Below are 71487 nucleotides of genomic sequence, written 5' to 3'. Positions count from 1 at the left end.
GGCCCATCAAGACAAGGAGTACATCATGTGCGCACACAACCAAGAGTAAGAGGACAATACCCTTCGTGTATATTGTTTCTGAAGTTAAGGTTCTTAGTACTAACGCTACATAACCACTGCGCAGGCGACATTGGATTCTCCTAGTCATCGTACCTAAGTGGAGTAGGGTTACCTACCTTAACTCCAATAAGTCCAAAGATTATGATTTCAGTGAAATCACCAAGGCCTTAAATATGGCTTGGGGCCCATATATGGAAAAGGGTGGTAGGCACAAGGAGGGCAAGAACGAACTTTATCATGACACCAAGTTTGCATGCGCACAACAGATCGGAGACCAATGTGGTTTCCACGTGTGCCACAACATGTCAACACTTCTAAGAGAGGTGAAAGATTTCGACCCTGAGGTTGTTGCTAATGGCGAATAAGCTCATTTCAATATCTACATTGCTATGCAAAACGTGCTAATTAACCTCTTATTTATTAAACAGAAAGGTAGAGCTGGCTTCAAGATCTCACCCATCAACCCCCCGCTATCAGAGGCGAAGTGTGCGCCTTTATTCTTGCAGAAATAATGAACAAGAAAGGACGTTTTCATGCCAAATAGACTCATGAACTTGGCTAGATAATTTATTGTGATGTAAAAAAGATGTTTTTATAATTTCTGGCGATGTAAAAAATTATGTTTTTATAGAGTGCAATGTAATTTACTTTCATATGTGCAATATTTATGGTACTTTACTAAATTGTCATCACATTTGATCAACTACGATTTATGTTGTACTATTCATCTGTTTTCTCCTTTTTTTTTCCCTTATTGACAGGTTGTGGAGGTTCACAACGAACAGAATACAAGAAATTTTGGTAATCATTTGAGGACTTTCATGGGGTATGAATTGTGTGCTATAATAAATTAAATTGTTGCATATGTGATGTTGTAAATTGTTGCTTTGTGATGGATCTGTGATATGTGATGCATCTGTGATGTTGGGCAGTTGGGGAATATGTGATATGGAGGGGGGGTGACTGGCACCTGTGATGTTTCTGTTTTTCAGAGGGCATGGCTAGCAATTCCTGAGGCTAGCCAATATTTAGCTTTTATTTTTTTTCTGGAATTAACTCATCAGTGACGGTTCGGAAGAAACATCCGTCACAGGTAACCTCACCTGTGACGGACTCGCAAACGTCGGACCGTCACAGGTGACCCACCTGTGACGGGCCTTTACTTTCGGGCCCGTCACAGGTGGGTCACCCTGTGACGGCTACTATATACCGGAGATCATCACCTCTGACGGGCCTTTATTTAGGGGCTCGTCAGAGATGAGACACCTGTGACGGGTCCTAACAAGCCCTAGTCTAGCTTAGACCAACACCTCTGACGGCCTTCTATTAACTTGCCCGTCAGAGGTGGATGTCACCACTGACGGCCGGCCACCCGTCAAAGGTGACTGGACTTACCAGTGACCACTGATCACTGACCAAGCCCAAAACCGTCAAAGGTGAGGGTTTGGGCCCGTCACAGGTGACCTTGACCAGTGTAGTGGGCCTTTGAGATTTAATATTATAAGTTGGGCCTAGCCCAATTATTCTAACACTTGCTTGCTTGGGCTTTGCAAAGGATTAACGCACGGACGTCGTGCATTGAATCTAGCAGGAGTGCAATTGAATTCCTCATGCTATTCATTTCAGATGATTCAGCCATCTGTAGCAAATGTTGAGTGCATGATAAAAAAAACTAAATTCTCCTATATATTGTTTACTTGTAAATTGGGATTTGCACTACAGCAATCTACAAAATCTACATTTTGCTTATATGTTGGAACTGGGCGGTGTGGATTTTTGGTTAATTTTTCCACCGGCATGATCTTAGCTCGAAGATACATCACAGCAGATGCACCTGGTTCTGTTCATGAAAGATTAACTGTGCATTCTTTAGTTACTTATTACTAGTAGACTTTACATTCTAGCGTGTGAAACTGTGAAGTTAGTACTGCATTTCCTTTACTTGGATGTAGGATTCATGTGGTCTCACTTGTGTTGAGGATTTAGCAAATATAATTCAGATTGCCGTGGATGGCATAGCATATGAATTATCTGAGATGTCTTAATTAGAACCCCAAATATGTTACATGCAGGATTATCGGTGCTTATTTGCGTTTGTTGCTCCGTCATTTCATTTCTATAGGTATTGCCTCATGATGAAGCAACATTTGGGTATGTCACCAAGAGCAATAGTTCTCTCCGTCACAAGGTAACTGACCGAACAGGTTAGCCTTACTTCTAAAGTTTTTTTTTTTTTGCAATGTGGATATAATTGGATTTTTTTTAAAATTATACCGCTGAATGTGATTTGGTGCAATGAGATGAGGTGTATAAATGCCCATCTAATCGTATTGCTCCAAATGGAATGGTGTTTTAGATAAACCTCGGCACATTTATACGATGGCCCCGTCCGGCGAAAAAACAAAGTAATACGAGGCCCATTGTAAAAAAAAAAAAGAATTTTGGTTGAAGTTTAGTCGTCTTCAATTTCTCAGGTCAAAATATGTTCAAAATAGTGATATTCATATTTTGCACTTCAAAAATATCTATTATATATATATATATATATATATATATATATATATATATATATATATATATATTATGTGCTGTAAATCAAGTTGAACATATATGAGTTTGTGGGTTTCCGAAGTATAGATAAAAGTTCTCAAATATTCACTTATATAGGTGATCTCATATTTACTTCTCAGTTGAGGCTAGGAAGAGTAGCTCCGACCATGGTTTTTCATGATCTTTAGTCCCGGTTCATCCATGTCAGAGGCCTGTCAGGAGGCCGAGGATTATGTAGTAAAGATTATGTAGAACCGGGAGTAAAGATTATGTAGAACTTTAATCCCGGTTGGTAATACCAAACTGGACTAAAATTCAACCCGACGTATATAATCCCTAGGACTTATTCTCAAATCCTCTATCGCAAAGTCTTTCTCCTTATCTCCCTCCTCGCTCTTATCCTCTCCTCTTTTCTTGCTCTTATCCACTCTTTCCTCGCAGAGACGGCAGTGGTAGCGAAGAGGCAGTAGCGAAGCGGCGCGGGGGCGGCAGCGGCAGCCCGCGCAGCAGCGGCCTGGCGCGGCGCGGGGGTGGCGGAGGCAGCCAGCGCGACGCGGAGGGTGGCGCGGTAGCGGCCGGTCGGCGCGGCGGCTGGCGTCCGCGACAATGGCCGGCGCGGCAGGCGGGCAACGCCTCTGAGATTGTTTTTTTTTGAGAATTTGTGATTCGTATCTGAGATGTATATAATTTGTGCGTGATGTGAATATATGATGTATTTGTGATGAATTTTTTTAGAACTTGATGTATTTTGTAAAGAATTTGTGATGTATTTGGAGATGATCGATTTGAGGATATGAAGAGGATCCTTTTGATTTGTGATGTGATGATCGATTTGGAATTTTACGATTTGGGAATAGAGTGAAATCAATATTCAATGTTAAAAACAATGAAAGAAGGAAAAAAAACCAACCGGACTTAGCTTGGCTCTATTTTTAGTCCCGGTTGGTGTTTTTACCCGGGACTAAATATGAGTATCTTTAGTCCCGGATTCGTGGTCACGGTTGTATAACCGGGAGTATAGGGGGTTCCTAACTGGGACTAAAGCCCCTTTCTCCAGCAGTGAGAGAGACACTTATTCAAAAAAACAATATAATCCTATTGTTAAATCTCAAGTTGATGAAAATTTACATGGCGGTTATCTCCAACTTCTGGCATGCAACGTGAATAGTCACCATGTCCTTTTCACACCTTTATAGCTGGGTTCAAAACCAGAGTCAATATGTTGCTCTGAAGAGTATGTACCTACATATATATATATATAAGGTTTAAATGGTGTTTTGTCGAAAATACGTACGTTCATGAAACTCACAAGTATGTATATTCTCTCTTATAAAAGCGGAAACAAGTAAATTGATGTGTAAGCTAGATCTGCGTTCATTTCAGCGTGACAACGCTTGGCGCTAGTTTAAGTTACACCATAAAATTACAGATAAATTAATTAACATATATCTACTCAAACATTCATCACTAAGTTGATTTTGATCCTTGTCAACCAGATCCTCCAGCCCCTCCTCGGGCCGGCGGTATACGGATCGAGTGCTGTATGTGATCGTTGGTTCTACTTCAATTCTTCAGCGCACTACCGTAGTACGGTTGGTCGAAGAGAAGAGGTCCAGACCAACAGCCCTCGGTCAATAACTCTTCCATGAACCACTTCTTCTCCTCCGCCGTCATCTTCGCAGCCGGCGCTTCCGTAGCCTGCCCACCGTCGTCGTCGTTGGACGCCACGGCGGCGTCCTGCGGCGGGATCGCGATGGCGCCGTTGACGCCGACCGGCGGCAGGAGCTTCCCATCATCATAATCAAGAAGAGCCTGCCGCGGGGTTGACGTCAAGGGTTGTTGTTCATGCTGCGGCTCGCCGCCGACGAAGAGGGCTTGTTCCTCCTGGTCGATCGGCTCCGGCGGCAAGAGGTATCCTTGTTCTTCGTTGTTGTACCCGTGTAGTTCTTGGCTGTGTTGCTCCGGCAAGACGCAGTCTTGCTGGTCGTCGTGATGGCAGTACTGTTCTTGGCTGCACTGATGCTCCGGCAACGAGAATATTTGCTGCTGCTCGTCGTTGTAGTACAGTTCTTGGTTGCCTTGGCCTGGCAAGAAGCAGTTTTGCTGGTTGTAGTAGTATTGTTCTTGCTTGATCTGCTGCAACAGGTATTTTTCTTCGTCGCTGTACTGGCACTGCTCGTGGTCTTGTGATTGGTAGTAAGCTTGCTGTTGGATTTGGATATTATTATGCTCCGCGGGGAAGTGCTGTTCGATGCTCTGCTCCGGCGAGATATGGCACCCTTGGTTATAGGTGACATTCGATGGGCACGCCGACATCGCCGCCGTCGAGGAAGGAGGGACGGCGGCGGCCGCGTTGGTGCTGGCCTTGCTGCCGTCGTCCTCGACGTCGACGTAGCCGTCGGGCACGCGCTTCCGCTTCTGGCCGTGGCCGGTGAAGGCGATGTGGCACGCCCTGTGGCGGGCGCCGAGCGCCGCGGGCTTGACGACGGCGTACTCGTGCATCACCCACCCCGTGCTGCCGCACCGCCCCTCGCCGGCGTGGTAGTTGAGCCTGTGCTTCTCGAACACGACGGCCTCGCCGCTGCCGCCGCCGCCGGCGAGCCGCAGGTTGCCCGTGCGCTCCAGCCGCTGGGTGATCCACCTGCCGCGGCCGCCGTCGCAGGTGCGCGCCTGCCGGCCCTCGCCGTCGGCTGGCGCGAGGAAGTAGGCGTCCTCCTCGTCGCCCCGGCCGTTGCGCGCGAAGAGCTTCCATGGCGGCACGCTCCTCGGGTCGTCCCGGATGACGAGGCCGCCCAGGGGCACCGGCAGCTCGCGCAGGTAGGGCAGGAGGAAGAACTGCACGAGCTGCTCGTCGCTCGGCTCGAACTTGAACCCCGGCGTCAGCCCCGCCATCTTCGCCGCCGCCATTGAGGTTTCTTGGCGGGAAAAAAGGTTTTGCTTTGCTTTGCTTTGCTTCGCGCGAAGGGTTTCACTGACGGTTACGAAACACGCGGCATATATATGAGCGATGTGGAAGCTGACTCGGACTCTACGTACGAACTGAAACGCTACTACAACTCCGACTAGGAATAGGAATATAATATAGCAACTGATGTCACGGAGTATAGGAAGTGGATTTTTTTCCTCGGGGACGTTCTCTTGTTGTGCATGTCGTTTAAAAAATTATTATTTTTAAATAGATCAATATATGAGTATCTTTTTTCAAACATGCAAGCTAAAATTTAACTTATACAATTCGAAATAAAAATAACAAATTTAACCGTGAATTACGCGTTCTATTCATTGTCAAATTTGTTATCTTTATTTCTACTTGTATATGTTGAATTTGAAATTGCATATTTGTGAAGTGACATATCACAAATTAATCTATCCTACTAATTTTTTTCAAATTTTTTGATGACATTTTAAGTAACATGCAAAAATAAGAAGATATACCGGGATGAATTGAGTTTTCCGGAAGAGTAGCCTTGCAGCTAGAAGAGTGATAAAGACTTAGGGGTTGTTCACTTTGATGCCTAAATTAAAGTTACTAAATTTTGGCACTACAAAAAAATTGATAAAGTTGACAAGTGTAGGCTATGTTTAGTTTCTTTTTAAGTTTTTGTGAGAGGAAGATTTTAGATTTACCAAACTTTGGTAGTGGAAACAATTTTTGGCAATGTTTGGATTGTTAGCTTTCCAAATTTTGTAAACGCCAAAACTTGGTATGGTTAATTTTGGCCATAAAGTGAACAGACCCCTAGAAAAAAAAAAGGGTGTGATGAACCGAGCACACCGTAATCTTGCCCATGTCTATCATGGAAAGACAATTACTGTGGAGTCGATATTAGTATTAGGAAAAGTACGAATTACCCCCTCGAACTATCGCGATCGTCCAAATTACCCCCCAAAACCCGAAAATCGGTCATTGTTCACCCTAAACTTTCAATACCGGACAAATTACCTCCCTCGACCCAATCCAGAGCGGTTTTGTCCAACGTGGTGCACGCGTGGCAATCCAGTCAGCATTTTATTTAATTAAAAAATATGGGACCCACCTGTCATTACTCTTCTTCCCCTCTTCCTCCCTCTCTATTCTTTGTCTCTTCCTCTCTCTCGCGCAGCGGTGGTAGATGGTACCAGTTGCTAAGATGCAGGACCATGTGGTAGTTGTAGTTGGACTACCTAACGTCTTCTCGTTTTTCAAATCACTACCATGGTTGTTAAGGTGGTAAGGCGTAAGGCAAGGACCCAGCACGCATTACGCCTTAGGCGGTAAGGCGTAAGGCGAGGCGATGCCTTATGCAAATATGAAAATAGGAAATGAAGGACTTTTTCGTAATATCTACATAGTCCAAGGACTAAAATGGAAGACAAAAATAGGAAATGAAGGACTTCTCCGTAATATCTACAAAGTCCAAGGACTAAAATGGAAGATGCTAACAAATATCTATCGATCTATCCTAGTCCCCAATCGCATCTGCACCCACCAACTCGCCTCCGCTCCACTGTCGCTTCCATCCCTTTCATCCCCTCCACTTCTCCCTCTTCCCCTGCCACTTGCCCGCCTCTGCTCCTCCTTGGCTCCCTCTTCCCCTAACACCGCCGCTCCTCGCCGTTGGGTGGTTCTGGCCATCGAGGGTACCGTTGCAGCTAGATGGGAAAGACGCTACCATCAGATGGGAAGGATGCCGCCACCAGATGAGATTAGATCTCCAGATGCATCTCTCTCTTCTTTCGCGCCTAGGGCGTCGCCTCATGCCGCCTTACCTAGCTCCTTGCAACGTCTTGCACACACCTTAGTGACGCCTCAAGCCCTAAGGTGACACTTTATGCACGGTTGGTAAGGCGGAACAGACGTCTTGAGCCCTGAGCACGCCTTACCGCCTTATGAAAGCCGTAACAATCATGATCACTACAACAAAAGCTCTAATAAGAAACAACTCATATATACTGGTTTTAAAACCAACACCTATTAACATTGTTTCCCACCTCCACATGGTAAAAACAATAAAGAACCAACACCTTTAAATATTTTAAACATCTATAGGTGCCGCTTGTGGATAAAAACATATCCATATATGTTGGATAAAAACATGTTCATATATGTTGAAGGAATGGGAACTGGGGTCCCTATCCCTGAATCATCAGGGTATGAGCAACATAAAATAAGATTCCCACCTTCACGTGACAAAAAAAATATCAAAATAAAAAATCGACAGCTGTAATAAAAAACTAAAAGGTACCGATAACAGATAAAAACATAAACCGAAGTAAAGGTACCGATTCTAGATAAAAATATATACATACGTACCTATTCTAGATATGTACATATATGTTGAAGGAACGGGTAAAAGATCTATATCTTCAAGAGTCAAAGAGACGTACTACATGATCTCAAGGCTTTAAGTAATGTACAAGACCCGTGTTTAAGATACCCACCCAATTTTGTAACACAAGATCTAAGTCTAGATGAACAGATACCCAATATATACTTTGACTACTCATTTAGTAGGACGTAGTAGTTTACGTACGTTCGAGAATCCTTCATGCTCCCTCCATCAAAAAAAATAAAAATAAAAAGAAAAATAAATGCAAAACCCATCCTTTATGCTCCGTCTGATGAAAAAAAAAACTGGGTTTTCATGTCCAATTTTAACTGTCGGTCTTATATAAAATTTAAAATTTCTATAATTCATATTTTTATTGTTATTAGATGATAAAACATGATTAATATTTTATATGTGACTTGTCTTTTTATTTTTTTCATAATTTTTTCAAATAAGACGGACTAAAACGGACGGTTAAACGTTAAGCACGAAAACAAGGTTTGTCCTTTTTTTAGACTAAATTTAGACTAAAAATAAGCTGTCTTTTTTTAGGTTTTAAGGACGGAGGGAGTACGTCTCACACGACTAACATATAAAAACTTCCCACACGGGATAAATCTAGTACCAAATCCAGTACCTCTGCTTATCCATCAGAAAGTAATTATTAAACACAGACGTCACTGAGTGCATGGAAATGAACGAACGCAATCAATCATACACATCGAAGTAGTCATATTTGGATAGAAATGAACAAACACAATCAAGCATACACATATCGAAGTAACCATATTTTCAGGTACTATTGATGTCTCTAAATTTATTAATCTAAATTTATTAATATCAATATAAATATAGAAAATTAACATCAATATGAATATAAAAAATACTATAAGGACTTATATTTACATTATTTACATTGTGAAACGAAGAGAGTACTCTGTTTTATTTCATAATTAAGCATCTCCCACAACATGATACCACTTCTAACACGTACAATTTTATTCCCCATCAACTCATAGTAGCGAAGTGAACTCTACATGAACTGATGAACAGCTACTAGTAGATCATAAATTGTCACATTGATATGAGAATGAGATCACTGGTACTGGCCGCCGGTGCCGTGGGCCTGCGAGAAGTCGCTGCCGACGTGCGGGTTGTGGGCGGCGCTGGGCCTCGCCGTGCCGGTGGCCGTCCCGACCGGCCGGCTCTCGGCGACGCCGTCCTGGACGTGCCCTCCCGTCGGCTGCGCCGCACGCGGGTCCACCCCGGGGGCGCCCTGCGACGGGTGGTACGCGCCGGCGCCGCCCGTGGCGCGCTCCTTGGCGGCTGCGTTGGCGGCCATGGCGTGCTGCTTCTCCTCCTCGGCGGCCTGCAGGCGCTCCTGCCGCCTCACCTCCGCCGCGTCCTTGTCGGCCGCGTTGCGCGCCGTCGCCTTCTCCACCTGGCCCTGCACGGCGGCGCGGGACTTGTCCATCCCGGCGCGCGCCGACGCGCCCACGTTCGCCGCGGCCTCCTTGGTCGACTGCATCGCGTTCTTCCCGGCCTGCATGCTGGCTACCTAAACTCAAGTATGGCTACTTTTATGGCTGTGGATTTGGATGAACATAAGAAGAAGCTTGATGATTATTGTAATTGTTGAAGAGGATCGAAAGGAAGCTGGAAATTTATAGAGCGGCAAGCAACGAAGAACTCGTGCAAGTGTTGAGGAGGTGACACGGGAGCATGTGCACGTGTAAGATGGGCGATGTGTGTTGTGCCAGGTGTCTGGACACGAGGCAGCCGGATAAGGGCGACACGCTTGGGAAGCAGGTACGCTCTAAACAAGTTTCTTGTTATCACTAGTGGAGAAACCCTCTGGGCTGTTTTGGATTAGTGCCAAAAACGTGCCCTACCAATACTTTGGTAGTTTGAACAGTGTATCTGGTAATTTTGGTTTGAAGCCAAATCATTGGCATTGCCAATGCCCAATTTGATATTTTCTATATTCTACTCAATGCTTGGTTCTAAATTGGCCTCAAACCAAATACAACTCTACCCCACCAAAAAATTGGTAGTACCAAAACTTGCCTAGGTTTTGGCACTACCAACATTTTGGTAGGGTATTGAACCAAACAAGCCCTTTGTACTCCCGGTTCGTAACCCCCTTTAGCCCCGGTTATTCAACCGGGACTATGAATCCGAAACTAAAGATCACTATCTTTAGTCCCAGGTGAAATAACCGGGACTAAAGAGAGGGTAGCGGCAGTCCCATTAGGTCTCCTTTTCTTTTTTTTATTATTTTTTAGCCAGAGTTTAATCCCTGTATTTTCTCCCAAATCGAGTGGGATGCATATTCCCAAATCAAACCCCAAATCAAAGTAACATCACAAAACATTCACATCAAAAATCTTAAGCTACTTGTACACACAAATCAAATACATCACAAATCATAAAAAAATTACACACAGACCAAATACATCACATATTATACATCTCAGATCCATACAGCAAATCACAAAATTATACATCTCGCTGAATCACAAATTGTAAAAAAAAGAAAAAAAGAATGGATGCCGGTAGCGCCGCCTGCCACCACTCGCTACTCGGCCCGTGCGCGGCCTGTGTGCGGCCCCGCCGGCCGCCTACAGCGTGTGGCCCCGCCGGGCGCGGCCCCGCCTGACGCGTGCGGGAAGGGAGGAGGAGGAGGAGGCGGCGGCCCTCGCTGGGCATCGGATGGGAAGGGAGGAGGGAGCACTACGCCGGACCAGGTCATCTCTGACGGGCCCAAACCCTCACCTTTGACGGGTTTGGTCTTGGTCAGTGATTAGTGGTCACTGATGACAAAATCACCTGTGACGGGCACCCGTCACAGATAACCCATCTCTGACCGGTATATAAGTCATCTTTGATGGGTTAAAACTTGTCACCCGTCACAGATGAGTTATCAGTGACGTGTCGCAACTACCTGACCGTCACTGATGACTCATCTCTGACGGGTTGTAACTTACGACACGTTAGTGATGATAAAGCAATAAATATAATTTTTGAATTTTAAACGCAACAAAAAAAACCTCAAAAAAATATTTTGAATTTTACTAGCCATCCTATACATGGTTACACATCACTACCTACAAATTCACAAAGCAAGAAATATAATTTTTGAATTTTAAACGCAACAAAAAAACCTCAAAAAAATATTTTGAATTTTACTAGCCATCCTATTCATGGTTACACATCACTACCTAACAAATTCACAATTTTTCCCGCAATATAACTTGTATGCTACACATGAGATTCGAACTCAAGACCTCAACCTCCATATAGAGCTCCCTTACCAACTCACCTACTCAGCACATATTGACTATGCACCCAATGTTATTATTTTGTCTATGCTTGTCTGAATCATTTAACATATATTTAACACCCTAAATGACTTCAAATGAAAATATTATCAACTAAATAATTATAGATCTCATCGTGTTTTATAACTTTTACATAGAAAATATCTTCATCCAATGTTGTTTGAAGAATTCAAAATTTCATTTTTCAAAATATATCTCACTTTATAACATGTATTTTGAACATGTAAACTCTGTGAAATGAAAATATTTTCAATTATAATATTGTAGATCTGGTTGAGTTCTATGACTTTGATACGGAGCATGTATCCATCCATGTCATTTGAAAAAAAAAACTCAAAATTTTGTTTTTAAAAGTAGATCTGATCACTTGTAATGCATGTTCAGGGATGTAAACGATCTCTAATAGAAATGTTGTTAGTTATAAAGTTGTGGATATCATCGAGAGCTATAACTTTTATATAGGACATGTCTCAATCCGAGGTTTTTTGCAAAATTTAAAAATTTGAATTTTCACTCATCACTGACAGGTCATAACTACCACCCGTCAGAGATAACGTTTTCTGTGACGTGTGTTAGTTAAAGACCCGTCAGAGATGAGTGGTCTCTTTTGTGATGGTTCATAATACTACACCCGTCACAGATGACATGACATGACATGTCATCTGTGACGAGCCATGGTTGTGACCCATCACAGACGATCTGTGACGGGTTACAAGTGCAAGCCGTCACAGATGACCTCACATCTGTGACGGGTCCTCTCTGGTAGCCGTCATCTTTGACGAGTTGCGTTGGCCCGTCACAGTTGACCCGTCACTGAAGTCCGGATCTGTAGTAGTGGAGAGGAGAGGGCCGGGATGGGAGGAGGAAGAGGAGAAGGGGGAGGAGGAGATCGGATGGGAAGTGTCACGCCCAGAAATTCCCGAATAGAATTTCAAGCAGAATGTGCATTAAAATCCCCGTCCAGGACCGGCCGGGGTACACAAACGACAATGTTGACATTCAGATCCACGTCTTACAAACATCATAAAAGTCTTACATAAATGCAGCGGAAGAAAAGAAAGACAACAAGAGCTAAGCCTTGACTAAAACTGCAGCGGGAACACCACTCCACAGGCATCCTCGACGGCACGGACAAAGCCTACTCCTCGAAGAAACCTTCATCTGACCCGAACTCGAACTCTGGGGTTGGGAAAAGTAGAGCAAGACTGAGTACTACCCACTGTACTCAGCAAGTCATACCGGAATAGGGGTATGGTGCAGGGAATCATCAAAGAAGAGCTAAAGTGGTTCATTTGCATAAAGCGAGCATTTATAAACAGGAATTGAAAGATTTAAACAGTTGTAATAATTAATTAATATTAATCATCCGCTGTCCAACGCTATCCCACGTTGCGACAGGCCCAGCCATCCACCTAAACTATCCAAATTCAAAAGATTACACTAAGGTGAGACTAATCACGGTGAATCTGGTTGACCGCCCATAACCGCGGGCACGGCTATTCGAATAGTTTTACTCTGATCAGAGGTGTACAACTGTACCCACAAGACACAGCCCCACGACACGTTTCTGTGCGCCGACATGTCACCACGACATACCGGAAAGAGGCCGTGACAGGACCCTTCGCATAACCCCCTCTAACCAAGCACACCACACCTCAGGTTTCACCCCCACTCCTCGCAAGGCAGCGGGCAGTCCCCTCTCGTGCCTAGGTGAATCCGGAAGCCGCATAGGCCGTCGCAGGGCCCATCCAAACTCCATCACGCCCACCCTTGCCTGGATGCGTCGGCTAGAGGAAAGCTACGCTACAAGCCTAGCCGTTGCCCACGCTGGCTTGTGGTAAGTACGATAAGTTCTTCCAGGGCATCCCGCGAACCGGTCCTTAACTGCCATGGGTGCGACCAGCAAAACCATGCACCCACAGCCCACCATGTGATTTATTTTAATTAACCAACACCAAAGCGGTGTTACTAATCCAACAAACCATTAGAACCAACAGTCTAAACATTAATAGGATTTTTCCCCATTGTGAACTAGTTGAACTAAGCATGGCTAAGCAATCCCTAGTCCAAACTCTAATCATGTTATAACCCCAAGCTGACAAAGAAACATGGTACATCAATAGCATGGCTATGACAATAGGTAAACAACTCATAGTAACATTATAAAACGATGCAGTATTTGAAAGAAAACAATAGAGCATTTGCAATATAGGATCAACATGTTCAAGTGACAAGCATGACTTGCCTTGCTCTGCTGCTGGAGGAACCTCGGCGACTATCTCGAAGTACACCGGAGCGTCGGAGGAATCGGAATCTAGCGACATACAAAGCAAACATTGCAAACAGGCTATAAGACTACTGAAACAGGGAACAAAACCATTTTTAATGGATTCTACACATTTTTCTTGATTTACTGAGACTTGAATGGGCTTAAACGGAGCTCGGATGAATTAGTTATGAATTTTAGAAGATTCGCTGTGTTTATTACTATACAAGAAAAACCTTAAATCATTTATTGCGCAATATATTCCAGGGCTGACGTCATCAAGGCGGGGCGCGGCACCGACATGCGGGCTCCACCGGTCAGCGGCTCGGGGAGGGAGGAAGGGCGCCGACAAGCGGGCCCCACCGGTCAGCGGCTCGGGGAGGGCGGTCCACGGCGGATCGGGTCCACGGACCGGGGAGGAGCGGCGCGCCACGCGGCGGCCGAACCGATGGCCCCGATCTACCCTTGCGGCGGGAGCTCGCGGCCGGTGCGCGCGGGCACGGCGCAAACCGGCCCGGCGACCATGGCGCGCGACGGCGCGGCGCACATGCGGCAGCGGCGCAAGACGGCGGCCGACGGCGCCCGACCGGCGGCGGAGAGCGGCGGCTAGAGGTGAAGCGGCAGCTACGCGGCTAAGCGGCGGCGCGACGGCTAAACGGTGCGGGAGAGAGAGAAAGAGGAGGAGAGGCCTCACCGACAACGGTCGACGACGGCGGGCGACGGAGGACGATGGCGACGGCGGGACGAGCTCCGGAACCTCCAGCGCACGACGGGGATGGGGCTCCGGCGGCGAATCTCTACGGAGGAGGGGTGGATGAGGTGGACCTCGGCCGCGCGAACCCAACGGCGGCGACGGCGCGGTGCGGCGGCGAGTGTAGCGGCGGCTAGAGGCGACCGGAGTAGCGGGAGAGGCAGCGGCGGATGGGCGCACGGCGCGGGAGCGATGGGGAGCTCGGGAGAGGGAGGCGAAATGGGGAAAAAGCGAGAGGGAGCGACGGGGGAGCTTAAATAGGGAGAGAGAGGGCCGGACGTGGCCGGGAGAGGCGGGAATCGCCGGCCGACGTGGGGGAGTGGGGGAGGAGAGAGAGGCGGGATTCGAAAATCGAATCCCGGCCATCTCGGGCGCGGGCGCGAGCGGGAGAGAGAGGGGAGTGGGCGAGGGGAACGCGGCGCACGCGCGGGCGTGGTCGACGTGGCCCGGAGGAGGCGGAGGCGTGGACGCGGCGGCGGTTTCGGGCGCGGCGGTTGCTGGCGCGGCGTCGGGCGGAGGTGGGGGAAGGACCCGACAGGTGGGCCCAACCTGTCGGCGACCCCGGGAGAGGAGGGCGGCGGGCGGCCTGGCTGGGCCTCGGCCTGCAGCTGGCCCAGCAGGGAGGGGGGGAAGGAAGGGAAAAAATGGGCCGACGGCCCATTTGAAAAAAAAGAGGAAAAAGAGAGGAAAAAGAAAAAGAAAAAGGAAAAAGGATTTTCCCTGGAATTAAAATATTGCTTGCTCAATTTTAATTGGTTCAAATTATTTCTAGAGCTCTGAAAATTCCACTAAAAATCCTGTTAATGAATTTCGACATGTAGAACTCAAGAAAAATTCCACATGCCAAATCCGATTATTATTTGCATTACTTTCTTAGGGTTTTCTCTTGATTTGCACCTGCATTTTCTTGGGGTCGTTTTAAAAATTAAATTTTAGGCTTGGGAGGAGAACTTCGGGGTGTGACAAACCTACCCCCCTTAAACGGAATCTCGGCCCCGAGATTCGGAGAAGTTGGTGAAGAGGTGCGGATGGGCGGCTTTCAACTCATCTTCCCTTTCCCAGGTTGCTTCCTCTTCTGAATGATGACTCCACTGAACTCGGCAAAATCGGGTGACCTTGTTTCTGGTTCTCCTTTCACTGGTATCAAGTATACGAACCGGCTTTTCCACGTATGTTAGGTCCTCCTGGATATCAATGTGTTCCGAATCAGCCTGTTCTTCAGGTACCCTTAAGCACTTCTTTAATTGGGACACGTGGAGCACGTCATGGATGCCGATCATGTTGGATGGAAGTTCTAACTGATAAGCAACTTCCCCCCTTCGTTCCAGGATTTTGTATGGTCCCACGAAGCGTGGTGCCAACTTGCCTTTTGTCTGAAAACGGTGTACTCCCCGGAGCGGAGTGACACGAAGATACACGTAATCTCCTGCCTCAAAAGTGAGCTCCCTTCGACGGTTATCCGCGTAGCTCTTCTGTCGAGACTGGGCAATCCTCAACCTTTCCCTGATGATTCTGACTTTCTCTTCTGCTTCCGCTAATACCTCTGTTCCGAACAGTTGACGCTCGCCTGTCTGATCCCAGAAGAGAGGTGTGCGGCACTTCCGGCCGTATAAAGCTTCAAACGGTGCCATCTGTAGACTGGCTTAGTAGCTGTTGTTGTACGAGAATTCCGCATATGGCAAGCTTTTGTCCCAAGCTCCACCAAAATCAAGAGCGCAAGCTCTCAACATATCTTCCAAGATTTGATTGACCCGCTCGGTCTGACCATCAGTTTGCGGGTGATAGGCCGTGCTGAAATTTAAACGGGTCCCCAATTCTTCCTGCAGCTTCTGCCAGAATTTTGAGGTGAACTGACTCCCTCGGTCAGATACAATCTTTTTGGGTACTCCATGTAGGCACATGATTCTCGAAAGGTAAAGCTCCGCCAACCTTTTGCCCGTATATGTGGTATGTACTGGTATGAAGTGAGCAACCTTAGTGAGTCGATCCACGACTACCCAGATCGAATCATGACCCGACGATGTCCGGGGCAGTCCCGTTATAAAGTCCATTCCAATCTCCTCCCATTTCCATTCCGGGATTTAAAGAGGTTGGAGTAAACCTGCTGGTCTTTGGTGCTCTGCCTTCACTCGTTGGCAAACATCGCAGAGTGCGATGAATTCAGCTATTTCTCTCCTCATGCTGACCCACCAAAACTTTTCTTTGAGGTCTTGATACATTTTAGTGCTGCCTGGATGAATGGAGTACTGGGTCTGATGAGCCTCGGTGAGTATCAGATCCTTCAGTTCCTTGTCGTCAGGTACACACAATCTTTCTCCCAACCAGATTGTGCCATGCTCATCTTCGTGGAAATCCCGGGCTTTTCCGACTCTCATGTTCTTTTTCAGCTCTTCTATTTCAGAATCATTTACTTGAGCTGCTCTGACTTGATCCACGAGCATAGGCCGTGCCTCCAGAGCGGCTACAAAACCGTGTTCAACAATTCCCACGTTGAGATGCTCAAACTCCTGCCGCAATTCCTCACACATGCCCTCGATGCATAGGGCAGTGCAGTAACTTTTCCGGCTTAATGCGTCTGCCACCACATTGGCTTTACCCGGGTGGTAGTGAATGCTCATGTCATAGTCTTTGATTAGTTCCAACCATCTTCGTTGTCGGAGATTTAGGTCCGGTTGGGTGAAGATGTATTTCAGACTCTTATGGTCCGTATATACTTCGCAGCGGTTGCCAATCAGATAGTGCCTCCAGATCTTCAAAGCATGAACCACTGCTGCCAATTCCAAGTCATGAGTTGGATAATTCCCTTCGTGTGGACGTAACTGTCGCGAGGCATACGCAACCACCCTGCCCTCTTGCATTAGGACACATCCAAGTCCGTGGCGGGATGCATCGCAATAGACTTGGAAGTCTTTCATCTGGTCGGGCAGAATCAAAACTGGTGCGGATACTAATTTCTTCTTGAGCTCCTCAAAACTCTTATCGCACTCAGCTGTCCATTTAAACTTCTCATCTTTCTTAAGTAACTGAGTCATGGGTCGGGCGATTCTGGAGAAGTTTTCGATGAATCGGCGGTAATAACCTGCAAGTCCAAGAAAACTTCGAATCTGCGACACGGTCTTCGGCGGGGTCCATTTGGTAACCAACTCCACGTTCGATGGATCAACTGCCACACCCTGAGCTGTAATGACATGGCCCAGAAATTTGACTTCCGTCAACCAGAAGTCACACTTGCTGAACTTGGCGTATAGCTGGTGCTCCTTCAACTTCTCGAGTACTAGACGGAGATGTTGTTCATGTTCTTCTTCGGATTTTGAGTAGATAAGAATGTCGTCGATAAACACCACAACAAACTTGTCCAGAAATTCCATGAACACTTTGTTCATCAGATTCATGAAGAATGCGGGTGCGTTGGTAAGTCCGAAAGACATAACCGTGCACTCATATAGCCCGTACCGAGTGGTGAAGGCCGTCTTTGGAATATCCTCTTCCCGAATTCTCAATTGGTGGTAGCCTGATCGCAGGTCTATCTTAGAAAACACTTTAGCTCCTTTCAGTTGATCAAACAAATCATCGATTCGCGGCAAGGGATATTTGTTCTTGATAGTGACCTCGTTGAGTGCGCGATAATCAACGCACATCCTCTTCGTCTTATCCTTTTTCTCCACAAAAATGACCGGAGCACCCCAAGATGAAGTACTTGGTCGAATGTACCCTTTCTGCAGCTGCTCATCAACCTGCTTCTTGACCTCTGCTAATTCGTTTTGAGAATTTAAATAAAGCAATAAAAGACTCAAATAAGGGAATCGAATAAGAGCGAAATTTTTATGCATAGATCATTTTGCATGAGAGCGAATAAATAAGACAGACTCACATAACGATAAAATAATGAGAAATTAGATACATACTAATAATAACAAATAAAGCATAAATACCTTGCAACCCATGTTCCTGAGCTATGACCTAATGCATTTCACCCATCAGATCCCAACTGACTGACGAATAAACCTCAACAGTTTTACTAAAACCCTAGACTGACTCGTTTTGAAAAATCTCACTTAAACGAGCGACCAAGATTTTTCCCTTGAACCACAAGAACAGATCCCAATTTTCCCGGAACAAATCCAATTGCAAAGAACATATGCAATGAAAAGGATTCAGAGGGCTCTTAGGTTTTTCCATTTGGCTTGTCCTACGGTCAAGGTCGGCTCTGATACCAACTTGTCACGCCCAGAAATTCCCGAATAGAATTTCAAGCAGAATGTGCATTAAAATCCCCGTCCAGGACCGGCCGGGGTACACAAACGACAATGTTGACATTCAGATCCACATCTTACAAACATCATAAAAGTCTTACATAAATGCAGCGGAAGAAAAGAAAGACAACAAGAGCTAAGCCTTGACTAAAACTGCAGCGGGAACACCACTCCACAGGCATCCTCGACGGCACGGACAAAGCCTACTCCTCGGAGAAACCTTCATCTGACCCGAACTCGAACTCTGGGGTTGGGAAAAGTAGAGCAAGACTGAGTACTACCCACTGTACTCAGCAAGTCATACCGGAATAGGGGTATGGTGCAGGGAATCATCAAAGAAGAGCTAAAGTGGTTCATTTGCATAAAGCGAGCATTTATAAACAGGAATTGAAAGATTTAAACAGTTGTAATAATTAATTAATATTAATCATCCGCTGTCCAACGCTATCCCACGTTGCGACAGGCCCAGCCATCCACCTAAACTATCCAAATTCAAAAGATTACACTAAGGTGAGACTAATCACGGTGAATCTGGTTGACCGCCCATAACCGCGGGCACGGCTATTCGAATAGTTTTACTCTGATCAGAGGTGTACAACTGTACCCACAAGACACAGCCCCACGACACGTTTCTGTGCGCCGACATGTCACCACGACATACCGGAAAGAGGCCGTGACAGGACCCTTCGCATAACCCCCTCTAACCAAGCACACCACACCTCAGGTTTCACCCCCACTCCTCGCAAGGCAGCGGGCAGTCCCCTCTCGTGCCTAGGTGAATCCGGAAGCCGCATAGGCCGTCGCAGGGCCCATCCAAACTCCATCACGCCCACCCTTGCCTGGATGCGTCGGCTAGAGGAAAGCTACGCTACAAGCCTAGCCGTTGCCCACGCTGGCTTGTGGTAAGTACGATAAGTTCTTCCAGGGCATCCCGCGAACCGGTCCTTAACTGCCATGGGTGCGACCAGCAAAACCATGCACCCACAGCCCACCATGTGATTTATTTTAATTAACCAACACCAAAGCGGTGTTACTAATCCAACAAACCATTAGAACCAACAGTCTAAACATTAATAGGATTTTTCCCCATTGTGAACTAGTTGAACTAAGCATGGCTAAGCAATCCCTAGTCCAAACTCTAATCATGTTATAACCCCAAGCTGACAAAGAAACATGGTACATCAATAGCATGGCTATGACAATAGGTAAACAACTCATAGTAACATTATAAAACGATGCAGTATTTGAAAGAAAACAATAGAGCATTTGCAATATAGGATCAACATGTTCAAGTGACAAGCATGACTTGCCTTGCTCTGCTGCTGGAGGAACCTCGGCGACTATCTCGAAGTACACCGGAGCGTCGGAGGAATCGGAATCTAGCGACATACAAAGCAAACATTGCAAACAGGCTATAAGACTACTGAAACAGGGAACAAAACCATTTTTAATGGATTCTACACATTTTTCTTGATTTACTGAGACTTGAATGGGCTTAAACGGAGCTCGGATGAATTAGTTATGAATTTTAGAAGATTCGCTGTGTTTATTACTATACAAGAAAAACCTTAAATCATTTATTGCGCAATATATTCCAGGGCTGACGTCATCAAGGCGGGGCGCGGCACCGACATGCGGGCCCCACCGGTCAGCGGCTCGGGGAGGGAGGAAGGGCGCCGACAAGCGGGCCCCACCGGTCAGCGGCTCGGGGAGGGCGGTCCACGGCGGATTGGGTCCACGGACCGGGGAGGAGCGGCGCGCCACGCGGCGGCCGAACCGATGGCCCCGATCTACCCTTGCGGCGGGAGCTCGCGGCCGGTGCGCGCGGGCACGGCGCAAACCGGCCCGGCGACCATGGCGCGCGACGGCGCGGCGCACATGCGGCAGCGGCGCACATGCGGCAGCGGCGCAAGACGGCGGCCGACGGCGACCGACCGGCGGCGGAGAGCGGCGGCTAGAGGTGAAGCGGCAGCTACGCGGCTAAGCGGCGGCGCGACGGCTAAACGGTGCGGGAGAGAGAGAAAGAGGAGGAGAGGCCTCACCGACAACGGTCGACGACGGCGGGCGACGGAGGACGATGGCGACGGCGGGACGAGCTCCGGAACCTCCAGCGCACGACGGGGATGGGGCTTCGGCGGCGAATCTCTACGGAGGAGGGGTGGACGAGGTGGACCTCGGCCGCGCGAACCCAACAGCGGCGACGGCGCGGTGCGGCGGCGAGTGTAGCGGCGGCTAGAGGCGACCGGAGTAGCGGGAGAGGCAGCGGCGGATGGGCGCACGGCGCGGGAGCGATGGGGAGCTCGGGAGAGGGAGGCGAAATGGGGAAAAAGCGAGAGGGAGCGACGGGGGAGCTTAAATAGGGAGAGAGAGGGCCGGACGTGGCCGGAAGAGGCGGGAATCGCCGGCCGACGTGGGGGAGTGGGGGAGTAGAGAGAGGCGGGATTCGAAAATCGAATCCCGGCCATCTCGGGCGCGGGCGCGAGCGGGAGAGAGAGGGGAGTGGGCGAGGGGAACGCGGCGCACGCGCGGGCGTGGTCGACGTGGCCCGGAGGAGGCGGAGGCGTGGACGCGGCGGCGGTTTCGGGCGCGGCGGTTGCTGGCGCGGCGTCGGCCGGAGGTGGGGGAAGGACCCGACAGGTGGGCCCAACCTGTCGGCGACCCCGGGAGAGGAGGGCGGCGGGCGGCCTGGCTGGGCCTCGGCCTGCAGCTGGCCCAGCAGGGAGGGGGGGAAGGAAGGGAAAAAATGGGCCGACGGCCCATTTGAAAAGAAAGAGGAAAAAGAGAGGAAAAAGAAAAAGAAAAAGGAAAAAGGATTTTCCCTGGAATTAAAATATTGCTTGCTCAATTTTAATTGGTTCAAATTATTTCTAGAGCTCTGAAAATTCCACTAAAAATCCTGTTAATGAATTTCGACATGTAGAACTCAAGAAAAATTCCACATGCCAAATCCGATTATTATTTGCATTACTTTCTTAGGGTTTTCTCTTGATTTGCACCTGCATTTTCTTGGGGTCGTTTTAAAAATTAAATTTTAGGCTTGGGAGGAGAACTTCGGGGTGTGACAAACCTACCCGCCTTAAACGGAATCTCGGCCCCGAGATTCGGAGAAGTTGGTGAAGAGGTGCGGATGGGCGGCTTTCAACTCATCTTCCCTTTCCCAGGTTGCTTCCTCTTCTGAATGATGACTCCACTGAACTCGGCAAAATCGGGTGACCTTGTTTCTGGTTCTCCTTTCACTGGTATCAAGTATACGAACCGGCTTTTCCACGTATGTTAGGTCCTCCTGGATATCAATGTGTTCCGAATCAGCCTGTTCTTCAGGTACCCTTAAGCACTTCTTTAATTGGGACACGTGGAGCACGTCATGGATGCCGATCATGTTGGATGGAAGTTCTAACTGATAAGCAACTTCCCCCCTTCGTTCCAGGATTTTGTATGGTCCCACGAAGCGTGGTGCCAACTTGCCTTTTGTCTGAAAACGGTGTACTCCCCGGAGCGGAGTGACACGAAGATACACGTAATCTCCTGTCTCAAAAGTGAGCTCCCTTCGACGGTTATCCGCGTAGCTCTTCTGTCGAGACTGGGCAATCCTCAACCTTTCCCTGATGATTCTGACTTTCTCTTCTGCTTCCGCTAATACCTCTGTTCCGAACAGTTGACGCTCGCCTGTCTGATCCCAGAAGAGAGGTGTGCGGCACTTCCGGCCGTATAAAGCTTCAAACGGTGCCATCTGTAGACTGGCTTAGTAGCTGTTGTTGTACGAGAATTCCGCATATGGCAAGCTTTTGTCCCAAGCTCCACCAAAATCAAGAGCGCAAGCTCTCAACATATCTTCCAAGATTTGATTGACCCGCTCGGTCTGACCATCAGTTTGCGGGTGATAGGCCGTGCTGAAATTTAAACGGGTCCCCAATTCTTCCTGCAGCTTCTGCCAGAATTTTGAGGTGAACTGACTCCCTCGGTCAGATACAATCTTTTTGGGTACTCCATGTAGGCACATGATTCTCGAAAGGTAAAGCTCCGCCAACCTTTTGCCCGTATATGTGGTATGTACTGGTATGAAGTGAGCAACCTTAGTGAGTCGATCCACGACTACCCAGATCGAATCATGACCCGACGATGTCCGGGGCAGTCCCGTTATAAAGTCCATTCCAATCTCCTCCCATTTCCATTCCGGGATTTAAAGAGGTTGGAGTAAACCTGCTGGTCTTTGGTGCTCTGCCTTCACTCGTTGGCAAACATCGCAGAGTGCGATGAATTCAGCTATTTCTCTCCTCATGCTGACCCACCAAAACTTTTCTTTGAGGTCTTGATACATTTTAGTGCTGCCTGGATGAATGGAGTACTGGGTCTGATGAGCCTCGGTGAGTATCAGATCCTTCAGTTCCTTGTCGTCAGGTACACACAATCTTTCTCCCAACCAGATTGTGCCATGCTCATCTTCGTGGAAATCCCGGGCTTTTCCGACTCTCATGTTCTTTTTCAGCTCTTCTATTTCAGAATCATTTACTTGAGCTGCTCTGACTTGATCCACGAGCGTAGGCCGTGCCTCCAGAGCGGCTACAAAACCGTGTTCAACAATTCCCACGTTGAGATGCTCAAACTCCTGCCGCAATTCCTCACACATGCCCTCGATGCATAGGGCAGTGCAGTAACTTTTCCGGCTTAATGCGTCTGCCACCACATTGGCTTTACCCGGGTGGTAGTGAATGCTCATGTCATAGTCTTTGATTAGTTCCAACCATCTTCATTGTCGGAGATTTAGGTCCGGTTGGGTGAAGATGTATTTCAGACTCTTATGGTCCGTATATACTTCGCAGCGGTTGCCAATCAGATAGTGCCTCCAGATCTTCAAAGCATGAACCACTGCTGCCAATTCCAAGTCATGAGTTGGATAATTCCCTTCGTGTGGACGTAACTGTCGCGAGGCATACGCAACCACCCTGCCCTCTTGCATTAGGACACATCCAAGTCCGTGGCGGGATGCATCGCAATAGACTTGGAAGTCTTTCATCTGGTCGGGCAGAATCAAAACTGGTGCGGATACTAATTTCTTCTTGAGCTCCTCAAAACTCTTATCGCACTCAGCTGTCCATTTAAACTTCTCATCTTTCTTAAGTAACTGAGTCATGGGTCGGGCGATTCTGGAGAAGTTTTCGATGAATCGGCGGTAATAACCTGCAAGTCCAAGAAAACTTCGAATCTGCGACACGGTCTTCGGCGGGGTCCATTTGGTAACCAACTCCACGTTCGATGGATCAACTGCCACACCCTGAGCTGTAATGACATGGCCCAGAAATTTGACTTCCGTCAACCAGAAGTCACACTTGCTGAACTTGGCGTATAGCTGGTGCTCCTTCAACTTCTCGAGTACTAGACGGAGATGTTGTTCATGTTCTTCTTCGGATTTTGAGTAGATAAGAATGTCGTCGATAAACACCACAACAAACTTGTCCAGAAATTCCATGAACACTTTGTTCATCAGATTCATGAAGAATGCGGGTGCGTTGGTAAGTCCGAAAGACATAACCGTGCACTCATATAGCCCGTACCGAGTGGTGAAGGCCGTCTTTGGAATATCCTCTTCCCGAATTCTCAATTGGTGGTAGCCTGATCGCAGGTCTATCTTAGAAAACACTTTAGCTCCTTTCAGTTGATCAAACAAATCATCGATTCGCGGCAAGGGATATTTGTTCTTGATAGTGACCTCGTTGAGTGCGCGATAATCAACGCACATCCTCTTCGTCTTATCCTTTTTCTCCACAAAAATGACCGGAGCACCCCAAGATGAAGTACTTGGTCGAATGTACCCTTTCTGCAGCTGCTCATCAACCTGCTTCTTGACCTCTGCTAATTCGTTTTGAGAATTTAAATAAAGCAATAAAAGACTCAAATAAGGGAATCGAATAAGAGCGAAATTTTTATGCATAGATCATTTTGCATGAGAGCGAATAAATAAGACAGACTCACATAACGATAAAATAATGAGAAATTAGATACATACTAATAATAACAAATAAAGCATAAATACCTTGCAACCCATGTTCCTGAGCTATGACCTAATGCATTTCACCCATCAGATCCCAACTGACTGACGAATAAACCTCAACAGTTTTACTAAAACCCTAGACTGACTCGTTTTGAAAAATCTCACTTAAACGAGCGACCAAGATTTTTCCCTTGAACCACAAGAACAGATCCCAATTTTCCCGGAACAAATCCAATTGCAAAGAACATATGCAATGAAAAGGATTCAGAGGGCTCTTAGGTTTTTCCATTTGGCTTGTCCTACGGTCAAGGTCGGCTCTGATACCAACTTGTCACGCCCAGAAATTCCCGAATAGAATTTCAAGCAGAATGTGCATTAAAATCCCCGTCCAGGACCGGCCGGGGTACACAAACGACAATGTTGACATTCAGATCCACATCTTACAAACATCATAAAAGTCTTACATAAATGCAGCGGAAGAAAAGAAAGACAACAAGAGCTAAGCCTTGACTAAAACTGCAGCGGGAACACCACTCCACAGGCATCCTCGACGGCACGGACAAAGCCTACTCCTCGGAGAAACCTTCATCTGACCCGAACTCGAACTCTGGGGTTGGGAAAAGTAGAGCAAGACTGAGTACTACCCACTGTACTCAGCAAGTCATACCGGAATAGGGGTATGGTGCAGGGAATCATCAAAGAAGAGCTAAAGTGGTTCATTTGCATAAAGCGAGCATTTATAAACAGGAATTGAAAGATTTAAACAGTTGTAATAATTAATTAATATTAATCATCCGCTGTCCAACGCTATCCCACGTTGCGACAGGCCCAGCCATCCACCTAAACTATCCAAATTCAAAAGATTACACTAAGGTGAGACTAATCACGGTGAATCTGGTTGACCGCCCATAACCGCGGGCACGGCTATTCGAATAGTTTTACTCTGATCAGAGGTGTACAACTGTACCCACAAGACACAGCCCCACGACACGTTTCTGTGCGCCGACATGTCACCACGACATACCGGAAAGAGGCCGTGACAGGACCCTTCGCATAACCCCCTCTAACCAAGCACACCACACCTCAGGTTTCACCCCCACTCCTCGCAAGGCAGCGGGCAGTCCCCTCTCGTGCCTAGGTGAATCCGAAAGCCGCATAGGCCGTCGCAGGGCCCATCCAAACTCCATCACGCCCACCCTTGCCTGGATGCGTCGGCTAGAGGAAAGCTACGCTACAAGCCTAGCCGTTGCCCACGCTGGCTTGTGGTAAGTACGATAAGTTCTTCCAGGGCATCCCGCGAACCGGTCCTTAACTGCCATGGGTGCGACCAGCAAAACCATGCACCCACAGCCCACCATGTGATTTATTTTAATTAACCAACACCAAAGCGGTGTTACTAATCCAACAAACCATTAGAACCAACAGTCTAAACATTAATAGGATTTTTCCCCATTGTGAACTAGTTGAACTAAGCATGGCTAAGCAATCCCTAGTCCAAACTCTAATCATGTTATAACCCCAAGCTGACAAAGAAACATGGTACATCAATAGCATGGCTATGACAATAGGTAAACAACTCATAGTAACATTATAAAACGATGCAGTATTTGAAAGAAAACAATAGAGCATTTGCAATATAGGATCAACATGTTCAAGTGACAAGCATGACTTGCCTTGCTCTGCTGCTGGAGGAACCTCGGCGACTATCTCGAAGTACACCGGAGCGTCGGAGGAATCGGAATCTAGCGACATACAAAGCAAACATTGCAAACAGGCTATAAGACTACTGAAACAGGGAACAAAACCATTTTTAATGGATTCTACACATTTTTCTTGATTTACTGAGACTTGAATGGGCTTAAACGGAGCTCGGATGAATTAGTTATGAATTTTAGAAGATTCACTGTTTTTATTACTATACAAGAAAAACCTTAACTCATTTATTGCGCAATATATTCCAGGGCTGACGTCATCAAGGCGGGGCGCGGCGCCGACATGCGGGCCCCACCGGTCAGCGGCTCGGGGAGGGAGGAAGGGCGCCGACAAGCGGGCCCCACCGGTCAGCGGCTCGGGGAGGGCGGTCCACGGCGGATCGGGTCCACGGACCGGGGAGGAGCGGCGCGCCACGCGGCGGCCGAACCGATGGCCCCGATCTACCCTTGCGGCGGGAGCTCGCGGCCGGTGCGCGCGGGCACGGCGCAAACCGGCCCGGCGACCATGGCGCGCGACGGCGCGGCGCACATGCGGCAGCGGCGCACATGCGGCAGCGGCGCAAGACGGCGGCCGACGGCGACCGACCGGCGGCGGAGAGCGGCGGCTAGAGGTGAAGCGGCAGCTACGCGGCTAAGCGGCGGCGCGACGGCTAAACGGTGCGGGAGAGAGAGAAAGAGGAGGAGAGGCCTCACCGACAACGGTCGACGACGGCGGGCGACGGAGGACGATGGCGACGGCGGGACGAGCTCCGGAACCTCCAGCGCACGACGGGGATGGGGCTTCGGCGGCGAATCTCTACGGAGGAGGGGTGGACGAGGTGGACCTCGGCCGCGCGAACCCAACAGCGGCGACGGCGCGGTGCGGCGGCGAGTGTAGCGGCGGCTAGAGGCGACCGGAGTAGCGGGAGAGGCAGCGGCGGATGGGCGCACGGCGCGGGAGCGATGGGGAGCTCGGGAGAGGGAGGCGAAATGGGGAAAAAGCGAGAGGGAGCGACGGGGGAGCTTAAATAGGGAGAGAGAGGGCCGGACGTGGCCGGGAGAGGCGGGAATCGCCGGCTGACGTGGGGGAGTGGGGGAGGAGAGAGAGGCGGGATTCGAAAATCGAATCCCGACCATCTCGGGCGCGGGTGCGAGCGGGAGAGAGAGGGGAGTGGGCGCGGGGAACGCGGCGCACGCGCGGGCGTGGTCGACGTGGCCCGGAGGAGGCGGAGGCGTGGACGCGGCGGCGGTTTCGGGCGCGGCGGTTGCTGGCGCGGCGTCGGCCGGAGGTGGGGGAAGGACCCGACAGGTAGGCCCCACCTGTCGGCGACCCCGGGAGAGGAGGGCGGCGGGCGGCCTGGCTGGGCCTCGGCCTGCAGCCGGCCCTGCAGGGAGGGGGGAAGGAAGGGAAAAAATGGGCCGACGGCCCATTTGAAAAAAAGGAGGAAAAAGAGAGGAAAAAGAAAAAGAAAAAGGAAAAAGGATTTTCCCTGGAATTAAAATATTGCTTGCTCAATTTTAATTGGTTCAAATTATTTCTAGAGCTCTGAAAATTCCACTAAAAATCCTGTTAATGAATTTCGACATGTAGAACTCAAGAAAAATTCCACATGCCAAATCCGATTATTATTTGCATTACTTTCTTAGGGTTTTCTCTTGATTTGCACCTGCATTTTCTTGGGGTCGTTTTAAAAATTAAATTTTAGGCTTGGGAGGAGAACTTCGGGGTGTGACAGGAATGGAGGAGGGGGAGGAGAGGGCTGGGATGGGAGGAGGAAGGGGAGGAGAGGGAGATGGATCTGAGGAGAGGAGAGGCCGGTTGTTGAGGAGATTGAAGCCGGTTTTGGGGGAGATGACAGGGAATAGGGATTATATACTACGCGTGATTTTAGTCCCGGTTGGTATTACCAACCGGGAGTAAAGATATAGGAGATCTTTAGTCCCGGTTATTAATACCAACCAGGACTAAAGTGGTGATCTTTAGTCCCGGTTTGTGACACCAACCGGGACTAAAGATCCCCGCCCCTCTGACAAGGGACTGACAGGGGATGAATCGGGACTAAAGATCATCTTTAGTCCGACTAAAGATCGTAGAATGGCTATGGGGTTTTAAACTGGGACTAAAGATCATATTTAGTCCAGGTTCTTTTTATAACCGGGACTATTATGGTTTTGGGGCGACCGAGCGAAGATCAGTTTTCCAGTAGTGTATGTTAAACAAAGGGAAGGTGATTTCATCCCGTATATCCTCTTGTTTCGTGCATATCACGTAAATAATCATAAAAAAGATTAAAAAAATAGTAAGATAGATTAATATAAAATATATCACTCCACGAACATCTAAGTTAAAAATTAACTTATACAAATCTATCTTCTATTATATATTAAAAGTCCATTAAACTTCCTTAAAATACTCTCACACTACCACGTGGTAATCCTTAAACCGCTCTCAAGGTATCACGTGGTATTAGTAAAAATCAATCCCTCAATTTTTACGTAAGTGGTTGGTCCAATATTTTTAGCCATCCAACTTAATTAAGATTAAAACAAACACCGCCCGAACTGCTAGCTCGGGGCCACACAGAGCGAAGCTTCCCTAGAGCATCGCCATGGTCATCCTGCTCCTGCTCGTATTTCGTATACGCCCTTGCCTCCTTCGACTCCACCTTTCAGCATATGTGAAGCGCTGATGATTAATTCACTTTTGGCTTTTGAATTTTGTTATTCACACGCCTATGCACGCGTACCTGTGGTCTCTTTATATATACACTGATTGATTTGCTTGCCGGTTAGTAATAAATACACTCCATCTCTAACCTCTGCTTCCCTCCTATTTCTCTCTTCTTTTTACATATAGCAGTGTCAGATAAAATTTTGGGATAATGAATTTTAAACAGCTAAAACTTCAAAATTATACTCCCTCCATCATATAATATAGCATATTTTAGCTACGTATCTGGATAAGTGTGTACAGGTTCAAAGCTAAAAATTGGTATTTTTTGAGATGGGGTAGTATGTCTCATTTTTATCTATTCATCATTGTATTTACAACTAAATTGATAATTTTATCAATTTAAGACCCGTATTGACTTCTATTTTAACTTAAAATTGATATATTATTATTATTAGCGACCTAGGCTGTTTCAGGAGGCAAGGTTCCCAACCTTGCCGCTCGACACGGAACAAAGAACACGATTATAGTGAGATTAATTAAGCATTAGCCTAAAAAACTTGAAAAATGGATTAATATGATTTTTAAAGAAACTTTCATAAAAAAAACTTTTGCAAAAAATGCACTATTTAGTAATTTGAAAAGCGTGCGCGCGGAAAATAAGGGAAGTGAGTTTGGAAAAGAGGGGAAAAGAGCGCAGCCGTAGAGTACTCCTAAGAATTTTCTATATAATTCAAAATTAGTAGACTAAGCCACCACTTAAACATTAATAACCTTGTAAAACATAATTAACATGCTTTTTAGTTACATAGTATCGTATCCATGGAGCATTCCTAACCTACCATGTGACGCTCCAATAAATTATGAAAGATTCCTACGAATTCTATGAAAAAAAAAACATCTAGCCATCAATTTTTACTTAATGTGATAAACCCATTATTTTCAACCAAGCTTAATGAAGAAAAACCCATGTCCTAAACCCCACCCTGGCCTATACATGGACACAGACATGCTTACTCCCATCTTCTGTCCCCTCTCTTATTATTCACTCCCTCTCTCTAAATCACGTTCCCTATCCCATTTTCTTGCTATACCTTAGAAAGCAAATTTTGAGACAAAAGATTATTAAGAACAAAAATATACTTTTTGAGAATATTTTTCCTTCCTTGGCTTCTTGGATATATTCCCTTAAGGGTGATCTCTTTCTTTTGTTGTTTAGATTGAACGAGAGAGATAAAGATGTAATTTTAAACTGGATTAGGTTGTTGTAATCTTTTTGGTTCTTTCTATTATTAATAATTTTTTTTAACACGGGGGCCTCCCCTGCTGTGATGTTTTCAAAAAAAAAGAACAAAAATATACAACTAACTTTTCAGGTTGTTTGAACTGTTATTTTATTTATAAGTGAATAAATAGTTCATGATCCATATTACCAATGGGAGAATATATATGACTCCTAAAGAAAGTTCACTAGATTGAACCAATTGGAGAAAATATCTCAAATTCATTAAAAATGCTTCATATTTTCACTTAAATTGGAACAAACATTGCCTATTCTATTGCCATAACCATCTTAAGTGTTTATATACTAATAATGTAATTCAATCTATCATGTACCGTATACCATAGACTTAGGTGTTTATTAATATATTATTGCATATATACAAGCCGCACTAAGGCAGCAAGTAGTTGGTTTAGAAGTTATATTTGTTACTATAAAATTTAAATTTTAGCACTTATGTTGAATACGTATTTAAATAAATTCTATAGATCACATATCATATGGAAACAAGATATGTGGATATATTTTCTTTATTCATTCATATATATGTAAGAATGTAACAAATTGTGTGAGCATGAACCAATTAGAAAGAGGGGCAGCTTTATGGTACAAATAAAACTCATTGTTAGTAATAATAATTTTCTAGGATTTGTTCAAAAATAGAGCAAGTAAACATTCAACTTGCAAGGAAAACACCTTATTTTTAATTTACACTTAATTTGTTAGAAATTTGTTTTAAACAAATTAAGTCAACCTTCCTGCAAGATAATGAGAAACATTATAATTAATTTCTTACCGGCATGAATAAATATTGTATAGTTTAAAGCTAAAGATAGGTTGGAAAAATTATGCAAGCAATGCCGATGAAGAAAATTTGTAGAGAAATAGTACTTTTAAAGCGTGGTAGGTGTCATCGAGTTGATATATATTCTATTATTATAAGTTTCTTAAAAAATACGAATCCGCGTGAATGCCCTCGCGATACATGCCCGCACAAATGCACGAGCTACCTTCCTAGTTGTAATAAAAATAACAAATATATATGCGAATGTACGTTAACTATTTTCAGTTTAATTTGTTTCTTTTATTGCAACTTGTAGAAGTCGAATTTGGTCTTACATGTTTGTGGAGTGATATATTTCATATTAATCTATGTTGTTAATTTTTTTTTCAAATTTTTTTATAACTATTTAGATGACGTGCAAACAAGGATGGAAATCCATACCCGAAACAGAGGCCTTGTTTAGTTGCGGAAAATATTTAGGTTTGGTTACCACATCGGATATACAGACACATATTTGATATTTGAAGTATTAAACGTAGTCTAATAATAAAACAAATTATAAGTTCTGCCAAGAAACTGCGAGACGAATTTATTAAGCCTAATTAATCCATCATTAGCAAATATGTACTGTAGTACCATATTGTCAAATCATGGTGTAATTAGGCTTAAAAGATTCGTCTCGCAATTTACACACAATCTATGTAATTTGTTTTTTTTTTGTATTTAATACTCCATGCATGTGTCCAAACCATTTGATGTAACAGCGTAAAAATTTTTGTTTTGGAAACTAAACAGGGCCAGAGTAACAGAAAAAGCATTGTAATGACTAATGAGAGTAACAGAAGCATTGTTAACGGAAGCGACCTGCTCTGGAAGACGTCATAAATCCGCCCCTTGATCGCCATGAGTAGCGGCTTCTCAGGGTTGGACCTGTCGTACTGCAACAACTCCTCCGCCATGATCTCCCCCACCTGCACCGGCTCCGGAGGCGGCAGGACCTCCTCGCTGGGCTCCTCCTAGGGCCTCGCCGGCGGAGGCGGTGGTGGCAACACGAGGAGACTGGACCTCACCTTGTAGACCACCACGGCGATCACCACCACCGGCGACGCACTCCTCGCCGCCACCCACAGCACCACCGCTGCCACGACCACGGCTACCGTTAGATTTTCCAAGCAAAAAAAATCCCACGCGAGACAAGAACATATCTTACCCTTCTTCGAGATCCCACCGCTTATAGGCCGACCACTGCATCACACGACACTGCCGCGTGGCGGCCGACCAGGGAGGTAGACAGAGGAGGCGGCGCGCCGCCGCGCCATGGCCGGCTACATGACGACGATGGCTGGGCGAGTGCAAGCAGCGGAGCAAGTCGCCATTTCGAAATAACGCTTACCAAACAGACTCTCGTTTGTTTTTCTACATAAATTGGAACCAAAATCACTCACGGTTTGGACAAATAAATCTTAAAATCACTCACTGAAAAGTCAAGTCAAAAATTCGTCAATGACTTCATTCCTAGTCAGTTTAATTTGGTCAATGATTAAACCAAATTAGTGAGCAAAAGCTTAGGAAAAAATTTAAAGTACAGATTTGGTTGGGGTGCACCGAGACAAGGCAGCAGTGCAAAGCCTAGGCGACACATGAGGGCCCCAGTAGCGAGCTACCGTGGTGGGCCCTCCCTCACAAAATACTAATTTAATATCCGTGGACACATGGCCCACGTATCATATATTAAACTAATAAGAACAGATACTACACTTGATCTTAGTCAAAAGGCCGAGAAAGGTATGCTTTACAAGACAGTATCGGGTCGCATTATATACAGCGCCTCAGTCTCCCCTCTACCGTGGCTGGGCGAGGTGGTACTAAACAATTCTGCAGCGTTTTAGTTTTTACTCCGTTCGGCCCGAGACTAGCGCTGGGAACATCGGTGCAGGAAGCCCAAGCGACGTGACCTATGTTGTTTTCGCAAGTATTTCCAGATTTCATGTTCTAGAAAAAAAAATGATCTTCAGATTCTTTGGAAAACAGAAGAATTCTAAACTGATGGAAGAAAATTAGTACTCCACAAGAAAATCAACGTGCCAGTTGACGCGCCGGCTAGTTTATACTCGTGCAAACTACATATAATATAAAAAGTTACTTTACATGAGTTCTTTAATGCCCATAACCTTTCAAAGGACATAGCCTTTTAATTTTTAAAAGGACATGTTAGTGGATTTTAATTGTGTTTGTAGAAATGAACTGAAATAGGATTTGATTGTCAATAATTATTTTGGATTCAGGATATACTATTTAATTTTGACGATATTAGGAAAAAAATAGAGAAAATGTATGTTTTCTTAAAATTGTAGCGACTTCATAAAACCTAAAAAATTGTGTATAATTCATTACAGATTGTAGTATTAGGAGAAAATAAATATTGTAAAAATAATATTTTTCAGGATTATAAAGTTTTATCCAACTTTTATATTATTTATACAATTTACTTTTCATAATTATTGTTTTAATTTTGTATAAGTATAGAATATCGATGTGACCCGACTCAATTTTTAAGTTGAACCCATACTATGTTTATCTATCCAAAGATTTTGCAAAATTATTTTTACTTGTTTCTTTCTTCTATGTATCCTTTCCACGTATTTCTGCTTGCTTTGTGCATGAGATTAACAAATACGGCAACGCGTCAACACTCATATGTACTACCTCCGTCCAAAAATATAGCTATTTCTAGCACAGTACTTTGTTCCAAAATGAAGCTATTTTTCTAACTACCTTCTCCTCTCAACCAATCACAACCATTCTTTTTCACCTACTTTCTCTTTTCAACCAATCACACACCTTCTTTAATTATTCTCACCTATTTTCTTAATATCCGTGCTAACCTCAAAAATACTTACATTTTAGGACGGAAGAAGTACTAATATAAAAAAGAGTTCACCCCTACATGCCAAATCAACGGGTTAAATCCCTACCGTCCATTCGCACCTCAGGTGTAATCCGTACCATCCACCCATCTCCGACGCATGATTTCACCCTCTCCACGCGCGGTCTCCGCGCAAAGAATACGCCTCATCACCCTCTTAACACGCGACTCGCTCCTCCTCGCGTCGTCGTCCCATTCCGCCGCCGCCGCCGTGCACTCCACCGCCTCCGCTGCGCACTGAACCGAGGCGAGGTCTTCCCAACCACCGCCGGAGCCGTGGTCTTCCCCATCCGCCGCGGCCGGCCGCAGCAGGAGCCGACGTCGTCCCCATCCGCCGCCGCCGCCGCCGCAATGCACCGCTACCCTCGAGGTCGTCGCTTTCTTCCGCCGCCACGCACTGAACCGGAGGCGAGGTCTTCCCCAGCCCCCCATGGAGCCGAGGTCTTCCCCATCCGCCGCCGCCGCCGCCGCGCACTCCACCACGATTTCTCCGCCCATCCGCTGCTCCATCGCGATTTCTCCGCCGCTGCAACCTCTGCCCCGCCGATCGCACCCTATCGCGTCGCCGGTTCCTCGCGCCTGTTGCCGAGTCCGAGTCAATCCGATTGGTTCATCCGTCGAGGTTGCCCCTGCCAGGGAGGCCAAGCCGATCCAGCATCTGATCCACCTACTGGCCCCTCCCCGTTCTCTGCTCCTGACACCGTCTGACATCAACCACAGGCCACCAGCAACTGCACCTGCACCCTGTTGCTCGCATGATTGTGATGACACATAATCTCGATCTGCAACTCATTGTCTCCATTTTCTCAAGCCGGAACATTTGGGATATTATGGCAGGAGCAGCGTGGAGTCAAAGCCCTACTCCGTAGAGGGCTCGAGGCTGAGCGGATCCGGCCGCTTCCGCCACCCGGACCACTCAACCGGCTTGCCTGCACCCTGATGCTCTCTCAGCAATCGCCCGGCCACTCGCTTCCTCTCTTTGAACATAGCTGGGGTGTGCGACATGGCTATGGTGGAGGATCTGCCCCCACCCAGGTGAACCCTCACTTCAGACTGTAGATTGCAACAGCTGTATGTAAATTACAATAACGATTTCTCTATTAACTATTATGATGAACCTGCAGTTTAATCTGAAAATTTAGGCAAAATGTAACCGTTGCAGTGCTTTGTTTTCTTTCTCAAACACACCATTCCAGTCTTTTGGAATGACCCTAAAGCTGACCAATCACTTGTGAAAGAATCCTCTACTTTGCAGAAGCAGAAGCGTTACTTGGCATATATACTTTGTAGAAGCAGAAACACAACTTGGCGGTGGCTGGTTTATTTAGCAATCTCTACTTGGCTTTGATGGCCAGTGTGGTAATTAATTTCAGAAATCTCCGATTCTTGTTGACAAAATTTCTTTTGTAGGTTGAACATGGTGATTTCATACATTTATCAATGATGGATTATCTGCTTGCCTATTCTTTCTGTTACATCAGTTGTGGGATGTTTTTCTGTTAAATTAATCTAGGTTGCTCTCTTGATCTGGTCTAGACAGAAGCAAAGGTTGCAATAAGGAAAACAAAAGGAAAAGGTGAGAGAGGGGCTTAGTATACCTCTTGACTGTAGCTGTGTCAATTTTAGTTCAAATGTTTATTGGTTTTGTCATTTATACTGCACTGTTGTTCATGAAGAACAAGAAGAATTTGTATTTGGTCTACTTAATTGATCTAAATTATGTAGAACTTCATGATTTCCTTCAGTGCAAAATATTTATTAAAAACTGCCAAATGTAGTTTTTTTTCATTTTTTTTGTATCCCTATAAAAAACTGCTAGAACCTTTTTTTACCACGTGCAAACTAACATTTGCAATTTTTTTAACAAAGAAGCAGTCTTACATCATGTGTGAGGCCAGGTATCAACATTTTCTTCAGTGCAACAGTCTTTTCTATTCTAATCTGCTACTAGAAGATCATGTGCCTCACATTTTACAGGATCATTGATGATATGAGTGCTTAAGGATGCTATTTTAAATTATTGGTTTTCTCAGCAAGCAAAAGTTTCCATGGTTTTATCTGATTTATTTTTATTACCTCACACTTAGGATATATAGCATATTGCATTATGTTATCTGATTTGGATATTCTTGAACTGTAGCCCTTTAAAATTAACACTTATATTTTAGTTACAGAATTAAGTTTTATGACTTGGTTTTAGTTTTACATATCTTTCTTCAAAGTTCAAAAATAAAAATTGTAAAATCGTATCTGCCTGCCACCTTATATCTTGCATAAGTTGAGGCTTTTTACCATCCTTAGGAAAAAAATGTTCTTCAGGTATTGGAAGTATAACATTTGTATTTGATTTTACAATGAGGGCATGAAACTCGCTTTCTGCTAGACTCAAACTGAACCATTTTGGTTGATACCCTAACATTTTGCTCTACCATATAACTTATTTCACTATTGCAACTTTATTTAGACTGAAAGAAATTTCTGGAGTTTGGAAAAATCGGTTATGCTCATTCAAAAATGTATGTCTAACAACACATGTGATACTCTTTTCCAAAAATTGTACAAATACTTATTCAGTTTGAGAGTATTTCAATGTTCCTGGTTTAGTTTTCATTTTTTTCTCCAAGTAGTGATATTCTTTGGTTAATTTTGTTTTTTTTTAATGCAGCTCAAAATATCCATGTCAACTTGAAGTTATTGTGGATTGCAGATTGTGAGGGTTACATTTGAAGTTATTGTGGATGACACGAATCAATTGTGTAGATACTTGTGTTCTTTTCTCTTACTTAGGGGAGTTCTCTTGAATGCACCTGAAGACAACTCTTTTGCTTTGAGCCTTTCAAGTGTTTGTTAAGTTGTGAAAAAGTGTGTCCATTTTGTAATGTTGTCTACTTTGCACCTCCACAACAAGTGTCCAAGAGGGGGTTACCAAAGTAGGCTAGATCATGTTAGAACATATTGTTCTTAAACTTGTGTATTTGTATGTTTCATGCGACATTTATTGTGGAAAACACAATAAACTTTCAGGGTATTCATATGTTTCTTGCGATTTACCATATATGGAAAACGTATTACACGTGTACGATTACTAGGCAACGCAAACACCAGAGCGATCTGCATGATGGGCGAACGATCAGGCCCACACCAGTGGCTTTGTACGGCCCAGCTTGGTGCCACCGTACCAAACCAGCACAACGCCCAGGACCGCTTATTTTCTCTTTTCCTTTCGATTTTTAAGCGCGATGTCCAGATTGATCAAATCGCTGAGCAGGGTGTCAAGCTATATATGGCCAACTAAACCATAATTTGCTAATCCCTTCGTCCCATAATACAGTAGCATAGAATCATATGACATATCTAGATTCGTTATAGCATATCATTGGACTTTATATTGCTATATTATAGAAGGAAGAGAGCACTAGTATATATATATATATATTTGACAACATATACGAAGACATGATAATAATACGGCGACATGCATCGCTGTTCTTGGTCAACGTATACGGCTCAGTATTTTTCGCCATCTCACATATCGGTATAGCTTACTCGATTTTATTGCCACATTTTTTATATAGCTAAATCGTGTGTTGTATATACAAGTTTTCTATATCAAAGTTCTTCAAAAATCAAATAAATATTGTTTTCAAGTTTTTAATAATTAATACCTCCTCCGTCTCATTTTAAGTGCAACCGTAAGTTTCCGTGCCCAACTTTGACCATCTGTCTTATTTGAAAATTTTTATAATTAGTATTTTTATTGTCATGAGATGATAAAACATGAATAGTACTTTATACGTGACTTATGTTTTTTATTTTTTTTTAAAAACAAATTCAGATAAGATGGACGGTCAAAGCTGTACAGGGAAATCATGGCTGCACCTAAAATGAGACGGATGGAGTACTTGATTAGGGCAAGTTTTACAATAGATGTGGTAGTCACCTCCAATTTTATCCACATCATCCATCTAAAAAATTAAAATTAACTTATATAAATGCATTGCATTTTATACACTAGTCCCACCAATCAGCCATCTCATTTTCTCATGTTTCTTTAAGTTTTGCCCCTTACATGAGAGGTGGCTCATCCCCTCTCTCTTCTCTTCTCTTCTCTACATCATCATTTAAACATACATGTCACTTTAGAGTTTGTGCTTAGAACTTGCCTTAATAGGTTATCTCGCTTGGCATGCCACCAAAATTTCTGCCAAACCACCCATCAGAACAAGCCCTTAGGCTAAGTTCTAATCACATTAATGGATTATCTGTTTTCTCAATTTTAACTAAGCACGTTTAATTTTTCAAATTACTAAGCGTCCGGTGTCTGTTCTCTAAAATATTTAACGGTAAAAGTTTTTTTAAAAAAAATCAAATAAAGTTTATAAATTTACAGTAGTTACTCTAATACTTAATTAATCTTACACTGATCCTATCTTATTATAAAGTTACAGCCCACTAAATCCTAAAACTCAGCATACAGAAATGCCACACGTCATCATCCACTAACAATTATTATTTTAAACATCGACTATAAAGTTATAACCCACTAAATCCTAAAATTCAGCATGCAAAGACGCAACGCCGTCATCTACTAACAATTATTATATCTTAAAAATCATATAAACATGCTATATTATCTATAATTATATAATTTATTAAATTTTAGAACTTTAGAATGCAAGCATGTTAAATCATCATCCCAATTAATTCAAATAATATTTTAATATATCTCTCCATCATTTTTATAATATGCTATATACCTATACAGTTTATCCTCACTTTGATTAATGTTATTTCTTTCTTCTCTCATTAAACTATATCACATCAATTGTTTTTAGCACTTAGATGATTAATCTATGGTCCAAATTATTTTCCTCATTTTCTTCTCACATTAAGTCATATCACATCAATTGCTTTTAATCCTTAGATGATTAATTTATAGTCCAAATTACCCCCTCCTTTTCTTTTCTCATGAAACCTCGTCACCTTACTTTTATATTTGGATCGTTATTCTATATACTATTTAAATTATCACAAACTATATCAACTTATACGAGCTTATATCATCTATCTTACATATTATTTCTACTTACTGCTATCATACTAAACTTCCGCAGTAACACGAGGGTTTCATCTAATGATTTATATTTTTTATGCATGCAAGGGAAAAGCTCAAGACAACCACTCACTCCAACGCAGTCTTAGTGATTTATATTGACTCCCTCCAACTAATCCATTTTATGATTGATGCGGTCTTCAATACCGCTTTAACCTTTAATATCTATAAAATTAAGTTATTAAAATAAAAAGACAATAACCTTTGTGATGAACATGCACGCTCAAGCTGAAGCCAGGACGACGTTGTACGAAACAAGCGGCCGTTCTTTTAATTTATTTATTAACATACATACATTTTATCTCGATTTTCATTAGCGTGTTTTTCAAACAGTTAAATAGTATATTTCGTGTGAAAACTTCTTATACAGAAAATGTTTTAAAATATGAGATAAAATTCATTTTCAAGTTTGTAATAATAAAAATTTATTTAATTAAACCCTAATGATTTTCTTTATTACTCTAGTATCATCTTAATTAGAAATAAACTATAAATACCACCATAAAAAGAAGCTATTTTTTGATAAATAATCTAGTAGCATCATTCTGACGTGGTTAGTCTATATTAGAAAGAGAGGGTACTAACATGTTACTAATAATTTTCTTTATTTAAAATCACATTGCAACTCATGAGTAATATGCTAGTTTAAATAAATAAAGTTATCATGTATTTAAATGCAAAGTAGTACATATGAGTATATGAATTACATATTGGTCGAGCTATTATTACCAAAATGTCACTTTAAGCCACCTCTAACTCAATATTTTCACTTAGCTAGATATTGTTACTAATCCTTTACAATTTGGGCTAGTGACCAACTTATGTCACTTTCAGCCACCTTTAACTGAATCTTTTCACTTAAAATCAAATATTGCTACCAATCATTTTAATTTAGGCTAGTGGCCCACCTGTCAATAGGCTTATGAGAGAAAAGGAGAAAAAAGGGAAAGGTTCTCACCTGCTCGGTGGGGATGGCGATGGCAAGCTCCTCTGCCATGGAAGCATTAGCCACCCTTCCCTCCTATCCTCCTCCACGCACTTCCACCGCAGCTTCTCCCTCGTCCGCAGTCGTCCTCTCTTCCTCCACCATGATGAACACCACTGCTCCTCTCTCTCCACCTTCGACAGCTCTTCTCCTTTACTACTTTTACCACTTTCGAGTGTAGAGCTTGCTCTTTTGCCACAGTGCACGCCGCCACTCCTCACCTCTCGCATATAGAAGCACCCGCCAATCGTCTCTCCTTCCTCCCCGTCATCATGCATGGTGATGTCCTAGTGGAGCTGTGGAGGTCAAGGCCAACAGCATGGGCCAGAGGGAACTCGGATCCAACCATGGTGGACATCAGTGACGCTAGATAGGGCTCCTCCTTGTTGCATCGGGCATAAGTGAAGAAAGAGGTTATCACCTCACCTTCGTCACGAGGGAAGAACGAAAGAGGTGAGATAGTGTTCGTGAGAGAATAGGTTAAGATGTGGCCGGTGTTGCAATGGGAGCCGCGGTGGCAGTCGTCCGAGTAGTAGGATTGATTGGATGGGGGGGTGATCTAAGTTGAAACAAAAGATAAAGCTAGTTGGTGTTAAGTGAAAAGATGTGCTGAAGGGTTGTCCAATATAAAAATCTGATAAGAACATCTATCCCAAACTGCGATTTACTCTTAACTTTTTAATGAAAAGAGTGGATTGTAGTATACACCACCGACATTTTGCACAACATAACAGCAAGGTATACAGAAGAGACTACCAAACATTATCCATTCTTATTATTGCACATGATTTTCACTGTATTGACAAAGTTTATACGAAGAAACACAGTATCAATGATTAAAAATTTCAAGATACAGCACAGAACATTGGTAACTGGGGCTTGAATCATTCCGAACCACCTAGTAGTATTGCTCGAGTACCCCAGTGCAGGAATTACTCAAATGTCAAGGACCAAATTGGATTCATGCTCTATTTTTTCTTCCTGCCCTTAGCTCTTATACTACCTAACTAAGCTCTTTATTCAAGAAACAAGCCGCAATGAAGCAGGAAAACCCATCTATCTACCATACCACACCTATGATGATATTGTAGGGCTGTCAACTGCAAGCCCCATTGTATTGAGTCCATTGTCAACGTAAACAGTCGAGCCAGTGATAGCGGAAGCCAATGGAGACACCAGGAATGCTGCTGTGTTCCCCACTTCGTCTGTTCGACATACAAAATGCTTTCGTTAGAGTATATCTGGATGAAAAGTTGTTCTTTTAAATAAAACAAGAAGCATATGTAACAGAGAAATAAGGCGGTTTTGGACCTGCCAACAGTTCTTTCTGCAACGGTGCATTAACATAAGAGTATTCTATCATCTTCTCAATGAATCCAATTGCCTTGGCAGCTCGGCTTCCCAAAGGACCTATGAGTAAATTTAATAAATCAGAATGAACTCACAATTATTCCTACATCGTTAAAGTAAGAGATCCTAAATAATTATGCAAATCATATCCAAGGGAAATAGCACATCATATGCATGTGCTGACAAACCGAAATTCACATGTAAAATTAGAAAGAAATGTTGCATCATTTGTCATTAATTTCCAAATGGTATCGCATAGGCAATCACCTAGTTCCAAGATTTACAATGCTAGCTTTATTCCAAGAGAATATTCCTACAGAAGAAAATACCTGCAGATATGGTGTTAACTCTGATTTTCCCTTTCCTTCCAGCTTCAAAAGCAAGTACCTACAAAGATTTGCAGAAAAAGATTAAAAAAGTACATTCATGGTACATACTCCCTCCGTCCCAAAATAAGTGCAGCCTTGTAGTTCAAATTTGAACTAGAGGGTTGCACTTATTTTGGGATGGAGGGAGTGTTGAAAATAACATATATATTCTAGAAGACCATACTTTTGTGTCACTCTCAAGAGCTGCTTTAGCTGAACTCATGCCACCACCATATCTAAAAATATATATAATCAGAATTACCACCGGTAAGTAATGATACAAAATGCTTTGTATTTTAAATCTCAAATAATGTAGTTACCCAGGAATTGCCCTTTCAGATGCAATGTATGTTAGAGAGATGGAAGCACCACCTGGAAATATTAAACATATATGAGGCAGTGCCAATGAAAATAGTATAGGTTAGTATAGGTTGAGCGTCATAACAAGTTATTTCTTAATGCAATTGGATAAATTTCAGCATTGCTGTTCAGTCAGAAAAGCTTGATCCAGATCAGAGCAGGAGACAAGTTACACATAAGTAAACAGCAGCATTACTATGATTCACTGGACAAATAAAACTGCAAAGATATGAAAGGCAGTAACGGCTTGATTTATCTAGGAGTGTATAAGATAGCGGTTCAAGTGCAGGCGTGGAGAGTTAGAACTGCGGAGTAAGCACTACCTGGATTCATTATAGGAAGGAAGTGCTGAAGCAAAGAGACGAAGGAGTAACTCGATGCTGACAGTGCAGCAAGATACCCTCTTCTTGATGTCTCCAATAGTGGTTTTGTTACCTTCAAACAGAGGTAGGTGATCATTAGTTGAAAGCGTAACACGTATGGACAATAATTTCATCACTAGCAGTAAGCACAGAGGAATATAGGCAGAGGCACTATACCTCTGGACCATTAGCTAGAGAATGCACCAAAATGTCAATGCTGCCAAAGTCATTCTTGACTGACTCAGCAACTTCCTATCAAATAAAAATAGGAGTAGTTTAGTCAAAGCTCAAAAGCTTAAAAAACAATCCAATTATAGAAATTGTATAACGCGCCTAATGTTGTTTTTGCACACCCAAGTATATCAACTGGGTAGACATATGGAATGAAATGGATTGCATCTACACACCTTAACAGTCCAATTTGATGACCCAGCATACCTTTTGTTTCCTTTGACCTAAAATTAAAAATAAAAATGATTGTCATAAAGCCGCATTGGGAGCTAAACAGAAGAAAATAATAGATAAGAAAATTACATCTTCAGGAACATCTTCAGGGGAATCATAGACAGCATCAAGTGGATAGACTTTAACAATTTCCATAAGAGATCCATCAGGCAGCCTGTATCAAGAGATAGTTAGATAAGAGTTAAATGTTATTTTCAGAGCAAAGCTAGATAAAACAAGAAAAATAGAAATATAATACAAACTTTCGTGATTCATCAAACTTTCCACGCCTTAGGCTTGTCTCAAATATGTTTAGTGCCTGTGCAGGTAGAACTCTCCATTAAGTGAATGACAAAGAGGAAAAAAAAAAATGATCCCTATTGAACACTGCAAGAGTTGGATCCACTTACAGGCACCCATGTACCAACAAGAATTTCAGCACCAGCAGCAGCAAGAGCCTTTGCAATTGCCCAGCCATAGCCATTGTCATCAGCAACTCCAGCAATGAACGCCCTTTTACCTGAGAGATCATACAAACATTAGAAGAGTGGCAGCAATTGAGAAGGATTTGTACTACTAATATGCTCGAGTTCTCTGTTTTTTTGAAAAAAAAATCTCTCCTTTAGTTTTTCAATCAAACCAATAACAAAAGCAATATGACAACAAATCAAAATACTTGTAATTACTATGCAAAATTCTGTATAATTGTGACCATCTGTTAATAATTGGATAATGCTATGGGCCACTAAACTTCATTACAGCTGACGAAAGCATTTATATTTGACCTTTTTTTAATGAGCAAGCACATAAAGTTGATACTTCCTTAATATGTAGAGTTCATGAATGAGGCCTTCAAAAGGCACATAAGTTCTAAAAAAAAAATTCTCAAATAATTAAAAGAAATTTAGCTTGATATTTCTCATCAAAATTTTCAAGACCCTACCTTAGCATGAATATACAGTATGTCAAACCCAACTTTTGCTTTTCTTTAGAATATTTAAAGCATCTACATCAAGTAAAAATGGAATTTAAAACACTTTCATTTGCACAGGATATGCTCCCTGGTATACTGGTAATTGCTCATATGTTAGTCTACACGGTGATGTATGAGGCTGGCTCTTACAGCATTATCAAAGAGTAGTAAACGCAATATTACTACTGAATCACCATTAGATCGTCCATAAAAGATAACCAAAACAGCAGTAACCTTTTTCCCGAGGACCAGAATGTAAAATACTAGATTCCATAAAGCACGCAGTTTTTACAATTAGATGGTTTGAACTAAATAAGCACACACCATTCAAACATTCACCACAGCTGACGGGGTTAATAATATTTGGCTTCAACCATATAGTTAACCAAAAACCAACGTATGCCATGAGCATCTATGCTTGTTAGATGCAAAAGAAAAATTGAGAAAATAGAAGCTAAGCAATCAAAATGTTGCACGGAAACATGAATGCGTAAAGGAAAAGAACATGATCACATAGCATTGCTAGGTGCATGATTACTACAGATATGCAGCTAAAGAGTTACCTCTAAGATCAATTGGTAGGCCTTGGGGGCCACTTTCGCTTGACATTGCTCTGATGGCGACACCGCTGCGCTTGGAAGAACCAAGAGGGCTGGAGTAGCAGATTCTGGGACAGGTTGCAAAGCCAGTGGTGGTGCTGAGTGCGCGGCCAATCCGGGAGACCGCCGCCCTGGAAGTAAGCATTCCCTGGGAGGCTGAGATGCAGGGGCGTGCAGCCACCATCTGCATACCGGTAGCTGCAGAAGCGCCCATCGTCCTGCTGCATCAAAAGATCATCACAGCACACATTACACGAATGATCTGTCCTTCTACTAACTCAGCCTCAACTGTTCAACCCGTATTCAGGCAAACAGAACAAATCGAAACAAAGATACAAGATTTGTATCACCTCCATTCTCCAAAGCTCACTCGAGAAACTAGTATTTCAGAACTATGGAATCTATCAAAAAAGAAAAAAAAAAAACAAGCCTAAAGAACCTATCCTGCACAAACAAATCAAGAGAGAAATCTAACATGCAAAACCGGCGACGCAGCGCTCAAATCATTCCCCACCCAGGCCAGGAGCACGATTTGGACAGAACAAACATTTCGCTGATAAACCCTGGGGCAAGAAAAAAAAAACCCGCATCCCCCACTTGACCTGTCCAAGAAACAAAACAAGACAACACAAACAAAACATCTCCAACTCTCCTCCTTTCTCCCGCAAAGCACAGATCAGTGAAACACCGCGCCACGCACAGCGAGCGAGGAGGTGGGCGGCACGGATCGGGGACGAGGGAGGAGGAAGCGGGTGGCTCACCTCGGGAGAAGGTGGAATGCACGAGGGATCTGGGAGCTCGGCGCGGCTGCTGGTCGCTGTGGAGGCGGAGAAGGCGAGGGGGAGTGGTAGTAATAGTGGGGGTTTTCGATGAGACCGAGGGAGGGAGGAAGAGAGGAGGGGGGTTCGTGTTGGCGACTCCGCGGAGTTGGCCGGACGGGCGGAGTCGAGTCGCTGAGAAACCAAGGGAAGCGTGGCTGCTTGTTTGTTACTACTAGGAAGGGTTTTTTTTGGGCCTTTCTGCTGCGTCGGTGGGCTTTTCATTCGGCCCTGAGTGGTGAACATGATGAGCTGAGAAGCCCATCGCTTGTGGCACCTACTGCTTGAGAACAGTGCATTCCACATAATCAAGAGAGAGACTAGAGGATAGGATACTTAAGGGTGTGTTTGGTTCACGGTCATGCATGGATGGGATATGTCCATACATATTTTGATGGATATGGCTATCCAAATTTTTGTTTGGTTTGTATAGATATGGCGATCCAATTTCTTGTTTGGTTGGAGGGATATAGCACGGATGGGAAAAGCCATAAGTTAGTGGGACCCATTTGTCATATATATTTTTTTATCAAAAATATAATCATCCGAGATCTTGTTTTAAAGATTTAATTGTAACAAATATAATAGTGTAATCAAATCATAAATTAGATAAACGGTTTAGGAGAAAAAATCATTTGGAGCTTGCTTAACAGAAAATCAAACCAACCACACCCAATCAGAATAGGCCATATCACCCAGACCAATCAGTGCTATCACTGAATCCTCCCTCTTCTTTTCCTATGTATAGCTGAGCTTTCGCATGCAAGCAAATAGCAACTGTACTTATTGTTTTTTTTTGTCTCGCTAGCCACATCAACAGAAGGGAAGAGGGGCACGTTGAGGAGAGGAAGAGAGGAGATGATAGGATATGGCAGCAGGGAGCTCACTAGCTGGCCTAGCGACGATGGCGTGCGTTCCCTCCTTTCACCTGGTACTTAGTACCTGATACCTGTGGGTACCGGCTGGTACCTAGGTATCAGATCTTGGTATCTGGCTACCAGGGCTGATACTTGTGGGTATCAGTCGTGATTCCCCGAGGTACTATGCCTGATACTTGGTATCAGCTGTGATATCCTCGACGTTTCACAGCTGATATCTGATACTAGTCTAGTAACTTACCTACCTATAATGAAGAGGAGCAGCACAACGAGCTAGCGAGGAGTACCACAACCTCAAGACCCGCATAAACTCCGAGGTTGACCTCACGCTGAGAATGACCAACTATGCATTACCATTGTCCGTTGGTGCCCCTGACCTCATCCCCCTTTCCCTGACCTCCTCCCTCTTCTCCCTCCCCAGCCACGGCAAATGGCAACCTCACCACCGCAGTTACCTTCCTCCTTGCCAACTTGATCGATTCCATCAACCATATAACCTCGTTGGACTCCACATGCCCAATAAATGCGGTGTAGGGAAGGCGAAGAGAATGGGACATGCCATCAGTGTTAGGGATGATGGCGGTCGGTCCTCTGGCGAAGGGAGGTTGGATTGATTGGAGTGGAGGAGTTGGGGGAGGGAGCAAGGTGGAGGATGGAGAGAATGAGTTTGAGAGAAAGGAGGAGAAATAGTTCTAGGGAAGAAGAAACGGAAGGATGTTGGGGTGTTCATTATTAAGTAGTATCCTATCTCATGGGATTCCGTTCACTAGTTTTTCTGCATAATCAAATCCTTAAGGTCTTGTTCGGATAATCCCTTTTCCCTCGATGCACTCCAATTCCTTCCTTTTGAGGATTAAACGAAAAAGGCTTATTGCAACAGTGCTTCGCATACACATATCCACAAAACAAGCACCTATATGGTCGTCTGAATCTGCATAGGCTTTGATCATGAACCTGTGGATTAGTCGACACAAATCACCAGCCTTTAGGACTTCATCTGCACCAATAACTCCATTGCACACTGATACTATCCATCACGTAAAATTAAAGCATTTGAGGAGACCACGTCCGAATCAGGCCATCAATATGTTACTCAATATTTTTTTTACGTAGTGGATAGAAATATCCTGCTGTATATGGCTGTATATCCGCAACACAGCCAAAAGTTACAAGTCTCATAACCGACAAAACAGAAAAGAAAAAGAAATTACTATAAGACTAAGCTTTGGCCTTCTATTGTCTGGCGAGACCTACCGCACAAAAAACCTTACTGGGTCAATCTTGATATGCAACCCGAACTCCTAAAACCCTCATCCATATTTCAATCACATTAGATCAGCTCCTTCCACTACTCTTCCCTTGTCGTCAGTCGGACCCATTCGATTCGATCAAACAATTTATGGCCCCTAGTGGCTTCGCTTGCAATGCCAACCAGTGGAGGTCGAAAAGAAGAAACCCCTTAGCTTGCTGCTAGCCTGCTATATAAAAAGATTCAGGAACGAGCATCGCAGATCTAGCGGCATTTAGACCCTAGATCCAACGTTGTGCCCCATCTTTCGTCAGCTATGCCAACCTATCCACCATCTCATTATGTCAATGCCGCTCCTCGTTGTAGACACCTTGCATTCTCACTACAACAACCTTTTTGACACCCGGGAGTGATCTGGCCATTAGGTTGGGTCAATCCACCCTGGATGTCACTGGCACCTTCAACGATCTACCACCACCGACTCCAGCAGTCTTCATCACCACTTGGACCATCACCTTGTTGCCACCACCAAGATGCTCGTAGCCCCTAAGGATGTTAAGCGCAAGACATGGAAGAACAACTCATACTTTGCTAAATGATCTATTTTATTATGTTAGAGATATTTCGCTTGCTTTCCTAACTCTAAAGTCTCTAATGTTGGTAGAGTTAAGTTTAATATGCTAATAGTTCAATTCATTTACAATCACCGAGCAATATAAATCTTATTATCCCTAAATTTTCATTTGAGAAAATTGCACCGCCGGTGCATCAACTTGGTAGGTGGATGTAATATGGTGCAAGAACTTGAGAAATGAGTAATCTAGTGCAACAACTTGGCAGGTAGGTGCAATTTAGTTTAAGAACTTTATAAGTGATCACATAAATGCAACAACTTGTAAGGTAGGTACGATTTTGATATAATAAATTAAGAAGTTATGCGGCAACTTTATTATTTGGTGCATATTTATATTGTTATCATAATAACTAGTAACTGAAAATCAATTAAACTGAATGTAGAAATTATTATATTTGATTGATATTTGAGAAGGTGAAGAAAACAAAAAATTCTTAAAAGGTAATTGGATGTAAATTATATGTGCAGTATAATTATTAAAGATTAAATTCAATATTATAAGGTAATATCCGTAGGATTACTATGTAATGGCATATTGACATCGTGAAAAAAATCACCTAGCATATGCTTAGCCAAGTTGATGCGCAAAAATACTAAATTGTCAAGTTCTTGTACTAGAACGCACTCACTTGTCAAGTTATTGCACTTGGACATTTAATTCTCAACTTGTTGCACTATATCGCACCCACTTGCCAAGTTGTTGTATCATTGGTGCAATTTACTCTTTTGGTTTCCTAAAGCTTCTAAAGTTTCTAAATTTGTCCATCATCATTATTTTAATTATCCTCATTATTTCATATTCTAAAGCACTATAATATTAAGGGTAAATTGGATCCATGCCTTGCAAATGTGCGTATTCAAATAAATGTCATTACAATTCATCTATTCGTAGTCGTTCCACTAAAATTTTACAAAATAGGACCATGCCACTGTCGTCACGTTTTCCATCCATCTCCTTTTTTGTTTCATTTTCTTCCTTCTTTTTCCCGTCTTCTTCCCTTGAGCGATATTCCCTGCGGCGGGTGGTTGCTACAACAATAGGGCGATGGGTATGACCGTGCCACTGTGGTGAGCAACACGGCATGACCGTGCCACTGTGGTGAGCAATGCGGCACAGAGCAAGCTGTCATGCAACAACAGCAGTGGGGTTAGTGGTGTCCGCGGCGCTGCTGCCGATCCCGGGGATGATGCAGCTGGTTGTGGTGGCTGCACCGATGAGCCGATTGGTGGAGTCGGCAATGACGTCAATGAGTGGGTGGTTCGTGGCCTCGGCTATGGCGGTGGGAGATGCACTACTGTCGGAGTTGTGACCACATAGAGCGAAGATTGACGCGGTGGTGCGGATGGAGTGCGAGTGGATGCGCGCCGGGCTGAAGTAGGTGCAGAAGCGACAGTGCCAGGCGCTGGTGCGTGTGGCTTCAGCAGCGCGACGACTGCGGGAGAAGGAGGTCGAGCTTGACGCCACCCTCGACCACCTCCTCGCCCCCCGCCCCCCGCCCAAGCCGCCAAGGGCTTTAGCAACTCCGCCCCCCTCGCCGCCGAGGTCAATGATACCTAGTCCTACTGCTTCGAGATGAAGGCGTGCACCGTGGCGGCGCCTGTCGATGATGCCTCCACCTTGCTGACCACACCCAAGTAGTCGTTCAAGTCATGAGGTGAGGGTGACGCCACTGTGCTGCTACTCCTCCCATGTTGCCATATCATCATTGTCATCTTTCACTTGCTGAGAACATCACTTAAGGGAAGAAGACGGGAGAAAGAAGGAAGAAAACGGAAAAAAAAGAGATAGATGGAAAACTTGATGCATGGTGGTGGCACTGTCCTAATTTTATAGAACTAGCATGGTGGCCCGCGCAGATTGCGCGGCTAGCATTATTATATTTTCTCTCATATAATAGCATATATGTTTCTCAATGTATTATTCATATATATTAAAATGACAACATAATTTTAAATTTTGTACTAACATTGCGAAACTACTAATGTGTAATATTCATATTGTATTTTATATACTCTACGTGTTAGTTATTAATTATTTTTAATATTAAATTTTAGTTATTTGTAAATTATATTCCTATATGGACTCCAGACTCGTCTTTCAATATTTCTTTTTTTAATTCTGAATTTTCGTTATCTGTAAATTGTATTTCTATATAGACTCTAGGCTCTTCTTCTAATATTATTTATTTTTAATTCTGAATTTTTTGTTATTTCTAATTGTATTTTTATGTGGACTCTAAACTCATCTTTCAATATTCTTTAATGAGTAAATTGCACCCACGGTACAACAACTTGACAGGTGGGTGCGATATAGTATAAGAATTTAAGAATTGAATGTCCGAGTGCAACAACTTGACAAGTGGGTGCGTTCTAGTACAAAAACTTAACAATTTAGTATTTTGGTGTATTAACTTGGCTAAGCATATCTTAGGTGAGTTTTTTTACTATGTCAACATGCCATTACATAGTAATCATACGGATATTACCTTATATTGAATTTAATAATTATGAATTATACTGCACATAGTAGTACAATTTACATCCAATTGCCTTTAAGATTATTTTTTTTTGGTTTTCTTCACCTTCTCAAATATCAATCGAAATATAGTAATTTCTATATCCAGTTTAATTGACTTTCAGTTATTATTTATTAGGATAAAAATATAAATATGCTTATACAAATCCGCACTAGTATATTGTCAAAATAAGTTCTTAAAAATAGACTTATATAAAAAAAATGTTCCAAGTAATTAAGTTGTCACATAACCTTTTAATTTATTGTATCAAAATCATACCTACCTTGCAAGATGTTGTAGTTATACGATCACTTATAAAGTTCTTATATTAAATTACATCTACCTGCCAATTTGTTGCACTGGAACACTCATTCCTCATGTTATTGCACTAAATTGCACCTACCTACCAAGTTGATGCACCGTGGATGCAATTTACTCTTCTTTAATTTTTAATTTTGAATTTTAGTTACTTCTAAATTGTATTCTTATATTGACTTTTGATTGTTCTTCCCATGTTTTTTTTAAATTTTGAATTTTAGTTATTTGTAAATTGTACTTTTATACGAACTCTAAACTCTAGTTTTAATTTTATTATGTTTATTCCGAACTTTCGTTAGTTTTAAATTCTATATGGACTCTATACTCTATTTCTAATATTCCTTATTTTTAATTCCGAATTTCTATTATTTCTTAATTGTCTAGTCTCCTCTTCCAATATTCCTTATTTTTTTAATTTCGAATTTCAACTATTTTTAAATTGTATTTCTATATGAACTCTATTTTTCTTTTTCTCCGATTAATATGAGAATTTCTAGACCGTGAGAGCGAATGTGGAGGCTCTTTTTTCTATTCCTCTAATAAGTTAATAGATAAATCAATAGATATATTTATATTTTTATTTTGTAATTAATGTTTGTTTTCCTAGACAATTTGAACCAACATGAAGGTTCCTTCTATTACCAACCTAATATGTTAATTTGCAGCACACAAATTTATTTGTTGGACGATCCTTTGCTATAAGATTTCTGGCATTCTTGGGTGCCAATTTGTTAATGAAGTGGATTCCGGCTGCAAAACTTCCGTCTTGCTAATTTGTTGGCAAAGCTGATTGCGGCTAGAAGATTTATGGGTGTTTTGTGTATTTGCTTTCATTGCTAGGAGTATCGATCTATTTATTACTACGGGATAAATCGTGTACAATTCGAAAGCGTATAAATAAATACCGACATGGATGCTAATTCCATGTACGAATCTAATTATGATTGGTTTGTTACTGTTGTCCGTTTCCTACACCATAACCATACACGAATATTTATTGTTATATCACATTTCCAAAAAACAATCCTGTCCGTTTGTTTTCTCTTCTAATTTTCATCCGATTAAGAGTTGTGATTAGTTTCCTAAACCTATACAATGCATGAGTATGTCTCTGGTTGTCACGTTTCCAAAAGAATACATGCCCGTTTGTTTTTTTTCTTTTTTTCTTCGATTAACGTAGTAATTTCTAGGCCGTGAAGCGAACGTGCAAGTCTATGTTTTTTTACATGTACGTAGAGAGTACAATTTGAAATAGATACATATGCATTACTCTGCTTTTGTTTCTGATTGGTTTCACTTTGATAACCATCCTTTTTTCTTCGATTAACGTGGTAATTTCTAGGCCGTAAGAGCGAACGAGGTGGTAAGTCTATGTTTTTTTTTTGACATGTATGTAGAGAGTACAATTTGGAATAGAAACATATGCATTACTCTATTTTTGTTTCTGATTTGTTTCACTTTGATAACCATGTATGACTGTTATTTTCCAAAAGAAAATACTATTTCTAAATTGAAAAAGAATCCAGATAAGCAATCTATAGTATAGGGTGTCCGATTGATTTTTTTTTTGTTTTTCTTTTTTTTTCAGCAGTTAATGCGGTACCGTCTAGGATTTGACTTTTATTTTTTTTCTTATTTTCCTTCAATTAATGTGGGATTTTCTAGACCATGAGAGAGAACGTGGAGTCTTCTTTTTCTATTACTTTAATAAATTAATAGATTTCAATAACACAGTTACGAATAGACGAACTGTAGTATCATTTACCTAAATAGCCATATTTGCAATGTCACCAATTCACCCTCTTCTTTTTCATATTGGAAATTAACAATTATGCAACGGTTGACACTAGCTAGCGTACACAAATGCAAGTGTCAACTTGATCTGACACAAGAAATAAATCTAACATGCACAGACATCGGTCCCCCTCTCTCTCCCTCTTTCTCTCACACACACAAAAAAATTATTTTTTTAAAAAAAAAAGAGAGAAAAGACCGTGCAAGGGTAATTGGGCCGTGGTCTAAAGTTAGTGGTCGGTTGAGATCGTGTTTTGACCAGAATGAAATCAAAAATCCACAGCGCGCGCGCGAGCGATCGATCGATCAAGTAGTGGGAGGTTACACTTGGCACCTCGGGCTACTACTACTCCCCTCCCTTACTCATGCAGATCGCTACACACTAGTGAGAACGAGTGGAATATGCTCGGCCTCCACCGCCCGCACGGCACAACCGCCGCGCGAAGAGCTCCATGCTGCTCTAAACTTAGCCCCCTTCCGACCGCTATAAGACCAGATTTTCCTCCACAAAAACCACTCTCGTTGATCACTCCGCACCCCCCTCAACTCTCTCTATCGATCGATCGATCGATCTGTGCCTCCATCCCCGATGCCCCCATCAAGATCTCATCATCAGGATCATCTCCCTGCCGCCGCCGCCGAGTGAAATCAACTAGTGTATGCCTCTCACTGTGGCTGAGATCAAGTGACCGAGGAAGAAGACGAAGGAGACGGCGGCCGGCGGTGTAAAGCTGTATAGCTAGCTCTCTAGCTCTGCGTGTGCTCGGTCCCCGCGCCGCAGTGCTGTGCCTGTGCCTGTGCCTGTGCGCTATCTAGCTGTGGAGATGGAGGCGCGGCTGCGGCTGCTCGTCGTCGTCGTCGTTGTTGCCGGGCACTGCGCCGCCGTCGCGTCCGCCGCCGGTAACTCGTCGGTGGTGGGGTACCACGGGGACCCGACGTTCAACGTCAGGAACTACGGCGCTAAGGGGAACGGCCAAACCGACGACAGCAAGGTAGCTGAGGAACAATCGATCGATCAAGCTAGCTCCTTGGTTGAATTATCCCCTAGCTTCTTGGCTAACTGCGAGGTGTTCGTCCGCGACATGCAGGCGCTGATGACGGCGTGGAAGGCGGCGTGCGCGGCGACCGGGGCGGTGACGCTGGTGCTCCCGCCGGGGACCTACTACATCGGGCCGGTGCAGTTCCATGGCCCCTGCAGCAAGGCCACCACCATGACCTTCCTCATGCAGGCAAGTATACTGTATACCAACCAACCAGCAGGCAGTTTGGTCCCGTGGCCATGGCCGGCCACTACGTGACATGGATGCAGTTGCATTTTGCATCCATCCATCTCGATCGAGCAAGTACGTGGGGCTGGGCTGACCGATTGATCCATCGATCGAACGATCCGTGGTGGTGTGTGGTGGGTGGGTGCGTTTTGCAGGGGACGCTCAAGGCGGCGACCGACCTGAAGAGGTTCGGCAACGACTGGGTCGAGTTCGGGTGGGTGAACCACCTCATCGTCTCCGGCCAGAACGGCGCCGCCTTCGACGGCCAGGGCGCCGCCTCCTGGCCCTTCAACAAGTGCCCCATCCGCAAGGACTGCAAAGTCCTCCCCACCGTGAGCATCTTGCTTCTTCCTTTCGTCAATCCATCATCATCGCCATTAGCAGAGTGTGCAGCTAATTAAGCTTACATTATAATGGCGAGTATGCAGAGCGTGCTGTTCGTGAACAACAAAAACATGGTGGTGCAGAACGTGGCGTCGGTGAACAGCAAGTTCTTCCACATGGCGCTGCTGCAGTGCAGCGGGGCGAAGATCAGCGGGGTGAAGATCAGCGCGCCGGAGAGCAGCCCGAACACGGACGGCATCCACATCGAGCGGAGCAACGGGGTGTCCATCGCGGACACCACCATCGCGACGGGCGACGACTGCATCTCCATCGGGCAGGGGAACGACAACATCGACGTGGCGCGCGTCCACTGCGGGCCGGGGCACGGCATGAGCGTGGGCAGCCTCGGCCGGTACGTCGGCGAGGGGGACGTCACGCGGATCCACGTCCGCGACATGACCTTCCACGGCACCATGAACGGCGTCCGCATCAAGACGTGGGAGAACTCCCCCACCAAGAGCAACGCCGCCCACATGCTGTTCGAGAACCTCGTCATGAACGACGTCCAGAACCCCATCATCATCGACCAGAAGTACTGCCCCTACTACAACTGCGAGCACAAGGTGCATCTTCATCTTCCTAATTCATTCGCCATTGCCGTCGATCGATCGGCCTGACCGTCGTCGAACTGTGCAGTTCGTGTCCGGGGTGACGATCAAGGACGTGCAGTTCAAGAACATCAAGGGGACGGCGACGACGCAGGTGGCGGTGCTGCTCAAGTGCGGGGTGCCGTGCCAGGGCGTCGTGCTGCAGGACGTCGACCTGCGGTACAAGGGGAACGGCGTCTCGTCGTCCAAGTGCGAGAACGTCAGGGCCAAGTACGCCGGCTTCCAGAACCCCAAGCCGTGCCCGTAGCCCCATGACGACGATCTGTGACGAGATCGTTAATTTTTTGCATGCTGTCTTGGCAAGCATGCACCTAGCAAGCAACAAAGACACTAGCTTAGCTAGCTCCGATTAATGTGTCGTGCACTGAGCTTAATTAATTTGTGATTCTTTTCTTTTCCCTTTATGCTACTTAGACGATTTTCTTTTCTTTTCTCCTTCATGTACGTTTCTTAGACGATTTTGTTGCTTTGATTTTTTTTTCCCCTCTCCCTTGACGCTTAATTATAGTGGATTCTGTACGTGGTATAAGTGAGCTGCCGATTACTGGCATTAGTTTCTGAATCACTCAACTTGTGAATACCCCAATGTCATGCTTAATTAATTGGAACAAAGACTAAACTGTCTCAAAAGCCGTCTGGTTCGATCCATCATTCCATCTCATTAGAGTTGCTGCTGTCGGATACCCCTTCGTGTGTCGCGTCGTCCCCGCGCCGGTGGCTCGGGACAAAACCTTAGCCCAATTCTTATCCGACAGCAGTGACGTCTTTTGCCGCCGTAACCCTCTTGAGAAGGTTGTCGAGGTGCCTTCCTCCCCCTCTTTAATGTTATCCTCTAGGAGAAAACAATATCGTTTCGGGATGAGCGATGGTGGCGTTTTTAATGTTGTAATCTTTTTGGAGACGTTGTTTTGAAGGTTCTCGGTGTGGCCGTGTTTCCTTATATTGTGGTGGTGGTGTGGTGTGACGCAGGATTTGAAAGTTCCGAAATCTCGGTAATTTCGCCCCCCCCACCGGCATGCTCAAATATCGCTCGAAATTTTCGGTTTTTTGCAAATTATTGTGAATTTGGTCACATTTTATTCAAATTCAATCAAATTTCAAAAAATTTCAGCCAGAAATTTTCGAAATTTCGGTCACCCCCGGCATGATATCCAATTTTGAAATTGAAAACCTATTAATTCTTTATTTCTTTCTGAAAGTCTTAATAAACAGATGCACAATTCTATTGGAAATTCCCCAAAAATACTAAACTGTCTCAAATATGCACTAATAAGAACACGAAGAAGATTATATAAAAATGGTCCAGGAAAATCCGGCTCGGTTTAGAAAACAGTGGCTTCATCTCCCTTCATTTAACCGTGAACTATTCATCTCACCATCGGTTACTTCGGCTGCATAATTTTGGATAAAGAAAAGATGTACACAATCCCTTTGGATCGGCAGTGAAGTTAAATCAATATCCCAATAATCTGCAAGGATTAGATACGGTCATTTGACATCATAGGGAGAACTTGCTAAATCTGATCAAAGATGTGTCCAGAGCCCAAGCAAGTAGTGTACTACATCCAAATGCACCGTTAAATAGCTGAGCTAGACTTTACTCACGATGTGCTCACGTCCGGCAAACCATATGGTGGAAACAGTTGGGTAACCTGTCGTGTTTGGTGTAATATCCAGTTTTCATTTTTTTTTTTTGGGGACTGGAATACACTTCCATAAGTTTCAAGTGACAATGCAACAAACTTTCAGGTAGATAAAAAGGCCATACACAGGAGAATCACACCATATAACATTTTTCCGCCCCAGGAAAGAATGCAGTCTCAAAACATCTACAACTTATCTGCAGTTATGCAGAAGTAGGGATTAAAAAGCCATACACAGGAGAATCACACTATTTAACATTTTCCTGCCCCAGGAGAGAATGTAATATCAAAACATCTACAACCATATCTGCAGTTATGCAGAAGTAGGGATACAAAGGACAGGTGGCAAGGAAATCTAGTTAACAACTGACATCTACAATTAAAAAAAAATCAATCAAATACTAGAAAAACTAAACTAAAGAGCACAAGACCCACGAATGGGGAAAACTATTGGTTATGTCAGTGTGGATCATTGAAGGTGCCATCTTTCTTCAAGGATTGATGTTACACTCCCGCAGGAAGGGCTGGTCATAATCGAGGTATGCCGACCAGTAGTTTCGGAATTTGGGCAGACCAATCTCCAGCCAAGGCTTCATATTGCCATTGTAATGTATGACCGCGGCACGTTCAATATCTCTGCTGCTCACATGCGGGTTGTAACCAAGACCAAGGACATGCCATGAACGATTGAGGGGAAGCGTCTTATTCCAGAATGTAATCAAACCTGGAGGCAGAGTGCCAAGTTTCCATAGTAATCTGTCCTGATTCTGCAAGCAAAGATTGATATATTTCAGTACATATGTGAACCAAAATGAACATGAAAGTACACAACTCAACGTTAGTACTAAAAGCACTCAAAGCCACCTGACACTTATGATACACACTATATTTTAGTTATCATTTCCATAAATAATTTCTACACTAATTACAAACCTTTCTAAAAAGGTAATTTCATAGATTACAAGTGATTACACAGGATTGAGAAAACGTAGGAATAGGAAAAACACAAGATTGAGAAAATGTAGGAATAGGAAAAACACAGGATTTTCATACGAATGTAAGTGTAAAACTGAGGATTGCAAAACACAGGAATGGTCATTTGATTGAATCACAAGAAAAACGCAGGAATTAGAGGAGAGATAAAGACTCAAAGGAAAGTTTCCATGAGGTAAAACCTCATGTTAGAATTCCTCCAAAACTAGCATGGTATTAGGTATTCCATAGGAATTTCATAGGATTCCATAGGATTCATTCCTTTGATTCAAAGAGCTATATAGGAAAGATTCCTATAGGAACGAAATCCTCTAAAACTCCTATGAATTTCCTTTGAATCAAAGTGGGCCTAAGCCTTGATACATGGTTTAAGCGGAAAAATAGGTATGTTCATTGTACATAAAAACCAGCCATGTAGCAGTTCAAAAAAAATTTAGTACGCTGTCACATTCTTTACGTACAGGGATAAAGGCATACAGCCCTCAAGCTAGTATTGGTTCAATACTAACTACTCACTACAAACAACACGATTTCTTGAATGTTAAGAAGTATCTTGGCTTCAATAGATAGAAATATTTCTAGCAAGTACTTTTATTTATGCAAGGAAGTAAAGAATATGTGAATCTTACAAGCTTTTGCCAGGAGTGATAGATTTCAGTTATGTTCTGCCGCCTCCATTCAGCCAGATCAAAGACATTCATTCCAAAAGCCCATCCACATGCATGGGGGTCAAAATTCTTCACAATGACAGGATTTGAGAAATTAAGGTAACGATCAAAACGATGGAAGCTCTCTCCACAAGTCTCTACAACACCAATTACTTTCCCCTTCATATCAATTGACCAGAGGCTGGTTAGGTCCTTCTTTATCACTACATCATCATCAAGAAAGACAATCTTGTGGAGATTTGGGTAAATCTCAGGTAGATAAAATCGCAAATGATTGAGAATAGAAAGATATTTTGGGTTTCTGTACTTCAAGTTTGAATCTGAGTTTGCACGATGTGTCCTGAAGTAGTAATCAATCATTGATTGTGATTCGAGCTGTTTCAGCACTGGGCTGTAGCTGGCATTTAGCCATGTGAACTCTTCAATATTCCGTACTTCAATCGTTGCTTTCCCAGGAGGGTTAGAGAGGAACCACATTCTCATTGGAGCATAGTTTAGTCTGTCAGTTACTATGTGGAAGACATGATGAGAAGGATGCTGCAAATAAAATAAAATCTACTCAGTATGATGCTTGCTATCATCTTCCAGCGTAATTCAAACTAGGACAGAATATTACATACCTTGGCATTTAACACTGTTGAATTAACAACTACAGCTGCTGCCAATATATTGTCAGAGAACAATGCATAGTGATATAGTTTGGGGTCATCAAGTTTTTCCTTGTTTGGGAATTGCTGATGGCTAGGATCCAATAAAAAATATTCATTAGCTAGCCTCAAGGGGAGGCAGTGAAGACCCTTGGGAAGGGTTTTGGCTGCAAGTTGTGTTAGGAAAACAGTTTGCTTCTTGTGTGCATGCAGTTGCTCCTCAGCTGAGTGAAGCATAGCTCGAAGCTTTTTGACAACAACAGAACAATCATCCTGCATCAGTTTTCCCTTGATCAGTGTCTGCTCAAGTGTTTTCACCTTCTCATTGGCACTGATCAAATCAAGACAGATGAAAAGGTTACAGAACAATTGATGAGGCTGCTATCCTGAACATAATAACTAGCTACAATGTTAAATACATCAATCGGACAGGATAGGAAACCCTTACTTCTTGGGTAGATCGGAGTCCTTGGATGCATCACCAAGAACCTTTTGAACTTCCCGAATCCGCTGCCTCAAGTCTTTGAGGTACTGGGGATTTGCTCGAATGGCTCCAAGACCAAGGTAGACCTTTGCCTTGATTAACAGATCCCTGATATTGCGGATTCTAGTATCAAGCAAAGCACCATCTTTGTTTCCTTCCAGAGAGTTTTCCATGGATGTCTGTTCAGGCACATTCTCCAATGAACTTGCCTGTAAATAGAAGACCATGCAATAAAAAAGAAACCATTTAGCAAGAAATCATTATCTCAACATATGGCAAATGAATTTTGTTAAAAAGGAAATTCAAGAACAGAATTATGATACCATTACTTGATAATAAAATGGCACAAATTCTGCATGAGTGCTACAGTTTAGGTGACCCCAGCATATGGATGCACAAACATGTGAACAGATCTACCAAATCTAGAAATTTCTAGTCAACTCAACAAAAGGAATTATGAAAATGTGTGTGCACGTGCTCATGTGAGTAGCCTTTTAAATGTCTGGTAGTTTCATTTCCCAAAACGAAACTTTGTCTAGGTTGCTATGTGCCTTGTATTTGTAAAGGTTGAGGGAATATAATGTGAAATGGACTTCACATCAGGTGCCAAGATTCTACACTTTAGGGATGCCTTGCAAAGTTGGTACAAGAATCTCAACTTAAGAAACGGTTTGGGTGGACAAACATGAAAGGCAAGAATATTGGGAGTCAAGTTAACTTACAGGAAAGTTAAGGAATGGCTGAAAGAGGCAAGCATATTAACAAAAGCGTGCACAAAGAACATTCCATAACAAAGAAACTTAACTTTAGCCTGAAGCAGAAGACCGTAACTGAACCAAATACACACATTCTCAAAATTGATAAACATAAATGCTTTGAATCTTGACATACTCCATGATTAATCATTAGTCTAGTTGTTTAACAGCATAAATCTTGTTACAGTAAACTGTGCATTAACATTGTCAGATAAACTATGATCATCATCTTTTCTGAAGGACACCCTTACAGCATTTTACCCACACATTTGAAAACAAAACAACTGAGTTACTTTGTACGGAGCTACATTGCATAAATTAATTCATGTTCAACTAAAAAATATGGTTTCCTCTAACGACATGAGCAGAACAATTTACCAACACATTCTTTAATGTTGAAAATAATGCATCATTGCATCTTAGGTACTTTGACCTACTACGACAAGAAAAGAAAGATACGTCAAGATATGAGTAGCCACTGTCTTTTCACAAGAAAGGAACATTACCAGATATTGATAAGTTAGGTATAATAGGCACAAAAAAGACTTTCCCTACCTACCACAAATTCAGAGTTTGGCCCCAACACTAATAATGCAATCCCAAATAGAAGCTAAAGCACATGCGGAGGTCCCAAAGGTCCAGATGACTAATCCACAGGTGACAACATAACTAAATTTGGTAAGATGCACATAAAAACTTGACAATAATAAACTATCAACCTCAGAAGCAGATCGCTGTTGGGATGCCGTGGTTATCTGCTGCTGATCAACTGACACCGTCGCCAAGCCATCATCTTCTCCATCCTTGCTTGTCACTTGCTCGATCAAGTCATCGTCTTCCGATCTGGCACTATCAGCAGCCGTGGCCTCAGAGAGCACCCGGTTCTTGTGCTCCCCTGCCTTCCTCAATAGAAATTCTAGGAACAGTTGGCGTGCAAACGAACTCAGAGCACAAACTCAAAATATCATAGTTTAATTTCACAGAGCGATACCATGGACCTAGGAACACAAGATGCAAACAGGACCAAGAAAATAAAATCCCAGACCTTGGCTATCGGGTTCGGTCGATTTGCTTGCAGATTCGCGTGACTCCTCCGAGAAGACGATGCCAACGGGTTCTTTCAAAGAACCCACAGTTTCCTGAACCCCAAAAGAAAAAAACCTCCAGTTTTATTCGTCGCCCTCGCCAAGAAAAAATAAACAAAAAATGAAGAAACGAAGAGCAATAACAAAATTTACCAGAGGAAGTGCATTTAGCTTGCTAGCCTTAACACCACGGCCCTAGCAAAACAAAAAAAAATCCATAAAAAAATGTTCTCATCAAAATCCAAACAAATCTCCCGAATCCCTCGCAAGAACCCCGAGAAACACGCACCTGATTCACGATTTCGCCAGGCAAATCCCTCCTCTCTGCAAGAAATCACACGGTAACACCATAAACCCCAATGCCCAAGAAACCGCCCGACAGAAGGCAATCTCTACACCAAAATTACACCGAAAAAGAAAGAAAAGAAAAGGAACAAGAGAAAAAGAAGATGCGCTCACGGTTGGGGTTCAGCGCCGCCGAGAGACGGCGCGTGTAGAGCACGAGCGGCGAGAGCACCGTGAGGGCGAGGAGGAGCAGCAGCACGGACCGCCGCCGCCGCCTCACCATCTCCTCCTCCTCCTCAATGGGGTTTCCTCTCTTCCTTCCTCTCCACTGATGAAAATGCGAGGAGCACTCATGTCATGGCTGAAGTTTAGGGGAGGGAGTGGTGGGCATTTACAGTTTGGTCCCTGTGTTTTTCGTTTAATTAGGAAAGAGGTTTCGGTTTGGATTTGATTTGGGGTTTGGGGAATTTGGTCGGTGAGATGAGAATATCTGTGCTGGAGGTTATCCATTTCTTTTTTTATTTGGTTTCATATTTTTTAAAATTTGATTGGTATAATTGACCTTTCACCTTTTTTATTCCTCATGGAGTGTACATCACGTGAGAATCCTACTGGACGTGTTGTACTAAAATTAAACATGCCAAAGTTCAAAAAAAATTAAACGTGCCAGTTGCCAATTTACAATTTTAGGTACAGCACGCCCTATACAGCTATATGTACCTAGGACAATTCTGTGCTGTTTTGTGTGAAAAGGGACAAAACAAAATGTAACACATGGTGTTTATCATTTGTTACACACTATTAGTTCTCGTATTTCTCTTTTGATTTAATATATGTTGGATAAGAATGAATTTATTAACTCGTCAAATGAACTACTCCCTCCGTTTCAAGTTATAACATGTATTGCTTTAAGTTTGACTAAGTGTATAGTCAAATATAGTAATATTTACATTACCAAATTAGTTTTATTAAATTAATAATTAAATATATTTTTATAATAAATTTAGCTTAGGTTGAAAATATTTTTTATATATATAAACTTGGCCAAACTTAAAACAGTTTAATTTGATCAAAGTTTAAACATCTTATAACCTGAAATAGATTGAGTATTTAACATAGTTCACCAACCAGCAGTGAATGCTTACCACAAATAGCTTATCCGCGTGACTGCATCGTTCACATTGCCTAAACTAACCTTCTCGTGTTAATATGGTGTTTTTTTATTCGGTGTTAATATGGTGTTTTGGTCGCATGGTATTGTGAGTAAAAAAAAAAACAAGAAGTTTTGGTCATATGTTGGGTGGCGCGATCCCAACCCGCAGATATTTCCGCTAGTTTTTTCAAAATTCTAGCCCAACATATTTGCAAATGAAAAGTAAATAAAAATTTTATATATGTGTCTTAGCTAATTAAAAGACTGAAAAATAAACTTCGATGAAAAAACCACAAAATCAGTTCCAAATTTAATGTTAAAATTTAAATTTTTGCTGATATGGATAAACATAAGCGAAAAGATGATGCCCTTCGTATGTAAATGCAAAATCGTGAAAAAATATTCTTAAATTTTATTTGGATATGACACGAGTTTAAATTTAATTTTTTAATGCTCTTGTCACATATATTTGGTCAGAGAAAATATTTTGTTTTTCTAAACAAAGCCAAAAAGTGTAGTTTTGGAATGACCAGTAGACTAGCCTATCATTCTACCATGTGTTAGGACCATGTCATTAGTACGTGTGACGGTGTGAGGTTACCTAAACCACATGTGCCGCCAATGCCCTGTGACGGAAAAAGGGACGCCAATGCTCTGGAATCAGCTAGTACAGTACACAAAAGCAGACATGCTTAATTACTCTCCACCCAACATTAATTAACGTTAATTATATTAGCACTACTCCATAGAGAAAAAAAAAGTGATTCGCTGTCAGTAAATCTGGCATGGTACAAATTCGTAGTTTAAGTGGCAGTTGCAGATCATGTAATACTGGCGTACGTACGTGCATTTTCAGTCTTTTCTAAACCTCGCCACCGTTGCCACTTGCTACCCTTCCAGACTAATTGGTCATTTATTTGCTGTTGAGCCACGAATTAGCTGGCGTAATTAATTCTGGTTTCTAAAGTTAACTGGGACACTCTGGGTCTGGGTGGATGATGCATGTGCTGGTACACCTCTGTTTCACGATAGATAAGATTGTTCGCTGTTGCTGACTTGCTGTTTACATTTTGACTACTCCCTCATCCTCCCTCCCAAATTAAAAGCTTGTTCAGATTAATACCATTTCGAACTATATTACTTTTAAAAAAATTAATAAACATGTAGATGTATTCAGTTCGTTACCAAACATTGGTAATGTCTAAAGAATTTTAGCAATAACATAGTTAACCGATTCTACCAAAATTTGGCAATGTTATCAACTTATTAAAATTTTGACATTGCCAAATTTTAGAAAGGTTTATTTTGGCAGAAACCTGAACAGGCCCTAAGTTTATTTTTTTCATCCATCCAATACATACCAATACAAAACCAAAACACTATAATACCATTACTTTATCAAATCTCAATACAATTATTTTTCAATTTATCGACTCCCAATATAAGAATTATCTATTTTTCACAAATTCTAATACAATGATTACTCTAAAAATAACCTTATTTTGGGACAAATGGAATGAGCTAAAAATGAGTACATGATGGAGGGAGTACTTTTTATTTAGTAATTTTGCAGAAGCTAAAATTATTTATTTAATATTGTTGAAGTATATTTTAAACAAACATAACAGTAGGAATGAAAACGGATCGAATACGGTCGGAAACTAGCTCTATCATATTTGTTTTCATATTTTTTCTTGGAATCGAAATCGGAATCAGAAACCCGGATACGAAAACATAATCAAATATTGTCGAATACAGATATGGAGTGAATACGAATCGAAACGAATACGGTGACGAATAATTATCAAAATATCAAGACCCCTCAAAGTAAGCTTCTTAAATCGAGGAAGAGATGTAGCCATTAGTTTTAAAAAACAAAACATCAACATTTTCAAATTTTATCTCTATTTGCAAGGGCAAGGGGGAGATAGAAAATGTTGTGTTTATTTTCTATACAAATTTATGTTATCCTGAAACAAATAAATTAATTGTATCACTGAAATTTTCGCAGGCACATTGAAATTTTTGAAAATTGGTTGAATATTTTAAATTTTGGGTTGAACATTTCAATTGGAGTTGAGAATTTCGAAATTGAATTAAACATTCTAGAATTTGAGTTGAATTTTTTAAAGATGGGTTGAGAGTTTTGAATTCAAACTGAAACTTTTCAATTTTTGAATTAAAAGTTTTTTAAAGAGTAAATTGTATCTACGGTTTATCAACTTGGCAGGTGGGTGCAAATTGGTACAATAATTTGAGAAATGAGCGTTCTAGTGCAACAACTTGGCAGGTATGTACAATTTAGTATAAAAACTTCATAAGTGATCGTATAAATGCAACAATTTGCAAGGTTGCTACGATTTTGATACAATAAATTAAAAAGTTATGCGACAACTTAATTATTTGGAGTACTTTTTTTATAAATTCAATTTTTAAATATTTATTTTGAATTTATACGATCACTTATGAAGTTTTTATATAAGTATATTTATATAAGTATATTTATATTTTTATCCTAATAACTAATAACAAAAAGTCAATTAAACTGGATGTAGAAATTATTATATTTTGGTTGATATTTGATAAGGTAATTGGATGTAAATTGTACTACAATATGCAGTATAATTCTTAAAGATTAAATTCAATATTATAAGGTAATATCCGTATGATTACTATGTAATGGCATATTAACATCGTGAAAAAAAACTCGCCTACCATATGCTTAGCCAAGTTGATATACCAAAATTCAATTGCACCGACTGTACAACAACTTGATAGGTTTGTGCGATATAATGCAAGAACTTGAGAATTGAATGTCTGAGTGCAACAACTTGACAAGTGGGTGCGTTCTAGTACAAGTTGTTGCACTCAGACGTTCAATTCTCAAGTTCTTACATTGTATCACACACCACCTGTCAAGTTGTTGTACAGTCGGTGCAATTTACTCTTTTTAAAATTTTCAGAATTGAATTTAAAGTTTTTGAAAATTCGAGTGGTTATTTTTCAGAATTGAATTTTTCCATTTGTTTGTATGTTGATTGTTATTCCTTGGTTCTTTTTCATATGGTTTGTTTTGTTCCACCTAAGTAAAGAAAAGAAAAACATGTTTTTGCATAAGAATCCGATGGAAATATCGGATAGTATTTGACCATTATATGATTCCGAGGGATATCACCTATATCATATTCGTTTTCATTTCCGAATTTGAAAATTTCCGGATATATCCAATAGAAACTATCCGAATCCGAAAAAAAGGTCTGGTCGGACGGAGACTATCCGAATCACTTTCAACCCTACATATCAGTAATTCTTTCATTTGTTGTAATCAAAGAAGTAAAAAGAGTAAATTGTGTCTACATTATAGAAACATCGTAGATAGGTGCGATCTAGTACAAGAACATGAAAAATAAATATATTATCACAATATATTATATATTAAATTTAATGAAACTAATTTGGTGTTGTAGATGTTGCTAATTTTTTCAATAAACTTGATCAAACCTAAAGAACTTTGACTAAGAAAAAAAAGTCAAACGACCTATAATATGAAACAGTTAAATTTATCAGACGATTCAACGAGAAAGGGGAAGTAAAAATTAGGGAAACATGGCAAAGTTGTCACTCATTTAATTTGTAACCAAACTTTTGTCATTGACAAATTATTTGGTATGAAATACTTATAAAGCAATCCAAACAAGCACATTTGCTTCTTTTTTTTTTGGCAATGGGCAAATCTTTACCATTCCCAAATTGGCGACACAAACAATTACAAAGAATCAAACAACCTCTAGATATCGCCCTTTCATGCCTCAAGTTCATCATACCCACAAAAACCGTTACAAAGGATAAGCCAAACAAATATTTGGACAACCACAGATCACAGCATCTCACATAGTACACACAAAATGCAATTTTCTCCCTTTCCAGTTCCCTTTTTTGGCTATGTTCCTTTCCCCCCAATCTTATCCATGAAACAGCCAGCTAACTTCAGCAGTGGGAGACCAGACAGCAAGGACAATGAATGGCTGGGCCTGTAGCAATCTCTTGTCACCACCCAATACTATGTCGGTTTCAAGTGTTTGGGAGTAGTGTGTTCGAGTGTGACCCAAAAATATAAAATTTGATGCATCACATCTGAGTTGGGATTAGCTTTAATCTCTTGATGTGATCAGATGTGGCAAGTGCTCGCAGTGCCGGATTTGGATAATGCTAGAAAGAATGTGTTGGTTAGCTTTGCTTAGCTTGAGCTGGAATGAGTGTGAGGCTGGCATGACAGTGACACTAATGGCGTCGGCATGCCCAGTGGATAAGGTAAACGTATTGCCGAAAGTACAGGGGCAGGTAGTATCTGATGGCATAGCTTTGTGGGAAAATCTTGTGGAATGTTGCAGATCTGAATTGGATTAGACGTTTAATAATGACACTTGGTATGGGGTAAGTAGGATTCTTCCTTTTCTAAGATGACAATATGAGTGATTGATCGTTCTCAACTTTACGTATACAATTTGTGTTCTACAATAATATTATACAATTGCAATTAACCTGAAAAGCTCCTACCATCGTAAATTAGATGCGATTTTGTAATGGAAAACTGAAGCCGAGCGCTGTCAGATTTTCTTTTTGTTATTTTACCCTGGAGGGGTAGAACTGCGAACATGACTCAATCATATTGAAAATGTTGTAAACAACAAACGGCATGAATAAACATCTGCAAATTTTTTCTTAAAAAACATTTATTTAAATCCACCTAGGTACCCGTGGCTATGTTCGGCAGCATCTTACAGCGGCTGTAACACAACCAGTTAGGCAGCTGCCACTACTAGAAAAACAGTTTTGCCGACGTTGGGTATTTATTTTCGTAGGCGGACATGATCTTCGGAGCCAAATAGCCACCTACAAAAATGTAAATTAGGGTGAAACCCGCTGCCCACCAGTGAAAATCCATTTTTACAGGCGGACCACTTAAACGGTCGGCTGCAAAAATACCTTATGGTCCGCCTGCGAAAATACATAGGGAATATAAATAGAGGCTACATACGCTAGATTTTTTCTAAGTCCTCTTTCCCTCACCTCTCAGCTCTCTCCCGCACCTCACCTCACCTCTCTTCCTCAGCTCTCAGCTCTTTCCTCTCCCCTCACCTCTCCTCCTCTCCCCGACGCTGACGGCGGCGGAGGGCGGCAGCTACCGGTGGAGGCGGCGGCGGAGGGCGGGGGCCGGCGGCGCTCCCCTCCCTTGCTCCCTCCCAGATCTGGCCTGAGGGGGGCGGGGGGAGGGTGGTGGCCACGCGTGCGGCGGCAGCGACGGCAGCGGCGGGAGGTTGGCGGCGGAGGGCAGTGGCTACCGGTGGAGGCGGTGGCGGCTCCTGGCTCCTCCCTAACTTCCAGATCTGGCCCGAGGGGGGTGGTGGCCCGCGGCGCTCCCCTCCCTCGCTCCCTCCCAGATCTGGCCTGAGGGGGCGGGGGGAGGGCGGTGACCACTCGTGCGGCGGTGGCGGCGGCGGGAGGTTGGCGGCAGCGGGAGGAAGGGGGCCGCGTGTCACGCCAGAAACTCACGAACCATAATTTCTAAGCTGAATGTGCATTAAACCCCTGTCCAGGACCAGCCAGGGTACACAAACGACAATTGTTGACATACAGCTCCACGTCTTACAAAAATATAAAAGATTACAGATGCAGCGGAAAAGATAAAAGCGAGCTAAGCCTGAAGACTTGACTCCTGCAGCGGGCGACTCCATTCCACAGGCAATACTTGACGGCAGCGACAAAACCAACCTCAACGAGACAGCTCCAACTAGGAAGATCTTCAGCTCTGTTATGGGGGAAAAGAGAGCAAGACTGAGTACTACCCACTATACTCAGCAAGTCATACCGGAAGAGGAGGTATGATGCAGGATATATCCAAGGGAGGCTAAAGGTCCTTTTGCATAAAGCTAGCATTTAAAAGCAGTAGTTGAAAGCAGTAAAACAGTTGTAGTAATTAATCAATATTAACCAATCATTGTCTAACGCTACACCACGTTGCAACAGGCCCAACCAACCACCTGAACTACACCAGTTCGATAGCTAACTAGGGGTAAGACTAATCACGGTTGTCGGTGATATGGGACCGGGAGTATCATGACCAGAGGCTTGAGGCAGACGCAATCGCCCACGTGGCCTGGCACCTTCGGGAACGTCGGGCCCGAGGGTGAGGTGTCCGCCCTCCTCCTGATTTCCCCCGAGGTTGCGCTTGCCCCGGCCCCGAGGGCCGAGGCACCCCGACCCCTTAAGGAAGTTTGCGCCACATATATGGGATAAGTGAGCACAGCTGTGCTCACCTAACAGCATTTATTGCAGTCTGGTCAAGCGTGTCACGCTGCATGCAACGCAGTACAGCGCGTTCCTTTATCCGGTCTGTGACCAGTCACAGACCGGTCAGATCACGGGTTAGGTGGCGGCTGGCGGTCTGACGCACGCCTTGCCCCATCCCGTCAAGACGAAAGCCTCTAGGCACTCGTCTCAAGCCGGAGCTAGCGTGTTATCTCTTAGAGATGGCACGTTAGCCCTGGTCAGATTTATACCAGGCTTCATCCTAACCATTACAGGCAAGGTGTTACACGAAGAAGGGCAAACATGCACGTTGTTAAGCTGACGCGTGGTGGACAAGAATGACCGGTCTGGCACTGGTCGCGTCATCGACAGACAGCCACGGTCCCGCGTCATCTCTGTCTTCGGGGGAGGTGGGGGTAGGTGTGGGCTGTCCCATCAGAAGGGCTCCCGGATGGAAACCGTACCGATCTCCGCCCATTAAAGAGAAAAAGAACAGTCCAGTTTGGAAAGAGAAAGGGGCATGTGGTATCCCCTTGAGATATAAAAGGAGGACCTTGCCCATTTAGAGAGGGGACTTTTTTCCCTTTTGGAAGGCGGAGGGGAAAGGAAGTGAATCCTTTGTAACTTGTCCATACACAAATCCACAAAAACACAGGAGTAGGGTATTACGCTTGGCAGCGGCCCGAACCTGTATACATCGCCGTGTCTCGTGTGTCTTGCGGGGGGGTGATCTTTCCACATACAGAGAGAGAGAGAGAGCTTGAGATCTCACCCTAAGCCCCCGGCCGAACTGGCAAAGGGGGGCCTGCGCGGTCTCCCGGTGAGGGGCCACGAGCTCCGTCATCTGGCGCGCCAGGTAGGGGGCTCAGTGTGTGTTTTCTGAGCTCTCAGACTCTTCCGTGTGCGCCAAGTTTTTCTTGTTCAGCCTAATGGCCGAGCAAGGAAAAGCGCACGACCTCTCTCCGAGTGTGAGCGGCGACGACGGGGAGCCGAATCCACGCCGTTGAGCTCGTACTCCCCCACCTCCTCCACACCAAAATCCTAAGCAGGGGGAGGCACTCGAGAGAGTCGAAAAATCCGCAGCATCGCCAGTCGCGGGTGGTGCAGGAGAACGGCGAGATGGGGAGCGTCGCCTCCTCGTCTACGGTGACGGCAGCACGCCTCAGGGCGCGCTTCAGGCTGTTGGCGCGCTCCTACGTCACCCGCCTGTCGTCCCTGACCCGGAGTCTCCAGCCCAGCGATGGCTGGACGACGTGGCCAACTTGGTCATGACGGCACAGCAGCGCCTGGGTGCTGGTGGACGGTCCGCCACCACCAAGACCTCCGGCGCCGCTACCACCGGCTCCGTGTCGTCAAGGCGGAGGGCGCGGCGAGCGGCGGCTGCTGCGCGCCATTCGGCCGCCACTCCCTCGTCGACACCTCCAACTCGGGAGGATCAGCATGGAGAGCCGGATGCCCGCATCGACATCGAGCGCCGGCGTAATAACCGGCGTACTCCCCGTGCAACGGAGGGCGCCTCTTCGTCCAGAGTGTCACCTCGACATGGACGTGAGGATCAGCCCTCCGTGCCCCCGGCCGGTGGTGTTGGCTGTAGAGCCTTTGTGGCGAGTCTTCGGAATGTCCGTTGGCCCCCAAGGTTCCGGCCCACCATCACCGAGAAGTACGATGGGAGCGTCAACCCCACCGAGTTTCTCCAGGTCTATACGACCGGGATCGAGGCCGCTGGGGGTGACGACAGGGTCATGGCGAACTTCTTTCCCATGGCCCTAAAAGGACAGGCGCGGGGTTGGCTAATGAACCTGCCACCCGCGTCGGTCCACTCCTGGGAAGATTTGTGCCAACAGTTCACCATGAATTTCCAAGGCACATATCCGCGCCCAGGCGAAGAAGCGGACTTGCATGCAGTACAGCGAGGCGATGATGAGTCGCTTCGCTCGTACATTCAGCGGTTCTGCCAAGTCCGCAATACTATACCATGCATCCCTGCACACGCGGTGATCTACGCGTTCAGGGGGGGCGTGCGGCACAACCGCATGCTCGAAAAGATCGCTTCCAAAGAGCCCCAGACTACCGCGGAGCTTTTTCAGCTCGCGGACCGAGTGGCTCGTAAGGAGGAAGCGTGGACATGGAACTCCTCCGGTTCCGGAGTGACAGCTTCGGCCGCCCCCGGATCCGCCGCTCAGACAGGGCGGCGTGACAGGAGGAGGAAGAAGAGGTCGGACCGTTCCGGCGACGAGGGTCATGTCCTCGCCGTCGAGGGCGCTCCGCGGGCCACTCGAAAGGGGAGGCCTGCGAGCGACAAAAAGAAAGAGGCTGGTACTCCCAGCAGGGAGCGCCCCGCCGGCAGGTGGTGCTCCGTCCACAATACCTCCCTCCACGATCTCGCGGACTGTCGTGCAGTCAAAAACCTGGCTGAGCGAACGAGGAAGTGGGAGGAGGACAGAAGGCAGGAACGCCGTGAGGGCAAGTCCCCGGCGGTTCCTTCCGGCAAACGGCGAAGTGAGGCCAAGCAGAAGGCCCCCGCTGTTGACATCGATGATGGTGATGATGACCTAGGTTTCCAAGAACCTG

General features: G+C 43.8%; 4 protein-coding genes, 1 long non-coding RNA gene and 1 other non-coding gene across 7 annotated transcripts; 2 read left to right on the top strand and 4 right to left on the bottom strand.

Moving 5' to 3' along the window:
* Positions 1-8835: 8835 nt before the first annotated feature.
* LOC4345287 (11 kDa late embryogenesis abundant protein) lies at positions 8836-9556 on the bottom strand. The gene has a single exon (XM_015793917.3). The coding sequence runs from the start codon at positions 9466-9468 to the stop codon at positions 9016-9018; it is 453 nt and encodes a 150-aa protein (XP_015649403.1). The 5' UTR covers positions 9469-9556; the 3' UTR covers positions 8836-9015.
* Positions 9557-32541: 22985 nt separating this feature from the next.
* LOC112936282 (U2 spliceosomal RNA) lies at positions 32542-32736 on the bottom strand. The gene has a single exon (XR_003238409.1). It is a non-coding gene; the product is annotated as a U2 spliceosomal RNA (small nuclear RNA).
* Positions 32737-34005: 1269 nt separating this feature from the next.
* Positions 34006-36905, top strand: LOC136351302 (uncharacterized). Its single transcript, XR_010734291.1, has 3 exons — positions 34006-34908; positions 35129-35449; positions 36539-36905. It is a non-coding gene; the product is annotated as an uncharacterized lncRNA (long non-coding RNA).
* A 3815-nt stretch (positions 36906-40720) lies between these two features.
* LOC4345286 (enoyl-[acyl-carrier-protein] reductase [NADH] 1, chloroplastic-like) lies at positions 40721-45382 on the bottom strand. 2 transcript variants are annotated; one of them, NM_001422541.1, is made up of 13 exons: positions 45189-45382; positions 44392-44648; positions 43266-43375; positions 43119-43174; positions 42946-43030; positions 42819-42866; positions 42589-42663; positions 42373-42484; positions 42010-42061; positions 41874-41925; positions 41651-41708; positions 41283-41381; positions 40721-41176 (listed from the first exon to the last, which is right to left on the bottom strand). In NM_001422541.1, the coding sequence occupies exons 2-13, from the start codon at positions 44639-44641 to the stop codon at positions 41046-41048; spliced, it is 1128 nt and encodes a 375-aa protein (NP_001409470.1). In that variant the 5' UTR covers positions 44642-44648; positions 45189-45382; the 3' UTR covers positions 40721-41045. The 2 variants fall into 2 exon arrangements, with proteins under 2 accessions (NP_001409470.1, NP_001409469.1); NM_001422540.1 differs by having other exon boundaries at positions 44392-44645.
* Positions 45383-53080: 7698 nt separating this feature from the next.
* On the top strand, positions 53081-55459 carry LOC4345285 (exopolygalacturonase). The gene is made up of 5 exons (XM_015793937.3): positions 53081-53626; positions 53723-53863; positions 54058-54234; positions 54331-54849; positions 54923-55459. The coding sequence occupies exons 1-5, from the start codon at positions 53459-53461 to the stop codon at positions 55139-55141; spliced, it is 1224 nt and encodes a 407-aa protein (XP_015649423.1). The 5' UTR covers positions 53081-53458; the 3' UTR covers positions 55142-55459.
* Positions 55460-56659: 1200 nt separating this feature from the next.
* LOC4345284 (probable galacturonosyltransferase 4) lies at positions 56660-61817 on the bottom strand. The gene is made up of 9 exons (XM_015795610.3): positions 61629-61817; positions 61459-61493; positions 61323-61364; positions 61130-61223; positions 60804-61000; positions 59294-59538; positions 58819-59176; positions 58160-58735; positions 56660-57304 (listed from the first exon to the last, which is right to left on the bottom strand). Exons 1-9 carry the CDS (start codon positions 61735-61737, stop codon positions 57029-57031), a joined length of 1932 nt encoding a protein of 643 aa, XP_015651096.1. The 5' UTR covers positions 61738-61817; the 3' UTR covers positions 56660-57028.
* Positions 61818-71487: the final 9670 nt, after the last annotated feature.

The sequence above is a fragment of the Oryza sativa genome, chromosome 8 (assembly GCF_034140825.1).
Source record: "Oryza sativa Japonica Group chromosome 8, ASM3414082v1".
NCBI lineage: Eukaryota > Viridiplantae > Streptophyta > Magnoliopsida > Poales > Poaceae > Oryza > Oryza sativa.
This window is presented reverse-complemented; position numbering and strand designations above follow the sequence as displayed.

Coding starts and splice junctions, on each gene's coding strand:
- LOC4345287 (XM_015793917.3), bottom strand. CDS start 9,468: ATGCAGGCCGGGAAGAACGCGATGCAGTCGACCAAGGAGGCCGCGGCG.
- LOC4345286 (NM_001422541.1), bottom strand. CDS start 44,641: ATGGGCGCTTCTGCAGCTACCGGTATGCAGATGGTGGCTGCACGCCCC. Junction 43,031..43,118: donor AAGTTTGATGAATCACGAAA/GTTTGTATTATA, acceptor CTCTTGATACAG/GCTGCCTGATGGATCTCTTA. Junction 42,485..42,588: donor CTCTAGCTAATGGTCCAGAG/GTATAGTGCCTC, acceptor CTCTGTTTGAAG/GTAACAAAACCACTATTGGA.
- LOC4345285 (XM_015793937.3), top strand. CDS start 53,459: ATGGAGGCGCGGCTGCGGCTGCTCGTCGTCGTCGTCGTTGTTGCCGGG. Junction 53,627..53,722: donor GCCAAACCGACGACAGCAAG/GTAGCTGAGGAA, acceptor CGCGACATGCAG/GCGCTGATGACGGCGTGGAA. Junction 54,850..54,922: donor ACTACAACTGCGAGCACAAG/GTGCATCTTCAT, acceptor CGAACTGTGCAG/TTCGTGTCCGGGGTGACGAT.
- LOC4345284 (XM_015795610.3), bottom strand. CDS start 61,737: ATGGTGAGGCGGCGGCGGCGGTCCGTGCTGCTGCTCCTCCTCGCCCTC. Junction 61,365..61,458: donor CTGGCGAAATCGTGAATCAG/GTGCGTGTTTCT, acceptor TTGTTTTGCTAG/GGCCGTGGTGTTAAGGCTAG. Junction 61,001..61,129: donor GACCGAACCCGATAGCCAAG/GTCTGGGATTTT, acceptor AACTGTTCCTAG/AATTTCTATTGAGGAAGGCA.